Below are 70,270 nucleotides of genomic sequence, written 5' to 3'. Positions count from 1 at the left end.
AAAAGGCAGAACACAGGGGCTCCAGCTGGGGAGATCCCAGGCGCAGGTGAAGATGGCAGGGCCGGAACAAGCACAGGAGGCTTATTGAAGGGCAAGTCCAGGCCCTGCATCCGTCTTCAGCTCCCTGAAAGCTAGCCCCGGGCCTTTACCTGCTGTGTCTGGTGATGGAGAGCATCTCTTCTGGGAAATATGACCAACCCCAGTTAGAGGACCTAGAGATACTGACATCCAGAGGCACATCACTTTGGGGTAAAGCTCAAAGTAAAAAAAAAAAAAAAAAAAAAAAAAAAGCCACATGCAAAGTCACAGTTTGATTTTTATTCCCTTAATTAATTTCTCCCTGCCAGTTATCAATGTCCTCTTTCTCTCTTCAAAAAAATGCTTTATTATGGAATAACTTAAACATAAGCAGAGTAGAGACTAGTGTAATGAATTGCCCAGCTTCAACAATGATTAACTCCTGGCTAAGCTTGCTTCCTCTTTGCCCTCATCAACTCTCCCACCCTGACCCCTTATCACTGAACCAAAACCCAGCCCTCATATCATTTTATCTCTAATTATTTCATTATGAAACTTTGAAAGACACAGACGGCTCCTTTAAAATATAACCTGAAAGAAGTATTCCTTATCATCAAGTATCCAGTCAACGTTCATGTTTCCTTGATGTTTTTCCCTATAGTTTGTTAGTGTGAACTGGGATCAAAACCAGTTTACAACTTGATTCCATATGTCTCCTGATTGCTTTCTAATCTCTAGATTCTCCTTTTTTTTTTTTTACTGAAAAATTTATTAAAGAAATTGTGTTACCCTACAGGATTTTCTTTACATTGAATTTTGCTGATTGTGTTCTCGTGATTGTAATGTTTCCTTGTGTTGCCTGTAAAATGGTAGCTAGATCTAAAGGCCTGATTAGTTTCACTTTTTCTTTTTTCTTTGTTTTTTATTTTTGTTAAAATATTTATTTATTTATTTATTTATTTATTTATTTATTTATTTATCTATTTTAGAGAGAGAGTGAGAGCACACAAGTTCCATGCCAGGTATGGCACCTGCTCAGGACTCTCTCCCTCTCCTTCTGCCCCTCTCCTGCTCTCTCTCTCTTAAAAAAAACAGAAAACAAAACAAAGCAAAAAACCACCTCCCATTTTCCAGTTTCTATTTTTCTCAAGGCATTTTTCATTTGGTTTATTCATTTTTGTATTCCTTCTGGCTTAGCCTTTATTTCCAAAGTGTTTTTTATTTCCAATTCTGTTTTGATGAATTTTTCATTTTTCCTTTCAAGTTTTTCCTTTCAATTCCTTCTGCTTTGGCCTTTGTTTCCAAAGTGATTTTTCTTTTATTCCCAATTCTGTTTTGATTAATTTTTCATTTTTCCTTTCAAACCTTCCTTTTCCTGCACCATTCCATCCTTGAGTCTTTCTCATTCTGATTTATATTGTCTTTTATAGCTTCTATTTTCTTTTTTTAGTTTATTTTGAAATATTATATTTTCCAGTTACATTTATGACATTTCTGTTTTGTGGCATGTCTTTGGTATTCTTTCATTGTAGTGGTATTACTCTGTTTCTTATTCTTTCTTTCATATAATAAAATTGTTGGTATTTGACTGCAATCTTTTCCTATGACTCCTTTCTCAATAAAACAAGTTTTCCTCTACTTTCAGGAGGAAACAATGACAACAGAGAGCTTTTCTAGTTCCACAGTCCTGAGCTTCCCTTCTATTGATTTCATGAAGTAATTTTAAAAAAGACGGCGTCGTATATTCTGAGTTACTCTTCCCTGCCTCACTCCCCACCTTGGATTGGACGTCGACTTTTCTTTGCCCTTCCTGTTTCCATCTTGTTCAGTTTGGATTCTACCTCTAGCATTTTCTCCTGAGAGTAAGGCTTGGTCCTGGAAGAGTGCTTTGGTTTTGCAAGTGGTTTTATTGTTGTTGTTTTTAAGATTTATTTATTTGACAGACAGAGCACGTGGTGGGTGGGGAGGGGCAGAGGAAGAGAGAGAATCGTAAGTGGACTCACGGAGTGTGGAGCCCAAAGCAGAGCTCGACCCCATGACCCTGAGATCGCGACCTGAGCCAGAACCCAGAGTTGGACCCTTAACTGACGGCGCCACCCAGCTGCCCCTGGGTTTAAGAATTCAAAGGGCCCAGACTCCCGGACTCCCCTGCATGGTCAGATCTCCTGTAGTCTCCTCGCACTCACCTGAGCGTCAGAATACTTTCCCTGCACCCCAGCCTTGCCACTGTTCTCCAAATGGCCCACGAAAATTTCCAGTATGTTCCTCTGGTGATTTGGGGATCCTTCACTTCGCAGGAGCATCAGAAGCCCCTTGGCCTTCCTTCCTCTTCCTTTTGCACAGTTTCTGATACTGTGTGAGTCATACAAATATTGGTAGCACGACACTGCTCACTCAACCTTTGGAGTTCAGGGCAGCGCTGGTGGCTCAGCGGTTTAGCGCCGCCTTCAGCCCAGGGCCTGATCCCAGGATCAAGTCCCACATCGGGCTCCCCACATGGAGCCTGATCCTGCCTGTGTCTCTGCCTCTCTCTCTTTCTATCTGTGTGTGTATCTCTCATGAATAAATAAATAAAATATTAAAAAAAAACCTTCGGGAGTTCAAGGAAACACTGGTTGCCAGGTTTTGTTGTAGGTGTTGTTCATGGGTTTTTGGTTTTGATAATCTCGTAGCTGTGAATGAGTTAATAGTGGGATTCAAGAAGATTCAGAAATTGCTCCACCACCTAGTTGCATGACTTGGTGAATTTACTAAAGATCCTTGAATTGTATACCGAAAATGGTTAAACTTTATGATACATAAATTATATATAAATCATTATATTGATTTATATATAAATCAATAAGGTTTAAAAAACCCACAACCTTACACACAACTCTGCACCATTACCATTGACATCTTGCCAGAAGTCCCTTTGTCCCTAATCACGTGGACATCTAGGGATCACCAGATATGAAAGACAAGCCTTGGTGAAGGAGGTCACCAGGGCGCCATGCCCTGTCCCCTGTCCTGCATGAAAATGCTCCCCCAGCCCTTGGGACTAGCTCTAGCCACTGGGACTTGGTCAGGAGTGATGCGTGCTGCTTCGGCGCTGGTGTGCTGTCTCAATAGTCTTCCTCCAGACGGCAACCCTGTAGGCGTGAGTGTGCAGCCCAGGCCGGCCTGTCCAGCTCAACGTCTACCATGTACCATGATCCAGGCAAGCACAGAGATGGGCAGCTTGGAGGAAACATAAGCGATTCCAAGAGAAGAAAAACAGAACTGTCAAAATCTCTTCCACACACGCCCACCTTGAAGCTCAGGATACTTGTAGCTGACATTTGCTTTATAGAAAGTATAAGGACGGGCCCCTGGGTGGCTCAGTGGTGGAGCATCTGCCTTCGGCTCAGGGTGTGACCGCGGGGTCCTGGGATCGCGTCCCACATCGGGCTCCCTCTGCCTGTGTCTCTGCCTCTCTCTCTGTCTCTCTCATGAATAAATAAAATCTTTTTTAAAAAGTACATTGCTATAAACCCAAATAGGAAACTTTTTTTTCCATTTTTAAGACCATTATGCCCTCAGCTGGGTGTGAAAGTCACCTGCACAAACAGCTCCACCAAGTGGCCACCTTCACAGAGCCATCATGACTCTGGTCACCACTGGTTAGGTGGTGGGGACTGATTGTTCCCAGCAGAGCAAGTAGATCCCGAGACCCCACTTCTGAGTTTCTTCATGACCAAGACTTTTCCTTTTCTAATACTGGGTGGATGATTTAAAAACTACACACATTCTTTTTTGGTAAAACAGAGAGTCTGGATGTGAAGAATAGCAAGTGGAAAATAGGACAAAGTGAGCAAGAGGACCAGGGAATAAATGACAGCGATGTTGACTGTGGTCATGTCAGCAGGGAGGTGACGTCCTGCACTGATGGTGGCGGGACAGCACAGCCTACTGGTTACGCATAGGGAACTGGGGTGAGACGGGTTTGATGGGAATCCTGTCTCTATCTGTTATTCGTTGTGTGGCATTAGGCGAGCGCCTCACCCTCTCTGAGCCTCATTTTCCTTGCGTTATTGTTTAGTTCTGAGGATTAATTTTAATAATACATAGAATTTAGTGTAGGGATAGGCACTCGCAAGCACCCCGTGCTGGGCCGGGTCCCTGCGGTGGTGGGTTCACCCCGAGAACTCCCTGTGGAGACAGAAAACCGTCCGTCCTTGCGATCCGACCTCCCTTGGCTGAGGTAAGGGACTTGGGCAGGACACTTGCTCTAGGCACTTCGTAGCTTTACAGGACTTGGAAAAGGCCAACGGAGTTGGTGCAGAGTAGAATTATGGGCAACGTGCAGGGAGCAGACCCGCCGTGGAGAAGACTCGGCATTAGCGGGAACCCGACCAGCCACGCTAGCAGCTTCACTGCCGTGACTTTTGGTGGAAGAACACGTGCACTCCGGGACCCACTGCTCCCAGGGAGCTTGCTGGCGGCCGGGACCTCGTGCGGCACACGTGCACCTGTCATCTCCCACCAGGTCCAGCAGCTGGGCGAGGCCGGGCTGAGCCTGGGGCTGGGTGCAGAGGGCACGTGGGCCAGGGCCTGGGTGCCGTAGGTCGTTTTCATCTTCCAGGCACAGAGCGTCCACGGGCTCTTTGCAAAACCCTTTTGTGGGATCCTAGGGATGATGCAGCGCCATCCCGCAGAGGCAGTGGACCCAAAGACCCCAGCCGGACACCTGGATGGGCCCGGGCCCCGCCGCTCCTGCATGTCCCTAACCACACCTGCCCACGGCCCGAGCCGGTGCCCCCCACCCTCCCCTTCAGTGACTACTAGTTACTTCGTCTCCATCCGGCCATCTGGGCGGCCTCCAGCCCCCGCCTCCTCCCTCTGTCACCAGGACACTCCTCGAATCCATGGCCACCCGCGAGCAGCCTGGAGCCTGCCTCGCCCGCCACCCACAGGGTGCTCATCGCGACCTTGACAACAGCCTCTCCCAGCTGACACCCGCCCCTTGCCGTGGGCACCGCGCTTCTCCGCAGCTCTCCAGAGCCTTCTGTCCAAAACCAGGTATGTACCCTGCTAATGCTTTGTGCCATTACAGTGGGAAAGAAGGGTGGCGCTGGCGGTCCTTGGCCTAGGTGGTGAGGCCTAGGTGGTGAGGCCAGGAGGTGAGGCCCGGAGGTGAGGTCCAGGGGGTGAGGCCCAGGGGGTGAGGCCAGGTGGTGAGGCCCAGGCGGTGAGGCCCAGGAGGTGAGGCCCAGGAGGTGAGGCCCAGGAGGTGAGGCCAGAAGGTGAGGCCCAGGAGGTGAGGCCAGGAGGTGAGGCCAGGAGGTGAGGCCCGGAGGTGAGGCCAGGTGAGGCCAGGCGGTGAGGCCCAGGAGGTGAGGCCCAGGCGGTGAGGCCCGGAGGTGAGGCCCAGGGGGTGAGGCCCAGGCGGTGAGGCCCGGCGGTGAGGCCCGGAGGTGAGGCCAGGTGAGGCCCAGGCAGCGCTCACGGTGCGCACGGCCCCCCTTGGCCCCAGGCGTCCCGCAGCTGCGCGCAGAGCCCCCTGGATGCCCGTCGCCCTCCGGGAAGCCCGCCCGAGCACGACTCCCCCCAGGCGGGGCGGCGGGTCCTGCTCACTGGCTGGCGCAGCTGCCGTGCGGGAGACGCCGCCATTAACCCGCAGTTAAGGAGAGGGCGGCTCGGAGAGGTCGGGCGAGCGGCCGGAGGCCTCCGGGGCCCCGAGACAGGGCGGACGGTCCTGGGGCTGAGGGGCCGGCGGGCTGCGGAGGGGCCGGGCCGCTCGGGGAGGCCGCTCTGGAGCCCGCGGTCGGCGGCTGTTCCCGCAGCTCGTCCCCGCCCCCCGCCGGGCTGCGCGGCTCACCCCGGGGCGCCGCGCGGGTGGGGGGCGGCCCGGCGAGGGGCGGGAGGGGCCGGAGGGCGGGAGGGCGAGCAGGCGGTGACCCCGCGTGACCCGGGCCCGGGTGACCTGACGGGCTCTGCGGGGGGCGGGGCGCCCAGGCCGACGCTCCTCAAGCCGAGGCCGCGGCCGCCCGCAGGCTGCAAGCGCTGCTCGCCCGAAGCGCGCCGTCTCCTGGCCCCGGGGGCCCCGCGCCCTGCCCTCCTCGGCCCCGCTGCCCGCGCCCCGGCTGTGCCACCCCGACCCGCCCAGCCCTGGGTCTCGGGCCGACGTCGGTGCCCCCCGAGGCCGCCGAGGGCGGCTGAGGCGGCTGCAGCTCCCTTGGCCTCCGGGGGACCCCGCGGCTGCCGAGGGCCCGGCGCTGCGGCTTGAAGGGAAAGCGGGGTGACGGCAGGTGAGCTTCGGCGGCGGCCGGGGGCGGAGGTGTGAGGGGCGCAAAGCCGGTGTGTGAAGGGGAGTTTCTGGGCAGCACATGCCTCGTGTCAGGACACAAAACAAGGCGAGAGCCCAGGTGCGAGGAGAGCTGCGGGCCCACGGGCAGAAGACGGACACCTTTGTTGGCCTGGAGCGAGCTCTCTCCTCACGGAGCCCAAAATCATGGAGTTCAACTGAAAACCCCCGAATTGGCGGCGGGCCGAGTGTGGCGGGGCGGGGCGCGGGAGGGCCGGCGGGGCCTGACGGGGCCAAAGGCGGGAAAACGTCAAGCAAGGTTCACTCCCCACAGGGCGCGCGTTGTGTGGTACGTGTGCGTGGTGTGATGCGTGCCCGGTGTGTGCGTGGGCATGTGTGTGCTCTGTGTGCTATGGGGGTGATGTGTGTGGTGCATGTGGGCGTGCGTGTGGGGGGTGTAGTGTGTGGTGCATGTGGGGGGTGGGGGGCGGGCGTGTGGGGGGTGTAGTGTGTGGTGCATGTGGGGTGTGGGGGGCGGGCGTGTGGGGGGTTGGGGGGCGTGCGTGTGGGGGTGTAGTGTGTGGTGCGTGTGTCAGGTGTGTGGGGTGTGCATGTGGGGTGTGGGGGGGCAGGCGTGTGGGGGGTGGGGGGCGTGCGTGTGGGGTGTGTAGTGTGTGGTGCGTGTGTCAGGTGTGTGGGGTGTGCATGTGGGGTGTGGGGGGCGGGCGTGTGGGGGGTGGGGGGCGTGCGTGTGGGGGGTGTAGTGTGTGGTGCATGTGGGGGTGTGGGGGGCGGGCGTGTGGGGGGTGTAGTGTGTGGTGCATATGGGGTGTGGGGGGCGGGCGTGTGGGGTGTGGGGGGCGTGCGTGTGGGGGGTGTAGTGTGTGGTGCATGTGTCAGGTGTGGGGGGATACGTGTGGAGGGTGTGATGTGTGGGGTGTGATGTGTGTGTGGGGAGAGTAAGGGGGCAGGGACCCTGATGTTGCTTATCAATGAGGAGGCAAGCATTTGAAGTGATTCTTACGGGTGTTTTCTGTTAGGCCATTCCTGTAAAGGTGCTGGTGGGAATAATTATTAGTCTCTTGGGGACCTTATTTTATTCATATAAACTGAAGTAATCATATGTGTCTGAAGTAGGTCAACAAAAAGGAGTCGTCTGGTTTTGCTGTCTGAGCAACTCTGCGTGTCCGGTCATCAGCATGACTTTCTAATTAGAGCCCCTTCCAAGTTGACAAGTCATAACTTCACCCCCTGCCTGAAACCACGGAATTATTAACTTTAGCAGATGTCTCAAGAATGGCATGTCACAAACACAGGTACACAGAGAAATGACGCATGTTCATGGGACCTAAAGCTTTGATTCAAGTGTTTCTGCAAAGCTGAATGGACCGGAGCCATCAATATCATCTGGGAAATCATATTTCTCAGGGCTGCAAGGGCTCACACAGCTTACTTGAAGCCGAAATTAAAACAGAATGATGCTAAGGGCGAGGCAGCCAGATAGACAAATGTTCCAGTTCTACCTACACTGCATACTAACTGTGTGTCGTGGGCAAGTTTTCTGAGCCTCAGTTTTTTTGTCTGCAAAATGGAGCAAATGATACAGCCCCTCAATGTCTTACCTACCATTCCCGAACCTAAGAGCAATAACAACTGGCGTCCTTTTCTTAAGTCATTTGACAGTGAAATCTAATTGATCTTAATTAATTTGGTGGTAAAACCCTTCCCTGGACTCTTATGCACCGCTTTATGGTCTGAATTTATTTTATTTGATGTGAACATGCACGTTTTGCTACAGAATCATGAATGTGTTAGTTATAGGGTATAGCCTCAGACCACTGGGTACATAATATTAGATGTTTGGTGCACTTGTTGTGATGAGCTCTGAGTGGTCTATGGAATTGTTGAATCGCTATACTGTCCACCTGAAACTAATATTATACTGTATGTTAACCAACTGGAATTAAAATAAAAAAACTTAAAAAGCCAAAAATGTAACATTTAATGCAGTCTATTTGATGATAAAAATATACTGTTTCGATAAATATCATTAGAGTCCAATAAATAATTTTCTAAGTTGATAAATAGCATTATCAATTGGCCTGAGTAAATATATTTTGACAAAATAGATAATAAATAAATGCTTGCAACCTATTATTTCTCTAAAATCTAGAAATGTCTGAATTCCAAAACACACGGGCCCCAGGGAGTTTTGATAATGGGCTGCAGACCCGTATTTTCCTCATAGGACTGTGAGGACTGTATGAAATAATGTATGTAGAGGATCCGGAACACACTATGCTGTGCCATCTCCTTTCCCCTTTCTCCCAGTAGGGCTTTTCCCAGGTGCAGTGTCCTCCAGCAGGTAGCAGCTCAGAGGCCAGGCAGGTTCATCACACTTCTGGCTATTTGCCTACTTGTTTGTTAGTCGGTAGGCTCCTTGCGGGTAGGGGTTGAGTGTTAGTGATTCACTGCACAAAGTCCATGCTCAACAAACATTAAAAAAAAGGGGGGTGCTTAGGAGCGCATAAGTGGCTCAATCAGTTAAGCATTTGACTCTTGAGTTTAGCTCAGGTCATGATCTCGGGGTCATGAGATGGAGCCCCCCGTCGGGTGTACTCAGGTAGAGGTGGCTTGAGATTCTCTCTCTCCCTCCGCCACCCCCGCCTCCCACTTGCATGCGCCCATGTGCTCTCTTTTCTCTCTCAAATAAGTAAATAAAATCTTAAAAAAATAAGTAAGTTCAGCACTCATAGTAGACATCTGCTGCCTTCATGGCCTCCTGATTACCTGTCTTTCTAGCAAAGGTGCACAGGGAGGGAGCTGGCCTCAGGTGTCAGAGAAGAGGTGTGCACCAACGGGAAGGGCCTGCCCTGGGGAGGCAGTGGCAGGGACCCTACATCTAGGGCTACCCAGCACAGTTCTAGTTTGCTTGTTATCATAGGGTAATTGTTAACTCTCACTTTTACTCTTTTATTCTCAAATGTGTCTTCATTTGGATAATATAGATCATGTGGTCGCCTTATGCAATGAGCATCAGCAGAAGTCTCAGGGTGAGGCTTTTTTTCCTTTTTCCTCTTTCTTTCTTTCTTTCTTTCTTTTTTTCTTTTTTCTTTTTTTTTTTGCTTGGTTCTGCCTAAAATGGTAGGGAATAAGGGGTAGAAAAGACACAGAGGTGACAGTCTCTAGCAGCAAACTTGACCTCCCCCAGCAATAATTCAGGCTCTAATTTATCGACTGTGGAACATAAGGCATTGAGTGGAATGGTGCCTTTTCTTCTCTGCCTAAAAATGATATCCACTTTCTAATCCCAGGAATTTGTGAGTGTGACCTTATTTGGAAAAAGGATCTTTATAGACGTAATTAGGTTAAGATCGTGGGATGAGATTACCCTAGATTATCCTGGCAGGCCCTAAATCCAATGACAAATATTATTGTAAGAGAAGCACATGGGGTGCCTGGGTGCTCAATCGGTTAAGTGTCTGCCTTCGGCTCAGGTCATGATCGTGGAGTCCGAGGAGGATCAAGCCCCACATCCAGCCCCACACTGGGCTTCCCTGTTCAGCAGAAAGTCTGCTTCTCCCTCTGACCCTCCCCCTTCTTGTGCTTCTCTCACTCTCCCTCTCTCAAATAAATGAATAAAGTCTTTTAAAAAAGAGAGAAGCAGAGGAGAGCCCCAGAGGGAGGAGGAGGCCATATGAAGGCGGAGGCAGAGACTAGAGGGATGGAACCCAGGAATGCCTGGAGCCACCAGGAGCTGGAAGAGGCAAGGAAGAGTTCTTCCCAAGAGCTTTTGGAAGCAACATGGCCCAGCCAACACCTTGATTTCGGATTTGTGTCCTTCATAACTGTGAGAGAATTAATTCCTACTGTCTTCAGCCGTCAGATCGTTTGGTACAGTGACCCTAGGGAACTAGTACACATAAGGGGGGTTGCCTAATCTCAGTTGCCTCATCTTAAAATGGGGTTAAGACTTGGGCCTACTTTATAGGGCTGCTTGGAGGAGGAAAAGGAATTATTCATGTGAATTGCATGGCACTGAGCAAGCCTTTAATAGATGGAAACTGTTAAATAGATGGAAACTGTTAAAATGGCTCATAAATGGCAGTGATGAAATGCTGCTTTCACCCAGCAGATGGCAGGAGATGGATTTGCAAACGAGAGGATTCCATAAAGCTTACAACCCAGCAATGCAGTCAGCGCCTGATCTAAAGTAGCCTAACTGGCTCACAAGCTGAAAGGGAATTAACCCTCCCTGCCTCAAAAGGAGCTTTCAGCTGTGCTGAAATTAAATAGATTGTTTGCTTTTGACATTGTACACAGCCAGACTGGCATGGGGGCAACAAAAAATATTTGGGTTGTAGCCCCCGCTCTGTGACCTCACCAGGACTCAGTTTCCCCATCTGTAAAATAATGATAAAATGAAATACAAAGGGTAACATAAATTGGAGGGTGTTGTGAGAACAAAATGACCTAATGTGTGAAAGTGCTGGGAAAGCAACATGCCATACAGCCCAGCAGGGGCCCAGCAGGGATTAATTCTGCAGGAATCGCGGGGTCATGGTCGATTTGTTCATTCGGTTATTCACTCGGCAAACATTTATTTGTGCCAGGCATTGTGTTAGGGCCTGGGAACACTGCTTCGAGAAGCTCACACTCTAGCTGGGGAGGCCAAACGCACGACAAAGGTGTGCACAGGGCATGATTTTTCTCTCAGATGCTAGGATAACATTTCCACTCTGCTTTAGCTTAAGAAACACATTTGAATGAACATTGATATTCTAGAACATTTCTATTTTCTTCTTAATTTCTTTAAAAATTTCTGCCCTTTAAAAAAACACTACCATTTATGCTTAAATGAAAGCAGAGAATTGTAGGACAGTCTGCGCAGAAAGCTGCATACATCTGTCTTAATAGCAGCTCTGAGAAGGGGAGCAGGAGGTATGTGGGAAAAGAGGGTTTCCCCTTTTATTTTCTATTCCTCTGTATCGTTTACATTTTTAAAAATCGAGCACACATTGTTTTGCCCATTTAAAAAAAAAGAACAGTAATAATATTTTTAGTAACTGTCCCCAGAAAACTCTTCTTTACTCACTTCACTAGTTCAAGCACTGTCATGTGCACTAATGATGGAGTGAATTGTCTTCCTCTTTAACAGAAAATTAAAAGGAAGAGAAAAAGCTCATGTTTGCTCTTTGCACACTGTGGGGCATCTAACCGGAAGTGACCCAGCTGTTTTAAAGCCCTTCTCCTCATCTAAGCGGTTTGCTAACATTAGCTCAGTGACCCACAGGGCCTCCTAGTGAGACGGGCTTGTAAGATGCCGGTGAGTCACACTCGGAAGTGCCAGGCGGTGGATGCCCTGTGTCAGCCAATCAAAACACCCCTAATGTGAGTCTACAGTTTTATAGTGTTCAAAAGGCTTTCTCCTGCATTATCTAGTATGACCCTTTCATGACCCTTGGGAGGTCGGGTCAGCACGGCTATTCCTGTGTTGTAGAAGGGGGATGACCGTTTTAGAAGTGCAATGACGAGCCCAAGGTGGGGAAGCTAGTCCACCGCCGACTTTAACACCACTTACACGTCAGTGACCGCTCAGGACAGAAAAGATGATCCAATCCCAACATCCGATTCTCATGTTATGTGCCTTGTGCATTGAGGGAGAGCAGGAGGGGGCATGGGAAGAGAAGATAGCTTCCTGTTTCATCTTACCCGCCCTCGCTCCCTCCCTCCCTGTGCTCTAGGAGGAACATAGGGTGGCAGGAAGAGGACCAGAGGACCCCACCAGAGGAGTAAGCAGATCACCGCAGTTCAGAGGCCAAGCTGCGCCCAGTTCTCAAGCTACAGAGTTGAAGCAGCGTGGTGGGTAGGAATGGAGGAATCGAGCTTCACTTGTGTGCAAATACTGAAGTGGGAAGCTTTTGGAATTATAAATTTGTCGAGTTACCTAAGTTCAATGCAGGCAAACTTGGTGATGTGCAGATAACGTTCACACCTTGGCCACACAGGGTACGCCAGCACTAGTAGAAGGACGTGTGTGCCATTCTGCCGGGGTTGCCGCTGGGTCATGGGAGTTCTCAATTTCACAAGGATTTCAGGGACTCCTCCTCCTCCTCCCCTCCACCCGCCAAGTACAACCACTGGATTCAGCGGATAAAGGCTAAAGGAGGTAGACGTAGCTTGGGAGGGGTCACCTAGCTCAGCGCGGAAGGTAGAGAGAATGAGGGAGCTCTCAGAGGAGGTGATAAATACATTGTGTCTTGCATCCCACAGTGATGGCGATGATGTCCATTGAGGCGTGTCTCTCTCCGCAAGGCCTGCTGTCCCTTGCATACATTTGTGCAAGCCAGACATGTGGTCTCGGAGGAAAGCAGGAGCTGTGGAGTCACCTGCCCTCTGCCCAGGCGAGGCGAGGTGCCCCAGTGGGCCTCCACCTTAGACGGTTAACTCACATCACCCTGCTTGTGCCATCTCTTCCACTCACTCACCAATTCCTCAGGGGCAGCGCCTGAACGTATTCTTCATTAAAACTCTAGCTCCTTGACCAGTGTCTAGCGTACAGAAACTTATTGGTGAGATTGTTTTTCTTTTAAAAATATTTCTAACATGAAAAATTTCAAATATATACATGTACCCATTATCCTGCTTCAACAACTGTCAATTCATGGCCAATAATCTGTCCTTTATACTCTCAATTTCCCTACTTTCTCAGACTGTTATTTAAAAGTAAATCTTAGATATAAATACATAGATGTGGGTATTTTGGTACGTATAAGACATTGTAAGGAAAGAAAAAGAAAAATTTAACTGCTAGGTCTCTCTCACTGTCTTAGAAATGCCTAGTGGGTGGGGGTGGGCAGAGTGGGGAGGAGGAGCTTTTTGTGGAAATCTAAGGCTTTTGTGCAACAATTTCCAATAATGAAAAACAACTGGAAAGGGAAAGAGGAAGGAATAGTGCATACTATGTGCCAAGCATTGTGCATTATTATTAGATTTCATCATTCTTAGAGATACAGGTGTTATTTTCCCATTTTAAGAATAAGATTCAGAGAGAGAGAGAGAGAGAGAGAGAGAGAGCGCTGAATCTAAGGCAAAGCTGGGATTGGAACCCAGCTCTGTGTGGCTCCAGGGGCTGACGCAGTGCAGACCCAACAAACCTAACCCTGTTCTGAGGCTACTAATGAGAATTTCTTGTCTTCTTCTCCCCGTTCTGAGGTTACTAATGAGAATTTCTTGTCTTCTTCTCCCCCTCATAGGAAGTCCAGCTTACTTCACAGGGTCCTGGGGACAAACCCTATTGGCAATTTCAACCATACGAGGAAGAAGGGCTTACGTGCCCAGGATGAAAAAGGGGGGCAGGGATTATGTTCCTTATCAAAACCAAGGCCATTTCCTCCTTGGAAGGTGCTAGTCTCAGGAAGTGACGGCCAGGAGTCCTGAAGTACTTGTAAATAAATTTGTACAGGGTTAAACACTGGACTACACATACAGAGTTGAGATAAGCCATTTGTGGGGAAAAAAAATCCAGGAGATTGTATTTAAATGTGTTCTTGAATAGATGAGGCTGGGTTTGGATTTGGTTGTGATTGTGAGGGAGTCAACAGAGTCCCAGTTACTTAGGGCCACACGGTAGGAGATGGGGACTGGCTAGACTGGAAGCTTAATGGCAAGTCTCAAGGGCAAATGCTGGCAACATCCATTCATTCAACATCCAAGCAAGAAGCAAAGCTGGCAAGCAGACCCAAGCAATGACGTTGACCGGGCACAATGAACCCTATAAATGGGTGAGAGAGCCACAGGCAGTTGGTCTAAGAGATAAGTTTAATGCCCAACCATCACCCTGGCTCCCATTCCCTGCTCATGATCTTCTGGATAACTTGGCATCTGCCAATTCCAGCTTTGCCTTAGATTCATTTTTCAACAGGAAAAGAACAAGCTGTTCCGGCCAGTGTGAACTTCCAGTACTCTTGAAAGTTGATTTTCTCATTATAAGTAAATACATTGGGTTTCTCATTAAAACTTCGCTTTTGCAGTAATTTGCCTTCAGCGAGGGAATGGTGAGATTTCCTTACTAGTGTGTGCTGTCTGCCTGGCAACTTTATCTCTCTTTGTAAATTAATGAATGGGCATCTATTCATAGGTTATATATCAGCCTCTGGTGTGTATGTGGTTAATACCTGGATGCCTGGGTGAGAAGGACCTGGGTGGGGAGTGCCAACAATGTCAGGTCTCCAGGCGGCAAGACAGCGGGGGGCGGGGGGAGAACTCATCAAGGCAGTGACTGCTATGTCCTGGGGTCTCTTGGGAGAGGGCTGGTTGCCCTTTCCTGACCAAAGTGACACCTCGGCCTTAACACAGGGAACTCCTTCCTGCCCCCAATGAACCAAGTTTGGATCCTCCAACTCCTCAACAGGCCTGGAAATTCCAGTTCAGTTGAGGAACATCCCTGACTTTACTGTCATGGGCATGAGACAAAGCACTTCAGGGAAGCAAAACTTTGCAGTGTCACTCCTTCACTCAAAACCCTCCCCATTGTATACACAGACCACATCTTCTTTATCCATTCATCTTTCGATGGACACCGAGGCTCCTTCCACAGTTTGGCTATTGTGGACATTGCTGCTAGAAACATCGGGGTGCAGGTGTCCCGGCGTTTCACTGCATCTTTCAGCCATTAGAAGTGACAAATACCCACCATTTGCTTCGACGTGGATGGGTATTATGCTGAGTGAAATAAGTCAATCAGAGAAGGACAAACATTATATGGTCTCATTTATTTGGGGAAAATAAAAAATAGTGAAAGGGAATAAAGGGGAAAGGAGAAAAAAATGAGTGGGAAACATCAGAAAGGGAGACAGAACATGAAAGACCCCTAACTCTGGGAAATGAACTAGGGTCGGTGGAAGGGGAGGTGGGTGGAGGGTGGGTGACGGGCACTGAGGGGGGCACTTGATGGGACGCGCACTGGGTGTTATGCTATATGTTGGCAAATTGAACACCAATAAAAAATAAATTTAAAAAAATACCATTTCTGGAAAAAAAAAAAAGAAAACCTCCCACCACTGACAGCACGAAGTACAAACTCCTTGGCAAATTAGCCATTGAGGAAGAAGGAATTCACAAGGGATTGCCACCCTATTCTACCCAATCAAATCCCCTGATAATTGTAAGGTACGTTATTACCTAAAGTACTAAATAAACTGAGACATCTCATTGAAGATAAGACATATCTGATTGCAGGTAGGTTAAAATATGGAAGACATTTGAGTCTTAAAATCACTGACATATGGTATTTAAAACCAAATCTGGGAGTTGCAATTTTTTCCCTCTAAAGGGAGAGACACAGGGTGCTTGGGTGGCTCAGTCGGTTAAGCGCTGGCCTTGGTTCAGGTCATGATGCCAGTCCTGGGATGGAGGCCTGCACTGGGGCTCCCCGCCCCCTGGGGAGCCTGCTTTCCCCCGTCCCACTGCCCCTCCCCCGAGCTGTGCGCTCGTGCCCGCTCTCTCTGTCTCTTCACTCTCTCTCTCAAATAAATAAAATCTTTAAAAAAAAAGTAAATAAAAAAATAAAGAGAGAGATACAATTGATTTTAGAGGAAAAGGATTCTGTGGTTTAGGAGCCCACGAGGATGACTATTCATTTGTTTTCAGAAGAGCTGCCCTAATGCGCCTTGGCCTGGTAAAGTGAGGGCCAGACAGAGAGAGGGACAGACAGACAGAAAGGAATTGTTCCATATACTGAGGTAATAGGAACCGGAGCATTCCTTGGCTGCCGGGACAACGGGGCGAGGGGAGATTCGAGCAAGGTCTGGTTGCAGACCAGTGTTCTCCACACTGGCCGGCCTCTGGACGCACCCGGGAGCTTTGTGTCCACCTGCCCAGCCTCACTCCCATAGATTCTGACTTAAATGGTTTGAGGTGGTCCTGGGTATTGGCCTTTTTAAAAGCTTCTAAAAGATTCTGTTGAGACAGAGAAGGGGTGGTCACAGGAGCCTAAGGGGGCAAAGGTGGCTGGTGGGAACTTTCTGTCTGTGGAGGCGGCCAGGGCTAGTTGGGGCCACCGTGGCTAGTGTTTCAGAGGAGGCTGTTTCTTGTTCTGTGCTGCGTCCTCTCGCCCTCGCCAGCCTGTAGCGTAAGTGTGCTGTGCCACAGCTGTGGAAGATGAGGTGGCGCCCAGAGAGGACCGAGGGGCTGCAGAAGACGCACCACGGCCGCAGGGGTGGGCGCCACAGCGCGTCTCCGTGCCAGGGTGGGCGGCAAGCTCAGCGCCAAGCGGCCCAGGGACGTCTCCTCTCCACCAGAACCGTGTGAATCCTCAGAGATACCCGGCTTCCCACTGCTCACAGCAGGGCCGCTTGAGCCTTTCCATTTGAATACTGAACAAAAGGATGATTCTAGAAGGCTGGGAGACTTGGGGGTCACTCAAACCGACCCTTTAGTTATACCAAGTCTTTTATGGTCTGGTTTCTGCCCACCTTTTCCCACCGTCCCCGCATCGCATAACCCGCCCTACCCCACACGCACCCCACAGTCCTCAGAGAACGTCCATTCCCCTGTCAGGATTCAATCCAAGATGTACTTGGGTTCTGAGAAGCCCTTTCCGGACCCTTTCCTCAGGCCTACCTCCACTGGAGCGGCTCATTCCTTCCTGCTGCCCCGCTGAGTTCTGTGCAGACTCTGTGCCTCTGTTCGGAGCTGAACTGGGTCCCCCGGAAAAGCTACGTGGACACCCTAACCCTCAGCACCTCAGAATGTGACCTTATTTGGAAACAGGGTCCTTACAGAGGTAAGTGAGTTCACATGAGGCCATTATGGTGGGCCCTAGTCCAGCATGACTGGTATTCTTATAAAAAAGGGAAATTTGGCGACAGAGACATGCACACGGGGAGAGCACCGTGTGAAGCCCGGGGTGCTGCGGCCGCCAGCGAAGACATACCAGCCGCCAGAGGAAAGGTCTGGAACGCATCCTCCCCAAGTGCCTCTGTGGGGAGCACGGCCCTCCGACGCCTCCATCTCGGGCCTCTAGCCTCCGGCCCTGTGACACAGTAAGTCTCTAAGCCACTCGGTTTGCAGCGCTCTGTTAGGCCACCCCTACAAAACCCAGAGCCTCCAGCGTGTCGCTGCCTTTACGTCTGTAGGGCCACCATCCCACTAAGCTGCAAGCCCCTCCAAGACAGACACTGCTCTAGCCACCTGTGCCTCACCTAGAGATACCCAAACGCTTGTTGAATGAATCAGTGACCGTGGCGCATCCACCGGTTTTCTGAAACTGCTCTCAAACAGCACCGGGGGGCACCACATGCCCTGGGGCTTCCTCAGCTTGGTGGCTGGAGTCCGCTCCGCTGCTAGCTGCCACGGTCACCACCAACCACAGCAGCAACAACAGCCCTGTCTTCAGCCAGTTTCAGTGGCCACCAGATAGCAAGCGTGCCTTCAGTCAGTCACTGGGCAACCAGTGATGGAGTGGCTCCCAGGGCTTGATTCTGTGGTGGGAACGGGGACACGGAGGTAAACGAGACCAGCTGGGTCCCGGGTTTCATGGGGAGAGACAGGAGAGACAGAGTAAGTAATTATGTCATTACAATGATGATAAAGCGCTCGAAGGAGAAGCACAAGATACCGAGAGAATAATTAACAGAGGACTCTGCCTAATTCCAGAAAGCTCCTCAAAGAGAGTGCCGTGTGAGCTGAGGAAAGAGGGATTCAGAAGAATACACGCGGCCAAACTTCAGAGGGGCGTGAGCCCGCGGAGCAAGTGACACATGTGAAAGCCATCCACTCAATAATTACTTTTTTTTAAATAAAAAAATTTATTTATTTATTCATGAAAGACACAGAGAGGGAGAGAGAGGCAGAGACACAGGCAGAGGGAGAAGCAGGCTCCATGCAGGGAGTCCGATGTGGGACTCGATCCCAGGTCTCCAGGATCAGGCCCTGGGCTGCAGGCGGCACTAAACCACTGAGCCACCTGGGCTGCCCCCAATAATTACTTTTTGAGACCTGGCTCTGGGCCAGGCAGGTGTTCTGGGTTCCGGGTGAACAGCAGAGAACCACTGAGAACCTCACTACTGAAATGCTCACGTGGAAGAAGCCAAGGAGCCAAGCAGAAAGAACCAAGGAAGGAAACAGCAGAGCAGGCGTCAGGGCGTGAGGTTTGACCACCGCATCTGTCTCGGTCACTGCGGGGCCTCCCACCCATAGAACCGGGCCTGGCACACGCAAAGGGTTTAATGGGTTATTTGCTGTGGATGGATTGGAATCGGGAGGCGGGGCCGGCTGAGTGAGCACAGCACTAAGGGCTGAGGGTCTGCAAGGGTGCTGTTGAGCCCCTAGTGTCCACAGCCCAATTTTCCACTGCTGTTCAGGGTCCCGGTGATCCTGAGAACTCTGGTAATGAGGTCAGCCTGTGAGTGGCACAGTGACCTGTCCACGTTTAAGCCAAGATTCGTAACTGTTGACATTCTTCACGTAAAGCAGACAGTATGGCTCTCCAGAGCTTAGAAACCTCAGAAGGAAAAGTCTGTGTCATTCCCATTCTGGTGACTTCCTCCCTTGTTTAGGTCCCTATGACCTTTACTATGGGCTAGTAAGTGAGGGGAGAGCTACAATCCAGCTCCAGAGTAGATGATTCTATTGTTTGGGACTTTTTGGTTGATAGAGGAAGATTCCACTCCCCTAACCCCCTTTTAAACACATGATATTGTTCACTATAGGAAATACTACAAAAAACACAAAATCTAACGGAAAATAAAAGTCCTCCATAATCCCACCACCCACCAATGTTAAATTTTGGTATATTTCTTGCAGGCTTTTTCTCCGCAGATATACCCGGTATGTGTATGTGTAGTGTTCTTACCAAAAAATAAAAAATAAAAAAGAAGAGAGAGAGAGAGAGAGAGAGAGAGAGAGAGAGACGTTATATAATATCAATTTGCAGCTGAGTCAAGCTTAGAAATTCATATTCAACATATTTCTATGTCGGTAGATATTCATCAACATCACTATTGCAAATTTTGGCCTGGCCTAGTGTTACAACCTCCTGAATTCTCCATTTCTAATTTCTCCCCATCCTGTGAGCAATTGTTCCTCCTGAAGCTTAATAGTCCTAGTCATGTCACTCTCCTGTTGAAAACCTTTCAAATGCTTCCCACTCCTCATTTCCCATAGATGAAATTAAATGATGTCATCCCAAATTGGAGACCCTCCATGACCTGCCCCTGCCCCCAAGCTGCTTGTCCATTTTTATCTTCCATTTCTTTCTGAAATGCACCTTAATGGGCAAGGGCAAGCTTGGAGTTTCCCAAGGTCCTCCTCAGTCCTTTCCCGACCCTGCTCAAACTGTTCCCTTCCGCTCAGAACACCATCCGCACCAACCCCCCAACTACTGGCACCCCGGGCCAACCTCTGGGTCTGGCTCGGGTGCTGCTGTCTTCAGGAAGCCTGTTCTTCTCCAGTAATTGTCCTTGGCACTGAGCCATGTGCTTTTCTCATCGCAGGGAAAAGAGATGGTTTACTATATCTGTGTCGCCGCTTAAAGCATACTCTGCTGCTTTGGATGTGCACGTGTGTGAGCGTGCAAACGTACATGGTGCTAAACTGTGCAAACGACGGTTAGTTCCAGGGCAGATTTGGAGTCTAAGGCTTCACTCCCACAAATGCCCTTCTCATTTCTGTAAAGTATTTGTATACATCTAAATATCCACGTGGGTGTGTGCATAGAGACAGGTGTGCAAGTGTGCACACGCAGGTATGTATGTGTGTGTATATGTGTGTATCAAGATTCTTGCTGGAATCTTTTCTGGAAGCTGCCACTTCTAAGGTACAAGCTAATCTTCCTACGACATTTATAGGTTTCAGTCAACCATGGCATTTTATTAGGGAGCTTGCGGGGGAAAAGGCACCTGAGTCATCCCCGGCATAAACCTGTCCGCCTCAGTCGAGAACCTGGCTCCTCCTTGGCTTCATGCTATTAAATTGACAAATAGCCCTTAATAAATCCACTGAGCTTACATAACTCCGTTCTGGCACCGTGAGACCTGACAACAGGATGGTATGCCGACTATGGGTAGGTTCATATTTAACCAACTAGATTTCCTGGGTTAGCTCTTTGTGCAAGCAGTGGCATTCAGGGGCCAGACTCCCTTTAATATCTGAGAAATTGGATTTCCTCAGATTTTAGAATTAACCCTGTAGGAGTTCACCATTTCAACACTGCAAAAATAGTAAGGAGCACAGGAAGGAGGTCGATAGGGAGACTTTTACCCAAGAGAAGTTTAGAGTTTCAGTAGAACCCCTCTTTGGAACTGACTTCTTTCAGGGTTATTAGGATGTGAACGTGTACTTCCTTTCCTCCCCCCTCGCCCCCAAGGCTGCCCTGCCAAATCGCTTGGCTGACCTTCATCCATTGCTGATCCCATAAGCTCCATGCCCTACATGGAGGAATCAGGGCACACGTGGTCATCTTCTGGCTCAAGCCTTGGCTGCCGATGATGCAAGTGCTGTGGAGACTTTGCCCGACACTGACTCCTGTCCGTTTTAACTTTCTCTTTTCACTCTAGGCCCTCCCTGAATGATCTCATCCACTCCTGTGGCCTTTAACGCCACCTATATGATGACCACTCCCACATTTATATTTCCCTTTCAGATCTGCCTTCTGAGCTCTGTCCCATGTTCCAACTTCTTGTCCCTACTTGTCATCACCATACGCATATCTGCCCAGCACCACAGACTCCACAGGTTTAAAATGAATTTATCAGCTGTTCCCTAAACTCATTCCTTCTCTTTGGTTTCCTATCCAGAGGATGACCTCACCTGCCATCTAGATACTCAAGGATAAAATCTGGGATGTGTCCTCATTGACACTCCCTTTCACTTCCCCTGCACCCTAACTGGACAATCGTCAAGCCCTGACAGTCTGGTAATCTCTTGAGGAGTTCTCAATTCTGTCCATGGCTCTGCATTTCTCCTGCTGGCTCCCTGCTCCCAGACACTAGAGGATCTTGCCTTGACTGCTACAAAAGCCTTCTAACCAGTTCCCCACATCTTTTTTTTTTTTTTTTTTGAGAGAGAGAGAGAGAGCACACAAGAGCAAGAGTGCCAGAGTGCCAGAGTGAGTGAGCACTAGTGGAGGAGCAGAGGAGAATCCCAAGCAGGTTCCACACCCAGTGCAGAGCCCAGCGTGGGGCTGGAGATCATGACCTGAGCCAAAATCAAGAGTCAGACACTTGGCCAACTGAACCACCCAAGCAAACCCCACCCCCATTTCTTGCATTCTCTAATCTAGTTCCCACATAGCAGCCAAGGAGTTTAAAAAAAAAACCCAAACTATCTAAATATGTTATTCCCCTGCTTAAACACTGTCCACGGTTTCTCAGCTCTTTCATTGAAAAATTCAAAGCTTTTGCCATGGCTCACACTGCCCTGAATGGCCTAGTCACACCCTCCCCATCAATGTCACTCAGTGTCCCCATGTCCCTTTTCCTGTCTTCTTGTTGCTCTTGCCACACAGGCCTACCCAAGTCCTTAGATGCCATGGCTGGACAGAGCTACTTCTATTCCTTCCTCTTTGTCTGGCTAGTTCCCATTCATCTTTCTAGGTTTTAACTGAAATATCCCCTGAAGCCTCTAAGATCAGATTAGCACCTGATTATGCTCGTTTGCACAGCACCATGCTTCTCTGTACTGCTGATCACAATGGCTATTATTTGAACAATGATTTGTTTGATATTAATTCCTTTTCCTAGTCTGTAAGCTTCATAAAATTAGGACCTGTATCTTCTTTTTCAGTGATGTCTTTTAAGCACCTAGCACAAGGCCTGACACTTAACAAGTGTCTGAAAAGTATTTGCTAAATGAATAGAAGATGCTCTAAGTCGAGATCTTTCTGACATAGTGGAACATATTAGCAATTTCTGCCAGTGTCCTTCTAGTTCTGAATGACTAGCTTTACTCGTTTGTGTATGGGTTGGTTTTAACTTTTCATTGAATGGACCAAAGGCATTTGCTCTAGCCAGATAACGCACTGGGCACCCAGAATCAAAGTTGAATTAGACTTTGATGCTGCACAGAAGGAGTTTACCAATTAGCAGGGAATACATCAAGTTTATATTTTCTGTGGGAGGATACAAGAGAGATTTGGGGATTTTCATAGAAGTAAGAACACCTACACCTGTTACACTCGATGAGATCATTCATCTAAGAGTAGGCAGGGCGCCAGAGAAAGGGTTATGGGCTCTCTTGGCTGAGCCACTGTGGCTGTGGCCAGGTTAATTACACTCAGTACAGCCCAAGGTCAGAGGGCTGAGTTGACTCATTCTGCAAAGAGAGCCATCAACAGGCCACGCAAGGTCAGCAGGTTGGGGCTCACCCACAAGGCACAGCCACGGAGAAGGAAGGGTGCTCAGACTTGGCTTGTCAAATGCCAGACTGGCCGTGGTTGCATCTCCTGGCCACCACAGACCCCCCGCAGCTGCAATGTGCAGACTTAGGACTTCCCAGCAAGTGCTGAGTCAAGGTCTGCAGGCAAAAGGTTGAGCAATGAGCCCACTTTCGGGCAGAGCTGGGTTTGTATCTGGCACTGTTTGGAGGCCCACGATTCTAAGCAACTGTCCTCAGCTTTCTGAGACTGTTTCCTCTGTAATATATGAGATAGTTGCATATCCGTCACTCACCGGGACGTTGGTGTTCATTATCTGTCACTGAGTTATAGCTGACATACAATACCAGTGTCGGGTATGCGACGTACTAATTCAGTATTTATATACATTACAAACCGATCGCCCGCTGAGTGTGGTTAGCGTCCGTCACCATACGTAGCACTACAGTATTGTGGTGAACCCCTGTGTTCTACTTTCCATCTCTGTGACTTACTTATTTTCTAACGGAAAGTTAGTACCTCTTAATCCCCTTCACTCATTTTGCCCCCTCCCTACTCCCCTCCTCTCTCACAGCCACCAGCTTGTTTGCTGTATTTATGAGTCTGTTTCTGGTTTGTTTTGTTCATTTGTTTTGTTTTTCGAGATGCCACAAATAAGTGAAATCACATGGTTTTTCTTTTTTCTTTATGACTTATTTCACTTAGCATAATACCTTCTAGGTCTTTCCTTATTGTGAATGTCAAGATTTCATTATTTCTTAATGGCTAAGTACTGTGTGTGTGTGTGAGAGAGAGAGAGAGAGAGAGCGAGTGCTTCATTCATTCACTGACAGACACTTAGGTTGCTTCCATATCTTGGCCGTGGTAAATAATACTGCAGTGAACTTAAGGGCACAATATGTATTTTTAAAATAGTATTTTTGTTTTCCTTGGATAAATATCCAGAAGTGGAATTGATAAATTGTATGGTATTTTTATTTTTAATTTTTTGAAGAAAATTTGTACTGTTTTCTTCAGTGACTGCACCAATTTACATTCCTGCCAACAATGCACAAGTGTTCCCTTTTCTCCATCCTTTCTAACTTGGTATTTTTTTGTCCTTTTGATTCTAGCCATGCTGACAGATGTCAGGTGATCTCTCATAGTGGTTTTGAAATATGTTTCCCTGATGATTAGTGACACTGAGCATCTTTTCATGTGCCTATTTACCATCTGTATGTCTACTTTGGGAAAATATCTATCCAGGTCACCTGCCCATTTTTTAATTGGATTGTTTTGTTTATTTGGTGTTGAGTTCTATAGGTTTTTAAAATAGGGGATCCCTGGGTGTCCCAGTGGTTTAGCACTTGCCTTCGGCCCAGGTTGTGACCCCGGGGTCCTGGGATCGAGTCTTACGTCGGCCTCCCTGCAGGGCGCCTGCTTCTCCCTCTGCCTGTGTCTCTGCCTCTCTCTCTCTCTCTGTGTGTGTGTGTCTCTCATGAATAAATAAATAAAATCTTTTAAAAAAAGTTTTTAAGTCAACAAAACTAAAAGACAACCTACAGAATGGGAGAAGATATTTGCAAATGACGTATCAGATAAAGGGCTAGTTTCCAAGATCTATAAAGAACTTATTAAACTCAACAGCAAAGAAACAAACAATCCAATCATGAAACGGGCAAAAGACATGAACAGAGATCTCACAGACGAAGACATAGACATGGCCAACACGCACATGAGAACATGCTCCGCATCACTTGCCATCAGGGAAATACAAATCCAAACCACAATGAGATCCCACCTCACACCCGTGAGAATGGGGAAAATTAACAAGGCAGGAAACCGCAAATGTTGGAGAGGATGGGGAGAAAAGGGAACCCTCTTACACTGTTGGTGGGAATGTGAACTGGTGCAGCCACTCTGGAAAACTGTGTGGAGGTTCCTCAAAGAGTTAAAAATAGATCTGCCCTATGACCCAGCAATTGCACTGCTGGGGATTTACCCCAAAGATACAGATGCAGTGAAACGCCGGGACACCTGAACCCTGATGTTTCTAGCAGCAATGGCCACAATAGCCAAACTGTGGAAGGAGCCTCGGTGTCCATCGAAAGATGAATGGATAAAGAAGATGTGGTCTATGTATACAATGGAATATTCCTCAGCCATTTGAAACGACAAATACCCACCATGTGCTTCGATGTGGATAGACCTGGAGGGTATTATGCTGAGTGAAGTAAGTCAATCGGAGAAGGACAAACATTATATGTTCTCATTCTTTTGGGGAATATAAATAATAGTGAAAGGGAATAAAGGGGAAAGGAGAAAAAATAAGTGGGAAATATCAGAAAGGAAGACAGACCATGAGAGACTCCTAACTCTGGGACACGAACTAGGGGTGGTGGAAGGGGAGGAGAGTGGGGGTGGGGGTGACTGGGTGACGGGCACTGAGGGGGGCACTTGACGGGATGAGCACTGGGTGTTTTGCTGTATGTTGGCAAATTGAACACCAATAAAAAATAAATGTATTATTAAAAAATAAATAAATAAAGTTTTTAATATATATATTTTGAATGTTAATCTTTTATCAAATTTCTCATTTGAAAATATCTTCTCCCTTTCAGAAAGTTGCTTTTTCATTTTTTATGGTTTCCTTTGCTGTGTAAAAACTTTTTACTTAGATGTAGTCCCAATTATTTATTTTTGCTTTTGTTGCTCTTGACTGAAGAGACAGATCCACAAAGATGTTGCTAAGACCGATGTCCAAGAGTTTATTGCCTTCGTTTTCTTTTAGGAGTTTTATAGTTTTAGCTTTACGTTTTACATTTAGGTCTTCAATCATTTTGATTTTATTTTTGTATGGTCCAGTTCATTCTTTTGCATGTCACTGTCCAGTTTCCCCAACACTATTTCCTGAAGACTGTCATTTCCCCATTGTATATGCTTGCCTCCTTTGTCATGGATTAGCCAACCACATAAGCATGGGTTAATTTTTGGGCTTCTCTTCTGTTCCACTGATCTACGCGTCTATTTTTGTGCCAGTACCACACTGTTTTGATTACGACAGCTTTGTGGTAGAGTTTAAAATCTGAGGATGCAGTACTTCCAGCTTTGTTCTTCTTTCTCAAGATTCCTTTTGCTATTCGAGATCTTTGTGGTTCCATACAAATTTTAGGATTATTTGTTCTAGTTCCATGAAAAATGTTTGTTATTGGTATTTGATAGGGATTGCATTGAATTTGTAGATTGCTTTGGATACTATGGACATTTTAAGAATATTAGTTCTAATAATCCATGGCCATGGCATATTTGCCTACTTATCTCTGTCACTTTCAATTTCTCTCATTAAGTCTTACAGTTTTCAGAGTATAGGATTTTTACCTCCTTGGTTAAATTCTTAAGTATTTTACTCCTTTTGATGCAATTGTAAATGGGATTGTTTTCTTAATTTCTCTTTCCAATAGTTCATTAATATATAGAAATGCAACAGATTTCTATATGTAAATGTTGTATCCTACAACTTTTACTGAATTGATTTATTCTAATAGATTGTTTTTTGTGGAGTCTTTTGGTTTTCTGTATATAGTATCATGTCATCTACAAATAGTGGCAGTTTCACTTTTTCCTTACCAACTTGGATGCCTTTTATTTTTTTCCTTGTCTAATTGTTATGGCTAGAACATTCAGTACTGCTGAATAAAAATGAAGAGAGGGAACGTCCTTGTCTTGTTCTTGATCTTAGAGGAAATGTTTTCAGCTCTTACCATTGAGTATAATGTAAGCTGTGTGGGTATCATATATGCCTTTTATTAGGTTGAGGCATGTTTCCTCTATACTCAACTTGTTGAGAATTTTTATCATAAATGGATGTTGAGTTTTGTCAAGTGCTTTTTCTGCATTTGTTGAGACAGTTATATGATTTTTATCCTTTATCTTGTAAATGTGGTATATCATGTTGATTGATTTGCAGATGTTAAACTATTCTTGCATCTCTGGAATGAATCCCATTTGGTCAGAGTGTGTGATGCTTTCAATGTATTGTTGAATTTGGTTTGCCAATCTTTTTATCGAGGATTTTTGCATCTATGTTCATCAGGGCTATTGGCCTAAAGTTTTCTAGCATGTCTTTGGTTTTGGCATCAGGATGCTATTAACTTTGTAAAATGAAGTTGCAATTGCTATTTCCTCTTCCATGTTTTGGAATAATTTGGGAAGGGTAGGTATTAACTCTTCTTTAAATGTTTCATAGAATTCATCTGTAAAGCCATCTGAACCTAGACTTTTGTTTGGTGAGAGCTTTTGATTACTGATTCACTTTCATTATTAGTAATGGGTCTTTTCACATTTTTAATTTCTTCATGATTTAGTCTTGAAAGATTGCACATTTCCAGGAATCTTTGCATTTCTTTTAGGCCATCTAATTTGTTGGTGTATAATTCTTCATAGTATTCGCTTATGATTCTTTGTATCTCTGTAGTGTCTATCACAATTTCTCCTCTTTCATTTCTGATTTTATTTGGGCTCTCCCTTTTGTTCTTGATGGGTCTAACTAAATGTTTGTAGATTTTTCTTATCTTTTCAAAGAACCAGATCTTAGTTTCATACATCTTATTTATTTACTCAGTCTCTATTTCATTTATTTCTGCTCTGATCTTTATTATTTTTTTCCATCTACTAATTTTGAGGGGTTTTTTGTTCTCCATTTTCTAGTTCTTTAAATGTAAAGTTACATTGCTTGAGATTTTCCTTGTTTCTTGAGGTAGACTCGTATTTCTATGAACTTCCTTTTTAGACTTGTTTTTTTTGCATCCCCAAAATATTGGAACATTGTGTTTCCATTTTCATTTTCTCAAGGTATTTTTTGTTTTTCTCTGTCACTTCTTTATTGACCCATTGGTTGCTTAATAGCATTTTGTTTAGTCTCTAAGTATTTTTGTTTTTTCCAAGTTTTCTTCTTGTAATTTATTTCTAGTTTTATACCGTCATGGTCAGAAATGATGCTTGATATGACTACAACCTTTTTTAAACGTATTGAGACTTGTTTTGTGGCCTAACATGCACTCTATCCTGGATAATGTCCCATGTGCACTTGAAAAGAATGTGTATTCTGGTTTTGGATGAAGTATTATGTATGTATCTGTTAAGTCCTTTTGGTCTAATGTGTTGCTTAAACCTAATGTTTTCTTATTGATTTTCTGTCTACATAATCTATTCATTGATGTAAATGGGATAATAAAGTCCCTTACCATTATTGTATTGCTGTCTATTTCTTCCTTTATTCCTGTTGGTATTTGCTTTATATATAGGTGCTCCTATGTTGGGTGCATAGATGTTTATAAATATTGTCTTCTTGTTAGATTGACTCCTTTACTGTTATACAATGCTTTTGTCTTTTGTTGTAGCCTTTGTCTTAAAGTCCATCTTGTTTGACATAAGCATCCTTCCCTCAGCTTTCTTTTTATTTCCATTTGCATGGCATATATTTTTTCCCATACTTTTACTTTCACTCTGTGAGTCCCATTAGGTTTGAAGTGAGTCTCCTATTGGTAGCATATAGACAGGTCTTATTTTTTTTAATCCATTCAGCCACCCTGTCTTTTGACTGGAGCATTTAGTCCATTTAAATTTAAAGTAATTATCAAAAAAAATAAAAGTAATTATCAACAGGTATGTACTTATTTCTATTTTGTTAATTATTTTCTGGCTGTGTTTATAGTTCCTCTCTCTTCCTTTTTTACTTCTTTCTCCCTTCCCTTGTAGTTTTTTTTCTTTAGTGTTATATTTAGATTCTGTTCCCCTTTGTATATTCATTATAAATGTTTTCTTTGTGATTACTGTGAGGTTCACAGATAACATCTTTTGTATATAACAGCCTGGTTTAAGTTAACAGTAACAGTTTGAACACATGCCAAAACTTTATATTTTTATCCCTGCACACACATTTTATATTTTTGATGACACATTTTACATATTTATATTTTATGTATCCCTTAACTAACTACTGTGTTTTAATTTATTTCTACTTTTCTCTTTTACCTTTCATACTTGCTCTACAAGTAGTTGATCCACTGCCTTTATTATTTATTTACCTTTGCCAGTAAGATTTTACTTTTACATGTTTTCTTATTATTAATTAATGCCTTTTCTTTTTAGCTTAGAGAAGTCCCTTTAACATTTCTTATAAGGCCAGTTTAATGGCAGTTAATTCCTTTGACTTTTGCTTAGTTGGAAAACTCTTAATCTCTCCTTCAATTCTGAATGATAACATTTTTGGGTAAAAAAAACTCTTGGTTGGCAGTTTTTCCCCTTCAGTGCTTTGAATATGCATGCCCTCCTTTCTGTCTTGCAAAGTTTCTACTGAAAAATTTGCTGATATCCTAATGGGGTTTCCTTTTCTATGTAATGTGCTGCTTTTCTTTTACTGTTTTTAAGATTCTCTCTTTATCCTTAAATTTTACCATTTGAATTATAATGCATCTCAGTGTGTTTCTCTTTGGGTTCATCTTATTTGAACCTGGACCTAGAGGTCTGTTTCTTTCTCCAGGTTAGGAAAATTTTTGGCCGTTATTTCTTCCAATAGCTGTTCTATTACTTTCTTTCTTTCTTCTCTTGTTGAGACCTCTGTAATTCAAATGTTATTCCATTTGATTCCTAGAGGTTCCTTAAGGTATCTTCACTTCTTTAATTGTATTCTTTGTTTCATTTTGCTGCTTTATCTTGGTTGTTCTCCATTGTTTTGTTTTCCAGCTTGCTGATATGTGTTTCTATTTTATCCATTCTGCTGTTGAACCCCTCTAGTATATTTTTCATTTCAGTTATAACTTCCATATAGTACTTTTTAAATATTTTCTCTTTGTTGAAGTTCTTGCTATGTCTACCATTCTTCTCTTGAGCTTGGTGAACATCTTTATGACTATTACTTTGAATTCTTTGTCAGGTAGGTTGCTCATCTCCATTAAGGTCTTTTTCCGGGGGATTTGCTTGTTTCTTGTTTCTTATGTTCGGAGGAACATATTCCTCCGTCTCTTCATTTTGTCTGTCTCTCTGTGTTTGTCTATTATGTATTAGGCAAAACGTCTACCTTTCTCAGTCTTGAAAGAGTGGTCTTGTGTAGGAGTTGTTCTGGGTGGCCCAGAAGTGCAATCTGCCCTGGCCAAGAGAGCTAGGCACTCTCTCGACATCCTGCAAGTGGGCTGTGTGTGTCTGCGGGTATGATTGGGCTATTGTTGCTGTGCAGGGAGGATGGGGCTCAGGGCACTCATCTGGCCTGGTTTCAGCTAGATTGCTGTGTGGGGTGGGCAGGGCTCTGAGCACTTGTCTGGTCTTTTGTGGCTCATCTGCTCCAGTAGGGTGTAGCTTGGGGCACTTGCCCATCCAGGATATAGCACAGGGTGGGCAGAGTATGCCTTCTGAAACTAGCAGGCAAGAGAAAAGTCAACAAAAAAGGCATCTGTCTGCTCCATTACTGGCAAGTAAGGATGAGATTGCAAAAATGGGGTCTCCCAGCACTTCCAACCCTGGATAAAGTTCCCACAGGTTCCTGCCTCTTTGGTAGCAGCTTTAAAATTAACAAGTGGGTTCCCTCACTGATATGCTAGGTGCCTTCCAATTTATTGCTTTTGTGCTGGGTCTCAGAGTGAGTGGGTTTGTATGCAAACCCCCCTTTTAAGAGCTAGCTCTGCGTTCCATATGGTTCTGATTCTTCCAGTCTTAATCCTCATTGATTTTTCAAAGCAAGATGTTTTGGGGGCTGTTCTTTGTGGTGCTAACTCCCAGAGTTGGGTGTCTCATATGGGGCAAAATCCCCCCACTCCTTGAGGGAGAGTTTTGTATTTTGGGATCTCTCCTGATCATGGGATCACTGACTCTGGGGTAAGGTCCTGGGCAAAGCCATGCCTGCCTCTCCTACTCTTCTAGATGAACTTCTTTAGTCCTTTGTCTTGGAGATCTATTCTCTTAGTTCTCAGGTCTTTTTCAGGAGAAAATTGTTCTGTATGTAGCTGTAAATTGGCTGTGTCCATAAGAGGAGGTGAATTTAGGGTCTTCCTACACAGCTATCCTGAACCCCCTCTGAAAATCATAATTTATTTTTAAAAGATTTTATTTATTTATTTTAGAGAGAGCGTATGTGTGAGTGAGGGGAAAGGGAAGGGAAAGGGAGAGGGAAAGAGAGAATCTCAAGTCAACTCCATACTGAGCATGGAACCTGACTCAAGGCTTGATCTTAGGACCCTAAAATCATGACCTGAGCTGAAATCAAGAGTCTGATGCTTAACTGACTGAGCCATCCAGCTGCCCCTGAAAGTCTTAATTTCTGGCTAAATTAAACATAGCAGACAACCTTTAACTGTCAACTCCTTCAGGGATGGCTTTGCTGCTTAGTCACTTTGCCCAAGGTCCGACCCCTTCCTGAAGTAACCCGTAGTCAATGAGTAGTCAATGCCTGTCATCTCTGCCCAGCGCCAGTAACTCTGAAGGTCATTCTAGCACTAGGGAACCTCTTGGCCTCATCTGAGGCTATCATCATCAGGCCTGCATTTGGCTTGAGTCCTCCTTCTGCATTTTCTGTTCCCTTCCCCTCTTTTTTTCAAGTGTTCATCCCTCAGATGCTCCTTAATAAATATCCTTCCCCCTAAACTCCATCAGAGTCCACTTTCCTGGGAATGAATCTGTGACGTAATGGCTCACCTAAGTGAAAGGTCTAGGGCTATCAAGCACAGCAGAAAGTTAAGCTAAATATGATATCTGCCCTCTCAAACTTTAATAGTCAAATGAAGGGGAGAGATCTTATATAATGGTGATACAGTAATCATGCTCAGATGGGAGGTACTAAGAAAAGAAGGTGGGGTGAGAGTTTATAATAGGTGACATGGCCTGAGGAGACCTCCCCAAGCAAGGGACCCATAAGGTGACTCTGTAGGATGAGTAGGGAGGTGCCAGGTTGGGGGACAGCCTATTGAGACCAAGGGGAGAACACATCATACGAAAGAGTTGTGTTTGGAGCAACAAAAAGGCCAGGGTAGCTGGAGCATAATGTAGCAAAACTTCAATGTGAGAAAAAGCTTCCTTTTATGGCTCCTTCCTTTCTTCACTTCAACCACTCACTTGGAATCCTCCATCTTCATGTTGCCTGCTGGGTGCCTGAGACTTCTCATTCTTAGTCTCTTTCTTTCTTTCTGCATAGATCTGCTTCTTTTCTGACCCTAACCCCCTTTCCTCTGCCCCCAAAGTTAATCTGTTCTACACCCTTTGGATCCCCTTGGACTTCTTCACTGAATCAAAAAAACAAAAAAGAATGACAATGTGTGCACCTTCTCAGATCATCTAGTTTCTTAGGATCTTTTGGAGCAATAATTTGGTTGCAGGTGTGTGGAAAGATTATGTAGAGAGAAAACGGTGGAGGTAGAGGCTGGAGCCAACTGGAGAAAGAAAAACCTTTGCTGAAATTCCATGCCAAAGGGGATTAGGTATAGGAGCCTGGTTCTGGCATGGGGGAGATGGACCAGAACCAGGAAACAGGTCAACCAGAGGCCTAATTATCAGAGTGCCGGAAAGTGGAGTGTGGGGGCAGAGTCAGCTGGAAGGTGGTTTATCTGTGGTTGAGTTGCTTTTTTATAGGAGCCAGCCCTACCCTGGCTCCACTTGGGAGCTGCAGCCTGAGGCCCTGCCTTGTCTGCAGGTGTGAGTAATGCTGAGAATGGCGGGTACATGGAAAAGGGGAACTCTCTGGAGCCAGGAACCACACCTGTCTACGTTTTTCAAAGCTTTATCACCTTTGCAATTTAAGCAGTTTCATTTCCACTGAGATTAAAAGTAAGCGTGAGCAATTAGATAAATTATGCCTGATTGAGTACTCCCTAAGGAAGTGTGAGAGAATAACCTTGAACTTCATCCCACCTATCAAATATCCTGGTCATAATTGCCTTCTTTGTATTTTTCTTAAGAGTTTTGAGGTGTTTTTTTGTTTATTTATGTATGCCAATGTTTTTGTATACTTAACATTTTTGTAAAGAATACATATGTTTTTGTAAAGATGCTTATATGTTTTTATCTGGCAACCATTCAATTCAATGACCTCTGCTCACCGTGATGTTTAGGTAGGAAATACTGGTTTTGCCTTTCCTTGTGCTGCAGGGCAAGACACCAGGGGTTTGTTTTCTCCCTGCACAGGTAGATCCTCCTGCCAGCAGCTCTCCATGCCTGTCCCGGCTTCCGTCACCTCCAACGTCTGTGACTCCTATTCATCCTTCAATGCCAGCTTCAGCGCAACTTTCTCTAGGGAGCCCTCTGACCTCCAGGGTCTCTGCTGGGTGCCCCCCCTTGGGCTTCTGTACCTTAGATGGAGTTTCTTCAGGGCAGTGTTTACCCTCTGTTGAAATCCTTGTCTGGCTCTTGTACCAGATCTGCACTTTTGAGACTGAGTTGCATCACTGATGGGCTGCGAAATAACATAGTGGGTCATGACCAGTATATTCAGGTTTTGTGGTCTTTATTGGGGGATTTTTTTTCTAGGTTGTATTGAAATAGTAATAAAACCATGTTTGCTACTTGGCTTTATTTTTTTAGTTCTTTTTTTGTATATTTTTTTATTGGAGTTCGATTTTTTACTTCTATGTAGCAAGTGAGTTTTGTTTCATAAAGCTTTTGTTTCATTCTGTGTATGCATGAATCTGCATGCACAATTGTGACTAAGACAGACATAGGCCTGGGCACTTTGGAGCACATGGTGTGAAGGAGTGTTTTTCTCCAGATTCTTAAAAGGTGACCTACAGTAAGAGAAACATTTTATATCATAACATTCTTACATGGTAAGAAACACATTTTATAATGTAAAATGTTTTATACTGCATACACACATGCATTCACAGTTTTCAAAGCATATGTATTGGACTTTGATATGTACACCTCGCATGAGGTAGCTATTTTTAACTCATTGTAGATGTGATGAAATGGGGATTGAGCAATTAAGTGAATTACAAAGGTCGTACCTCTGGTAGAAGTTGGAGCTCTGACCTTAAAGCCAGCATTCTGATCTAGTACTCTTTCTCACTCATGTAAATTTTTATGCACCTACACACAAAGTCAAGGTAGCATGAGCTCTAATAGCCTATCGATCTATATATATATATATATATATGACTGTAATTTGTTATACATAATACATATTTTAAAGATTTTATTTATTCATGAGAGATACAGAGAGAGGCAGAGACGCAGGCAGAGGGAGAAGCAGACACCCCGCAGGTAGCCTGATGGGGGACTCGATCCCGGGACCCCGGGGTCACGCCCTGAGCCGAAGGCAGACGTTCAACCACTGAGCCACCCAGGTGCCCCTGTTGTCTGCAATATTGTTCAAGACTCTAACCGCACAGCGGTGGAGTGAGGTGATAGGCGCCAGCCCTGGCACTTGGGAAAGCAGCTTAGCAGATAAGGGCGTTCAGCAAATAGGGCTTTGCCAGTAGAGAGCCAGCGTTGTTACAAGTCCATTTTTTGTCCACCAAGAGAAGCTCATTATTTTGATTTCAGACTCGACTAATAGAAGTAGAATATGTAGGAGAGAAGTGATTATCTTGTTCTTTTTTAAGAGCTTTGTATTTAATCCTGGGCAGCACACTTCGAAACTAATGACAAAAGATAGATTGTTTTTAGGAGAAAATGCCCTGAGAGGTGAGAGGGCTCAGGGTCGGACCACAGGAGGATGGAAGTTTGGGACCTGAGGAGAGCCGACTGGAGGTGGGGGTGGAGTGGAGCGCTTCAGATACGTGATGGATTATCTGGGGTGGAGGGCTTGACTGACATCAGGTGGCCCCGAGGATGCCAACCGTGTGGGGACCGAGTCCCACGTGGCAAAATTGTGGTAGGCCTTTGTGGGGTTTGCCTGCAGGGGGTCTGGCTTTCTTTCTTGTCACAGACCCCACATCTTGTTCAGGGAATAGCTCCCTCTTACTCTAGGCCAACGTGGTCGTTTTGGCGGGCCAGCTCTCTTCCTTCGTCCAGGTGATCCCACGGCTCTGGCCTAAGGTGATCGGCATACCCCTTCCTCTCTAGCCACACTGATGGGTCTAAGAATCAGCTTGTGACTCAGAGCAGTTTGATGGGAAGCACGTTTTGAATTTCTATGAATTTGCTGGTAAAAATCTTCTCTGCTCACTGGATTCACAAGTGCATGCATACACCTATGGGGGAAGTCAACACAAAGGAGCATGCAGACCAAAGGGGTAATGCTACGCCCTAACTTTTTCATTCTGAGCCCCTGGAAGCAGCCATGCCTGACGTCCTCTAGATCGTTCAGTTAGGTGAGCCAACATGCCACAATTTTGTTCCCTGGTAAGTGGACTCAGATGGAGCCTGGGGTGTGGTATATTTATTGGAGAGTGTCCTGGGGATGAACACTTGAGGAAGGGGAGGGAGCAGAAGCCGCAGAGGGAGGACTCAAGCCAAACACAGGCCTTACAACAGCTTCGGCCATGCCCTGAGTTAGCACCCAGACACCTATACTCCAGCAGTGATTACTCATGGGCTTCGGGTTACCCCAGGAGAGCGTGGAGCAATCCCCGAAGGGGTTGAGGCTTAAAGGTTGCTGGCTGGCGGCTCTCCATCAGCTGGTGCTAAATGTCCTTCAGTGGAGGGGCATCTGGTTGGCACATGGAGAGTCCACCACACAATGTATTCCTTAATTACTCATTTTTTTTTTATAATGACCATTTCAGCTGGACTTTTCTGTCCCTGGCAGCTGAAGGAATCCTGACAGGCAAACAAGGAAACATTCTCTACAATCCAGAGCTGTCCGTATATGTACGGGGCTGCCTTGGCAGGGAGCAAGCTCCTCATCCTCAGAGGTGTTCAAGCAAAGGCTGGCAGGCCACTTTGGAAAGGAAGCCTCATGTGCTGGAGGGAAATCTGAGCTGCGTCAGCTTTCATTCTACGGTTCCTTGACTCCTGGTCCCTGAGGACAGGCTTGAAGAGATTCTGGTTACTTCTGGGCAGGGAACGTGGACATCACGTGGACGCATCCCATGGACATCAGAGCATCCCAGATCAAGTCTCATTGTGTCCTCTCCCTCCCAGCTGATTTCACTTGACTGTGGGCTTGGGAATTTGACTTGAGTTTGGAGATGAAGGGAGTGTTTCCTGGTTTGCTAAGGAAAGACACTTTTTTTGTCATTAGAAGGAATCCTAACTGACTTTCCCACAGACTGCTTTCACCTGCCATGCCCAGAAAGGCAGATGCCGTCCTCCGTTCATGTGATCTTGGGGCCTCTTGGTCAGGTTTTCGTCCCTCTATTTCTGCCTCTGAGTTCCTCCTGTCTCCTGGTCTCCAGCCTCTGACCTCTCCTGTCACTTTGCCGCTCCCCAAGTCGGCTTCCGCTGGCTGCTGTGAGGTCACCCGCCCTTTCGTGCCAAGGATCTCACACCTCGGCCTCATGCACCTGCCACGGGCCCAGGGTTGGATCTCCCCACTTGTGTCTGAGCCCTGGGCGTCCGGCCCCGGGCCTTGGGTGTCTGGCTCTTGCCCGTCTGGGGGATCCCCCTCTGCCTGCTTGGACTGCCTGTGATGTGGCTGTTTCTCCAGCCCGGAACCCCTGCCTCGGCGGAGTGCCTGCAGCCTGGGCAGGGCGGGTACGGGCACCTTGGTGCGGTGTGAGGAGAGGGCCCTGGACTCGGGGCCTGGAGGTTCAGAGTTTGAGCCCCGAAAGCCTCTGCCATCACACGGATCAGTCACCCCGTCTCTGAGCTCTCATGTCTTCACCTGCTTCCTGCTCACGAAGTCGCGGTAGGAATCCTCATAGTCCTCGCTACCCTTGACGGGGTTTTAGCACGTGTCAGGGCCTAAGCCTGGCACTTAATATTCCTCTTGATCCTCCTAACACAACGCTGTAGGGATGGATGGTGTTTTTATCCTGATGAGCAGATGAGCAAATGGAGGCCAGGGAGACTAAGTAATTTGCCCACGGTCACGCAGCAGGGCTAAAACTCCAACCCTGACTCTTGCCATCTACACCTTCACTGTAAAGTGAGGAACACAGAAATGCTTTCTAACAATGAGAAGGCTCTTCTGCACATCGGCACTTACCATTATTTTAAAATCATCCACGAATCTCTCCGGGTCTCAAAGGTGCAAGGACCGTCGACAGGGCTGGTGCTGACTGGTGCTGGCAAATCGCAGACAGAACCGTCTTGGGTTATCAGTTCTTTGCATCTCTAATTTCTTCGGCCTCAAGAATGTAGAGGGAGAAGACTCGGGGAAGACTCCCTATTACTGGAGATTCACTGGACACTTGAATGTGGAGCCTGATCCCAGGTCAGCTTTGAGGAAACAAAGCTTGGCTGCAATCAAAACGGCCAGTGTGTTTGCATCATGCAAATGTGCCTGTGGTGGCCTTTGCCCTCATCCTGCCCTGCAGTGTGGGGAGACACGGAGGGGCTGGGGGGTGGGGGACCCTAACCACCTGCACGCTGGCGGCAGCACTTTCTCAGGAACAGAAACAGATGCGAGGAGAAGTTGGTCCTACTGTGCGCTCAGAGGGGGCTGGAAAGATTCAGGCGATGTTGCGGGAGGTTGGCAAGTCCGAGCTGCTGCACCTGCTAGGGCGCTGGCCTAGCCAAACAGGTTCTGGGGCTTGGTGGCCCCAAAGAGAAGCTGCCCGGAAGTTGGGTGCTGCTGCTGCTCCCTCGCAGCGAAGGAAACCTGATTCAAAAGCCATATAACCCCTCAGGGAAGACAGCTCAAGGTGCGAAGGCCTCCTAGCTTGTCCTGAGAACCTCGGCACCAAGAACCACAAACAGCAAAGTTAACAGGTCAATTTGTACGCAAAGGTCAATCCTGAGGCATCTGGAATCTTTAAATTACAGGACTACATTGTCTCGGTTCTGCTGTAGCCTAGACACTGTTAACCTTTTCCTACTGTGATTTTTAGGTTTCTCCTCTAGAAATTGGTTGTATTTAATACACACAAGTCTTCAATTTCCCAAAGAAAAATCCATTAAAAAGAAAACAACGTCCCAGTCTGGGCAGGTTCTGCAGCCGCGAAGTGCGGGGCGGATGCCAGGTGGTGGCGCCAGAGGGGCCGCGGCAGGAGGGCCTGGCTGCTGTCGACCTAACCTTAAACCTAACCCTAACCCTAACCCTAACCCCTAACCCCTAACCCTAACCCTAACCCTAACCCTAACCCTAACCCCTAACCCCTAACCCCTAACCCTAACCCTAACCCTAACCCTAACCCCTAACCCTAACCCTAACCCTAACCCTAACCCTAACCCTAATCCTAACCCCTAACCCTAACCCTAACCCAGAGACCCGGGACCTTCAGTGTCCGTGGGCCAGGCCCTCATGTGCAGCCAGGCTTTGTCCACAGTGACCCAGAGTCTGGGAGGGCGAGCAGGGCCCGCCTGCTGCGGAGGCCACGCAGCTTCTCTCCGGGAAGACCCCAGCGGGCGAGCGGCTGCCCCTGCCCTGCTCACCTGCCTTGCTCGGCCCGGCGGACCCAGGGCTCCCCCCACACCCCCCACTCACACACTGTCTCCTCCTCTGCCTCTAGGGATGGCCTGTGTCCCTGGCGCCCACGGGCCTTCCCGGGTGGCCCCTCCCGCCCTCTGGGTCCCCACGGCGAGCACCCTCATCTGCTCAGGGCAGCGCAGCCTGCAGGTGGAACAGAAGGCCAGACGCCGCGTGTGTCCCCGAGGCCGGGCCGCAGCAAGGCTGGGGAACTTCAGCCTCGTGAGCCCGTCACAGCCCGGGGTCGGGCCTTCGTCACCCTCACTGCGCGGGAACCAAGGGACGCCTTGCAGGCCCGTGCACCGAGGCCCCGCAGCGGCCAGGGCCCCCCGGAATTTGGGCCCGCACGGCCTGCCACCAGGACCTCCCCGCCCTTGACCCCAGAGCAGAAGCCCTCGCCCCCAGTTGTGTGTTAGAATCTGAAGAACTTTTAAAAAGACCAAAAAAAAAAAAAAACAAAAAACAAACCCAGAGATTGTCACAGCCAAGGGAAGCCTAAGGGGACAAGATAGCTAAAGGTGCTGTACTAGGTGGGATCTTGGCACAGGAAAGCGACGTTAGGAAAAAACTATGGAAATTTAAACAAAGCATGAACTTTAGTTAATATCGATGCATGAAAATTGGTCTATTAATTGTGACAAATGCACCATACTGATGTCAGATGTTCACAGTAGTGAAACTACGTGTGGTGTAGACAGCAACTCGCTCGACGACCCTCATAGTAATTCTGTAAGTCTAAATCTGTTTTAAAATAAAAAGTCTAGTGGCGCCCGGGTTGCTCAGCAGAGAGCGTCTGCCTCCGGCTCAGGGCGTGACCCTGGGGTCCCGGATCGAGTCCCGCGTCGGGCTCCCTGCAGGGAGCCTGCTCCTCCCTCTGCCATGTCTCTGCCTCCCTCTCTGTGTCTCTCATGAATAAATAAATAAATAATAACAAAATAAAATAAAAAGCCTATTTAAAAAACCCCCACAAAGCCTGGGCCCTATGTCAGAGCAATTAAATGAAAGCGGAGACCCCCTGGAGGTGAGGGCCAGGCATCGGCACCTCTTCAACAGCCCCCAGCGGTGCAAGGCTCCTGGGGGCCGAGCACTGTCCCCCCCTCCCCGGGGGCCTCAGGCCGCAGGAGCGCTGGCTCCTCGTCCTACTCGTTGCTGTTCTAGCGCGGAGCTCGGAGTGGGGCCCAGGTTACACGTTCCCTACGTGTTTGATGAGTGAACCAATGAATGTTAACCTCTCTCAGTTCAACCTGACGTGACCAGCTCTGCAGAGACAAGATGCTGTCGGGCAGCGCCTGTGTCCCGAGGGCTTCGGGGCGGTCTGGACGTTGCAGCCGCTGGAGGAGACGCCTGCCCTCGGGCAGGCATCGCCCTGACCCGCGGAGACCAAGGGAGGCGGGAAAAGGAAGCAGACTCGGAAGTGGCCACTTTGCGAGCTGCAGACCCAGAGGAGACCTCAGTAAAGAGGAGTGGATTGAAGAGTTTTTTCTTTTTTAAAAGATTTTATTTATTTATCCATGAGGGACACAGAGAGAGAGGCAGAGACACAGGCAGAGGGAGAGGCAGGCTCCATGCAGGGAGCCTGATGCGGGACTCGATCCCGGGACCCCGGGGTCACACCCTGGGCTGAAGGCAGATGCTTCACCGCTGAGCCCCCGGGCGCCCCTGAAGAGTTTTGCTTTTGCTGGTTTTCTACAAGATGTATTTCCTGTCATCCAAGGTCCACCTTGCCCTAGCTAAAGTCCCCTGCAGAAAGGGTGGGAACCTAGGCTGTGGGGACGTGAGCGGCTGGGGCCCGGGCGGGGTCCTGGCCTGGGGCTGGGGGACAGAGGCCGCGTCGGGTTTGGAGGGAGCGGGGCTCCTCCTGGATCTGCGGGGGCCGGTGCGGCCTTCACGGGAAGGGTTACAGCTCCCACTGGGCTGCCCTAATTCTGCGCCGGGAGCTTCTCTCAGGGCTTCACTTGCTGGAGGGTCTGTTCACGTTCACAGGCTCCTCCTGAATGATTCTCCATGTCTCCCTCCCGTCTTGTTGGGGATGAAATGAGGCCTAGAGGGAGGTAACCTACCCCAGGTCACATCAGGAGGAAGTGGTAGGACCAGAATCCAGCACCTGTAACCCGGCTCAGAGCGTGTCCCGCTCCCCGCCACCCCACGGCTGGCAAGGGGCACACCGCCTAGCTTTGCAGGAAAAGCACCGACTTCAGAACCGGGCCAAGCGAGGATCCAACCTGGCTCTGCGACCCTGGATGTGGCACTTAACCCTCCCAGGCCCCCTTTTCTCAACTGTAAAGCGAAGCTCCCAGCCGGGTTGCTCCGAGGGTTAAGTGAGATCGTGTATTTAGCCTTTCTCATCTCCTTTCTCCGTTCCCAAGCTTATCTCCTTCTCATCCCCTGTTCCCATTTAGCATTCACATTTCTTTATCTTTTCAAAGCAAGGGAAGAAAAGCAGAGGTTTTCCAAGTCTTGATCTATTCTTCTGATGGGGCAAAAACTCAACTCTCTCTAATGGAGCTGAATTATCGGAAATATACCCCTGTGCGTGTTTATGTTCGTGTTTATACAGGTGCCCGTCTGACCACGTGTGCGTGTGACCGAGTGTGCGTGAGGATGAACGGCTAGGTAGGCATAGATATAGATCCAGCTTTACCGGCTATAAAAGATCCTTGCTGGTGTGGCCTGGTGGAAAAAGGCAGTCACCCAGTGGTGTCATGAGCCTAAGGTAGAAGACAGTGGGGCGAGATCCATAATTTCAACAGGGCTCCAAAGGTGGGGAGTGTTCAGTTTGGCTGAAGGAGTTAGAGCGGGCTTCTCAGAGGAGGTGACACCGCGTTGGAGGGGCAGGAGTTGGTGAGGCAGAGGGCACCAGCCTACGACATGGAGAAGACTCTAGAAGGAAATAGAAAGGACACATTGAAAAAAAAAAAAAAAAGAAAGAAAGGACACATTGTGGAACTGTGGGTTACTGCGTCTGCGGGAGATGAGGTCCCCTGCAACATGGGGGTGAACCTGGGCCCTGACGCTAAGTGCATGTGTCATTTCCTTGGATCACCTGGATGACGTACGTTAGTACACCCATTTACAGAGGGAAGTAACGTTCAGGGACTTCAAGTCACCTGCCCTAAAGTCCATAGTTAAGAAACGAGAGGCCCCGGTACCCCCTGGTCTTCCACACCGACCGCAGGCGGGCGAGGGAGCAGGCTGATGTGGAAAGCAGGGCCAAGAAAACAGGAGGACTGAGCTTTAGTGCTAAGTGGCCTTGACGGTCCACAGAGGTGTTACGGGTTTAGGGGAGATGACGCATTTTCAAGTGCTTTAACTGGGAAGGCACCGCAGATGCTGATGCACCAGAACGCAGGGCAGGAAGTCACGTCCGCCTAAGTTTTGAGAGAGCATCTAGCACAGTGTGCAGACCAGGGGCTTCCCTGGGAGACTGGGGAGTGCTGAAGTGTATGGACGGCGGCATCAGGCAGGCCTGAGTCCAGCTCTTGTTCTCTTTACATTCGCTGGCTTCGTGGCTGTGGGCACACCCCTTCCCTGGGCCCCGGGTCCCTTACCACTGAAAAGGGGGGCTGCACCCAGGGGGCCCCAGGGCCACACGGTCCCATCCCGGGTCTGCCCTCCCCAGATGTCGCAGCTGGGCTCAGGGTCACCTTCGAGATGGCCTCCAGGGACCCCACAGAGAGCTCCCCAATCTTGGGAAAGGAAATATAACTTAAAAAAGGAAAACCTTGATTGAACTGTTCGGTTATAAATATGGTTTATGGAAAAATCCAGATGATACTGAAAAATATAAAGTCCATACATAAAATGTAGAGGATGCAGAAACAATATAAGAATGAATATAAAGTTTGTCTAGACCTAGATGCTACTAATTGTTTGGTATGTGTTACTAAACATTTTTTTTTAATTTTTTTAAATTTTTATTTATTTATGATAGTCACACAGAGAGAGAGAGAGAGGCAGAGACACAGGCAGAGGGAGAAGCAGGCTCCATGCACCGGGAGCCCGATGTGGGATTCGATCCCGGGTCTCCAGGATCGTGCCCTGGGCCAAAGGCAGGCGCCAAACCGCTGCGCCACCCAGGGATCCCTTACTAAACATTTTTAATAAGAATAAATATATGTAAATCAGTATTTAAAAATCTTCTTTTGTATAATCTTCTCTGTCATTAGTTAAATATAATATAAATGATACTCTTTGCATGTAGAAACTGCTTTTTAAAAATTCTAGTTGGATTCCTTTAACTGATCAAAAATGTTATTGAAAAATTAGTTGAGCATTTTTGATGTCAGTACCACCTGTTTCTGTGTTAATGATTTGCCAAATAGCAAGTAATAAGCCTGTTAGGTTGTGTCACGAATTATTCTTAATAAATCTTTGCAACTTTCTGAAAAATCAGATACAAACCTGGTCAGTTAACCTTGACTTTACATCTTTAGCATTGAGGTGTTGCTGACCTCAATACTTTATGAAAAGCTCGTTCTCGCGACGATGCTCTCTTTACTAAGAGAAGCCGGTCCGGGACAGCGCTTTGGGGAAGGCCGTGTCTGCTCCATCAGCCAGCAGAGCCAAGCTGTCCATGTCCGTCTAAAACCTCCTGTCGGCGGCTGGAATTCTGCAGCTGTCTTCCCTTCGTGCCGTGAGCGATCGGCTCCTGCAATCCAAGAATAGTGCAGTGGGTGAGGGGGCCACGTCCCTGGTGGGTGAGGCTCCGGAGCGCGGCCGCCCACGCCGCAGGTAAGGCCACGGGAAGCCGGACGAGGCCTTGGCTGCCCGAGCTCCTGCTCCCAGCGGTGCGAGTCTGGTCGGGGGAACCCAGGCTCTGCTGTGACGACAATCCCGCCCCCGTCTCACGAGCTTCGCGTATGAGCACGTGTCGCCCACTCGGTACCCTGGTTGCCAGGTGGGCCCTGCTCGTCTAGTCGCTCGGGGACCCGGAGGGACAGAAGCTTCATTTCACCTTCACCGTGTGCTTCGAGGACAGGAGGCAAGTTCTTCAAGCTCCCATCCCGCTGAGCTCCAGGCAACTTCTACCAACACTTTATGGTGTCAAATAGGTCACTAGGCTACATCTAATTCCAAAGGGGCAGAGAAGAGGGACCCTGCCACCCCCCGGACATTTACCCCTAAAGCCGACCGTGTGAGCTCCGGCAAGTCGGCTGCCCTCTGTCCGCCTCAGCTTCAGGGTCTGTAAGAAGGAGGGTTACCTGGCCCCGTATCCCGAGATCCATTCGTCAGGCCGCCTGTCGGTGAGGGCCGCGGTGTCCGCGTAGAGCCCCGCTCCAGGCCCGGCCGAGTGGGCCTCATCCCGGCTGAGTCCCGCCCTCCCTACGACGTGGGGCGAGGTATTCAGCGTCCTCTGGACCCCGGTTTCCTGATCTGTAAATGGAGATGATAATGGAGCTGGTGTGCAGACAGCGTCCGTGTTATACGGGTTACGCAGGGCCAGCAAGGTGCCAGAACAGTCCCGGGCGTATCCGAGGTGTCCTGTGCTTGTTGGTCTCATACTGATCCACCCTGAAGCCACTTCTTCAGTGAATATTCACTCCGAATCTTCCTAGTTAGCTGTGAAAGCTCTTACGAGGACTGAAGGGCAAGCAGGTGGCAATCTACGTTGCAGATGGCGGGGTCCCCACGGGAAGTATAAGGGGAGGAGGTAGTGTTTCTGGAGGGTTGAGTTTCTGCTTCCAACGACTGAGCACCGACTGTGTGCCCGGCTCTATACTGAATGCTTCCACGGCGACCCAAAGAGGTGGTCCTCCACATGAGGAAACTGGGGCTTCAGGAGGTTAGGGACATGCCCCAGGTCCCACAGGGGGTGAGGGGTGGGGCCTTGGAAGCACAGGGTGCAGGCCAGGGTGCAGTTAGACTTGCATGGAAGCCTTTGTTCGTCCCCCTGAGCATGTTGTCAAGGATCGTCCGCTCGTCCTTTCACCCGCTCACCTCCCTCCTAGACTGGAAGTCCCTCAAAGGCAGAAGGGGTTGCCCTTAATTCTCGGGGCCTCTACGTTCCTCCACCAACCAGTGACACCACAGGGTGACCGTTAGGGGGAAGAGAAGGAAGAGAGAAGGAAGCAAAGGTTGGAGTCTTGGATTTAGATCCCCGCGGCGGCCTGATGATCTCCAGAACGTCACCTCGTCTCCTGAGACTTTCGCTTCTGGACCTGACTCTGCTGTACACGACTTTCCGTCCAAAACGGCTTCACAGCCCCGTCTCCCAACACTCACGATGTTCTGGACACTTGTTGACTCGGAGCTACCAGCACACTCAAGGGTGCTTATTATCAGTTTAGGCCACTTGGCTTGTCTTCGCCTCACTTCAAAGTCAGGGAAGGAAAGATACCATCCAAGACATTTACGCGTCTTTCTTCACCAGGGCGAGAAGATTCCATTTGCCTCAGGTTCTGCCAAAGAAGGAGCACAGGGTGAGAAGAGGGACGGGACTCCGCGGAGCCCCTGGGGCGCAGGAGCCGCACCGTGTGCCCAGGAGAAACCCCTTGGACCAGGGTGCTCCGGGGAGGCAGGGCCCGCCCAACCTCTGGCAACCAAGCCCCGGCGACAGGCTCGCGGGGTCCTGCCCGTGGGCTGCCCACGCGGTGGGCACAGGCTGCGCCCGACCTCCCGCAGCGCCGGCCTGCGGAAAACACGCGGGGAGCAGAGGCTGCCGCGGCCCACAAGTGGGCACGGGGTGGGGTGTGCAGAGCTGAGGGGGGCAGCTGGGGAGCAGCGGGGGAAGAACCTGGAGCCCTGGCCTGCCGGGCCCTGCACCCCCGCCCCTGCCGCCCGCACTCACTATGGTGCCGACTGCTCGGGGCACCCCTGGGCTCCCTTACCGCCAGGAGCCCGGAAGGACTGGCACCCCCCCGCCCTGCCACGTCAGGGCCTCTGGCCGCCGCCCGCTGCCGAGCCTCCACCACAGGCCCCGCTGAGCTGCAAGCCCCTCCCAAGGCTCCCAGGCCCTGTGTCGGGGCGGGGGGCAGGGGGTACCACGCGGCCTCCCCATGCCTTCGTTGGGATCTGTGCTCACCTCGGGCCCTGCACCCATCCCAGGGCCCCACACCCACCTCAGGCCCTGCACCCACCTCGGGCCCCGCTCCCAGCTCGGGCCCTGCACCCATCTCAGGCTCTGCACCCGTCTCGGGCCCCACACCCACCTCGGGCCCTGTGCCCATCTCAGGGCCTGTGCCCATCTCAGGCCCCGCACCCATCTCAGGCCCTGCGCCCACCTCGGGGCCGAGCCTCCACAGCCGCCTGCCCGCCTCACACACGCGGCTGCTGACCCCGCGATCTTCCCATAGACCTTCCACGGCCCCGGCTCCAGGGCTGAGCCCCGGGCCCCAGTCGATGGCCACAGCACACGGTCACGGGAAGTGTCCGAACCCCCGGGGTGCTTGGGAACACCCAGCTGCCTTCCTTAGCTTTGGCGCACCTCTCGACCCCCGAGGCTGTGAGGTCCCGCCCGGGAGCCGCCCCTGAAAGCACCGAGGGGCCTGGGACCCGAAGGCGGGGCCTGCGTCCGGTGCTGTATCCTGCGGAAAGCTTGCGCCGGCCCAGAGCATCCGTCCAACTTCCATCTGGTACCAAGTCCCTTAAAGGAGCAGGGACCTGGGTTGGGCACCCGTGAGAGAAGAGCCCACAGTTAACACTATGGAGGCAGACCAGGCCTCAAAATTTGGCCCCGCTGCTTTGGGGCTGTGTGACCATGGGCCGGAGCCTCAGCCTCTCTGGGCCTTGCTTTCCTGTGTGTCCTCAGTCAAACCGCTAGGGTTGGTTGTGAGGATTAAATGAGATACTATATATGCCCGGCAGAGTGCCTACACCGCACAGGCGCTCAGCAGGGAGAGCTAGCCTCAAGTGGACAGTTGCGTCCAGGACATTCTGGGAGCTCGGGGCGTCAGGACCCCGGCTTGGCTGCGGGGGATGTAGGGAGCGAGAAACTGCCCCTTTGAGGAGCTCAGACAGAGCACCAGTCAATGGGCAAAATGCGGTGAGGGAGACGTCACGGCCGGAACATATAAAGGGTGTTAGGAGAGTGGGAACCAGAAGGCTCAGCGAGGTGCCCGAGGGGAGCAGGACGGTGCCGGGGGAAGGGAGCAGGGCCCGGAGAGCAGCGAAGGGACACGGGGGCAACCAGAAGGGCACCCTCGGTGGGGGCTCCCGGCGCCCAAGAGGAGCGTGAAAGGCCTCAGGGAGGCAAAGCACCTGGGACGGGACTCGGGCCGGATGTAGGACAGCTGGGTTCAAGGTTGATGTCCCTCCCCTTCCAGCCATTGACAGTCGGCGAGGCCTTGCCCTCAGAGATGTCACTCCCCATCAGTAGGACACGGAGGGAACCCTCGCTCCTGAACGCTGCCGCGCTTGTGCAGACTCGGGTGTCTGTGCAGCCGTGCCCCTTGGGCTCTGCAGGGCCCCCCGTGACCCAGGTCCTCCAAGGGCATCGTGGGAGCCTCCTCAGCAGGGCGCTCACTGTGTGAGTCATGTGTGTCCTTGCCATCCCTCCTCCGGCAGGTCGGGAGCACGCTCCCCTCTCTGCGGCCCTGGGCCGAGGGGCTGGTTCACACTGGCACGGGCATGACCCCCTCTGAGTCTCACTCAGCGGAGAAGCTAAGCGCGGTCGTGGTCTTGTACATGTGTCCCGGATGAGGGGCTTCCCAACGCCCAGGAGACCCTGGCAAACCTGCACGGCTTGGCCACCCAGCAGACGGCCGAGCTGGGCTGCAGGCCTGTGGCTGAGCTGGAATCTCATCCGGGCCTGTCCGCCTTAGCACCCCAGCTCTTAGCCTCTGCACGGGAACTCAAACCAGCAAATGCTGTCAGATGGTTTCAAAACAGAGTAATCGCCGACTTCTGATTCATCCCCGAACCGACTGATGAGCCTTCCCGGTCTCTAGGCTTACCCGCTCCCCTTCCGCACAAGGAGCGTGGCATTCGGTCTTGGGCTGCGATGCCCATACTTCGAATACTTCAAATATTGTCCTGTGAATAGACTGTAAACAGAGAGGCGAGGGGGAGGAGGAGAGGAAGGGGGGATGAGGCTCGGCCACCAGCACCTGTCCTCCCGGGATCGCAGCCGAGTGCCGTGTCGGGCTCTCTGCTCCCCCCCACGCCGTCCCCTCGCCTCCCTCCGGAGCCGGGGGCACCAGATCCGAACCCTCGGCCGGCCGGCCCACCCGTGAGCCCTGCAGCTGGACAGCAGCTGTGAAATGGGAGTTGGGGAGGGCTGCTCGGCTGAGCAGAAGCTGTCAAGACCCTTGCTGTGTGTTCCAAAGCGCATTTTAAACCAGCGGCACGGTGTGAGGCTGGCGGCCCACGGTGAAGGATGAGCAGGATGCCTGCTGGGCGACAGGCAGGCGTGATGACACAGGGGCCAAGTGCTATTTACTCCCTGGGAACAGGTGCTACCCGGGACTCGATCCGTCCTGCCTGCCTTCTCTGCCCACATGTCCCAGGCCCGTCAAGGCAGCTCCTTCCAGGCCCCCCGCGGCCCCAGCCCCCCGCCCCGCCTCGCACTTGGCCCGGGGTGCGCTCGGCTCACCGGCGCCTGGAAGATGCCAGCGGCGGGCGGCTCCCGCCTGGGCCTCGTGCTTGCTGGAAGCGGCTCGTTTTACATAAGCCGTTGGCGCAGATGTCAGGTGACAACCGCCTTTCGGCCCTGGTTAACCTACAACCATCCTATCTGCGCCTACGCGGATGCAACAGAGGGCGGCCCGGGGAAAGTCCTGGAAGGGGGAGGGAGAAAACTCTGCAAGCAATCGTGTTTGTGCACCAGCACACTCACCTCTGGAAAACACCCGAGGCTGCGAAGCACAACTGACTTCTCTGCGACAGGAGAAACTGAGAGCCGTGCAGACGAGCTCCAGCTACCCCCAGCTGGCCTTTCCTCCCCTCATTATATGTTATTTCCTTAAAGCTCTGGTTGGTAAACATGCAACAGTCCTTTGTTGATTCACAAAACAATACAGAAGTCGGTTAAGACATTTCTCTGCACAGTTGGATTAAGGACAAATAGAGAAGGGGAAGTGAGCAGGAGGCCCGGAGGCCTTGTGGGGCTCATGAACCAGACCACATGCTGCATTCGCCCCGGGCCCTTCCACTCGGACCCTGTGACCCCCCAGAGCACGCCCTGCCAACTGTGACCAGCCCCTCAGCCCAGGGCTGCAGAGAGGGAAACATGCTCCAACCGGCCGGTGGAGGGATGACAAGTACACAGATGACCGCAGCACGTGGCCCGGGGTCACAGGGCCTTGAGCGAGGAAAATGCACGCTGCGGGTCCGGAAGAGGACAGGACCGCGTGAGGCTGGGGAGCTGGGCAGGAGATGGCCCCTCGCGCTCCCAGTTGGGACCCTCAGACACTGTCCTCACTGGCATCCTGCCTCCAGGCTCACGCCACCCCCAGGGCACCCCATTCTGCTGCCGGAACGGTCCTTCCAACTCCAGAATTGACAGAGTCCCCCAGGGTTTCATTTGAAACCCTCCCCGGCTCCCACCACTCCGGGATAAAGGACGCGACCCCCGGTCACCTAGCCGCCCTCCCTCCCGGCCTCACCACTGCGTCTTCTCTCCTGCGGTGGGAGGCCCTGCATCCCTGTCCCCCCTCCGGCTGCCCCCCGGATCCCCCTCCTGGTCGTCCCTGCACGTGACTTCCTCGCAGTGTCAGTCATGCCATCCTCTGTGCTCTCTTCCCCTTGCTAGAGTTCTTTGGATTAGAGTACTCCACGTGCGTGCCAGTGTTCACATGAGCCTGGAGCCTCTTAGGCAAGAGTCACACGTAGTTCAAGGCTGTACCCCAGCATCTAGCACAGTAACTGGCGCTTAGTCATGCTGCATACACGTCGGTTCCCTCCCTTTCCACCAGAGGAAAGCTGACATCCTGCTTGGGCCGGCCATGCCCCGAGTCCTGAGTGCCTGCCTCTCCCTTTCTGGGCCTTTCCTCTGTAGTCCTCACCACACCCTTTTCCAAAGCCTTGTGCTGCTTCCATCCTCAACAGCCTCCTCCCACTGCAAAAAAAAAAAAAAAAAAAAAGAAAAAGAAAAAGAAAAAGAAAAAGAAAAGAAAAAAGTCCTGGTCTCGGGTCTTAGGGGAAGATAATGTCTTCCAATGATTTAATTTTTTTTTTTTTAAAGATTTTATTTATTTATTCATGATAGTCACAGAGAGAGAGAGAGAGAGAGAGAGGCAAAGACACAGGCAGAGGGAGAAGCAGGCTCCATGCACCGGGAGCCCGACGTGGGATTCGATCCCGGGCCTCCAGGATCGCGCCCTGGGCCAAAGGCAGGCGCCAAACCGCTGCGCCACCCAGGGATCCCCAATGATTTAATTTTATTTTTTCTCTTTCTGCAGCTCACGGAGCTCACAGCTTGACCCTCATTATAGAGGTATTGAGGCCTCAATCTGGTAGGTCAGCAAAGAGAACCCACAGAGGGGATGGGGTGGGGGATTGATTGTTTTTGATCGCCTGGTATCTCTCATACACCAGCTCCTTTTGTCCCACAATAACCCAGTGAACAGGGTATTTTTACCTTCATGTCGTAGATCAAGACACTGAAACTCAGAGGCAGCAACTGACTATCCCAAGGTCACTCAGCCGATAACCAAGGGAGCCAGGATTTCAACCCAGAATTCTCTAATTCCAAAAGGCTTGACCCTTCACTGTAATGTGGAGGGAGAGTCTGTGGAGAGGGAGTGTCTGACGTTTCTTTGTCAAACTTCACACACACACAAAAATGGAAAGCCACCGTGCTGATTGTTTCTTCACCCTACAAGTCCCAGGTTGAAATCCTGGTGCTGCCAAGAGGCCCGTTTCCTCCAGCCTGCCTGGTTAGGAATGCATTTTATTGCATTGCACGGTCTGGAGTTGTTTCCTATGTATACATCTTTTCATCTGAATCCAAAGGCTGTAAACATGTTCCCCAGACAGGGTCTAGGATGGTGCCCGGCACATGGCAAGGAGCCAACCAGTAAGTCCCTTTATTCCAGACAGTTCTTGATTTGCAGAGTCAGAGACCCAAGTTCCACTTTCAACTCCTTTTATGACCTTGGACAAATCACCACCGTTTCTCTGGCCTTCAGTTTCCTTATCTCTAAAGGAGGCTGGCTCGCAAGATCTATACTATCCGACACTTCTCTCCTCCGTGCTGGGCATGGCTCTCAGCGCTTCCCATCCACTCACTCGTTTAATCCCCACAACAGCCTAGGAAGCGGATCTCATTTTATAGAAGCAGGAAAGCAAAGCACAGAGAGATGAAATGGCTTTCTCAAGGCTACACAGCCAGTAAGTGGCAAAGCCCGGGTTACAGGCCAGCCGTCTGCTCCCAGAGACTATGCTCTTATCATTACACTAACCTCCTCCCCTAGAGTCCTTTCTACACGACGTAAACGTCCCCTCATTCACTCTACAGTCATTTCCTGACCCTCTACTCAGTACCAGCCACACGTCTGCATTGCGATGGGCACCAGCGGCAAGAACCCAACGGGCTCCCAATTCTGCCCTTGGGATCCCCATGGCGGAGTGGGGAGAGGTAGCTGAGTGACCACAGGCCATCGAGGTATCCTGAACGTCTGTACCAGCCACAGCACAGGCACATCCAGCATATGTGCCCCCCAAATAGCCCTACACTGGATTTCTCAGTAATTACTGTGTTTTATTTTCTTGTGGATTCACATTATAACTCAGAGGTCCTCTGTCGGGAACGGGGATTAAGCGCTGCTGACCTGTGGGTGCTTCTGACCTGCCATCTCTAGTTAGTCGGACCCACCCGCTCAGGCCCTATCACAGGCTCCTCCCAGTCTACGTTCAGTTTCCCCTGTACCCTCATCACCCAGCACCACCCTGCACACGACTTTCCCGTCCAGGCCGAAGCCCCTCTGTTCCCACAGGCATGTCAACTGTCTCACCTTCCCTCGCCTGCTGCAGCCCCACGCATCCTTCTTGGCTCATCCTAGAGTCCACCTCCATGAGGCCTCTCTTGATTCCCTAACCCGATGCAATCACTCCCTCCTCACCCTCTGTGCAGGGTTCAAGTTCCTCACAGGCAAGAACATGTTTTATGGGCGATTCTCCTGGGCATGCATCACAGCAATTCCTGGTGCAGAGCAGAAACTCTGAGGCACAGTACAAGGTACAATTAACTTGCCTGCAAAGTCCTCATTTCTAGCCTCTACTTAATGCTTCTGTGATGTACTCAATTTTTTTTTTTTTTTAGTTTTTGTTTCTTCTGATTGTTAAAGAATACAGAAAGATGTAAAGAAGGCCTAAATTATCCATAATTTCTACCCATCGGTGATAACCACTATTGCTCTTTTGGTAGATTTCCTTTTTTTCTCTACACATGGAGCACACATGGAAATAAATATACTATAATTATTTATTGTAATCTTTCACTTAATATTTTGTGAATATTATCTTTGATAAAATGGTTTCTACAGGATTTTTTTTAATTGTTGAGGTATAGTTCATGTACAATAAATGCCCCCATTTTAAGTGTGTAGTTTGGTGAGTTTTGACAACTGCGTACACTTGTGTAACCATTACCATAGTCGAGATTTGAAACATTTCCATCACTCTCAATAGTTCCTGAACACCCTTTTGAAGTCAACCCTGATGTTACCCTCAGGCCTAGACAACTCCTCATTTGCTTCTACAGCCTGATTTTTAATGACCACGTAAGGTTCCATCATATGGGATGCCCTAATTTGTTTGGCTGTTGCCTGACTGTTGGACCTTAAGGACGGTGTTTAATTTTTCCCTGTAATAAACGACAACCCAATGAATGATCTCTGGTCACGCCTCTGATTATTTCTTTGGGATAAGTGCTCGGACCTGGAATTGTTGGATCAAAGAGGATGTGCAGTTTCAAAGCTTACGATAAATATTTGAGCAAGTCACTTTTAATGCTTCTGAGTCTCGGTTTCCTCATTTGTAAAATTGGAATTAAAAATTCCAACCCGAAGGACTTGTGAGGATTACCTGGGACAAGCTATAGATACTTTGAGTAACTAGTAAACTGATCCACAGATGCTTGGGAGCTGAGTAGGAGGAAGAGTCTCTCTGATCTGATCTTGACACTCGCCTCTGTCCTAAGTGTTGACCTTGAATACGTTAGTTAACCTTAGCCAGCCTCAGTGTTCTCATTTGTCAAATGGGAATAACATGTTCCATTCTCCTAGGGTTGTAGGAAGTTTAAGCGAGATACCCCACGTAAAGGCTTAGGATAATTCCCGGCTCATAGCTGCTCAGTAATTTGCCGTGATTAGTTCTGGTCGGAGTTCTTGGTTACAAATAAAGGGGCACCAACTCTGGTTGACTTAAAGAAAATAGGAAGTTACTGAAAGGCTATTGGGTGGCTTACAGAATCGACAGGAAGGTTAAAGAAGCAGGTGTGGAAAATGGGCAGGAACGGATGTAGACTGGGCAGCTGAGAACACAGCCTGGCCTCGCCCCAGGAACCGTCGGATTGTGACCGGGGGCTGGCACTGCTGCTGCCACTCAGACTGCGGCTGGGATCATCTCGGCCATCCCCCTGTCTTTGTGTCACTTGCTCTAGATTTAGAGTTCCAGACCGAGGCATCTGAACGACTGCGCCCACCATGCAGGTCGGAGCCCTGGCTGCCGGCGGACGGGATGGGAACTGCTTGACTTCTTCCAGCTTCTCCAGGAGGGAGGGAGTTTCCGGCTTCTTCACCAACCTCACAGAATGACAAAACTCTCTGAAATAGAAAGCAGGCTCAGATGCTGGGTAGTTGAAAATGATAAGTCCACTATGCTATTATTTTTATTAACATAACTGAATCAATATAAATAAATAAAAATGTATCCTATAAATACATGCTAAGTCTATAGGGCACATCATTTCAATGAAACTTCTTGATGAGTGCTCTGATGAAAGATAGAGCAAACTTGCACATTTGGATAGTGTCCTAGTGGGTTTTCTTCCCACGGGAACAGGTCTGTACAGACTTGTTTTGGTTTTAAGGACACAGGGAGAAGGACAGAGGACACAGGAAGAAGATAGACTGATTTACTGAAAATGAGCACTCTTGAGGAAACACTTAAATCCCATTGTTCATTTCCTTTTGGTTTGATGTGATATAATTTTTCACTAAAACTGGTGAAGTACAGTCACTTAAGATGATGTAGAAAATCCATAGGTGAGGGTTAACCTGGGGCTGGTTTGATTTTAGGGGGGATCAGTTGGACATAGTCAATAGCGATTTCAATCATTACTCTTTTTTAGAGCTGTGGTTTATTCAGCCCTTTTTTTAAAAAAAAATTTTTTTATTTATTTATTCATGAGAGACACACAGAGAGAGGCAGAGACACAGGCAGAGGGAGAAGCAGGCTCCCTGTGGGAAGTCCGACGTGGGACTCAATCCCGGGTCTCCAGGATGACGCCCTGGGCCGAAGGCGGCGCTAAACCACTGAGCCACCCGGGGATCCCGTTATTCAGCCCTTAATGGGAATTGCCTTATTTAATTCTCACAATCACCCTGTGGGAGAATTCAGAGGCTCAGAGGATAAGGCCAGTGTTCTCAAGGTCACTGTGTGACCTTTTCCACTAGTGAGTGAAAAGTTTGGGATTTGAGGCCAGGTTCTACCTGCACCGAATCCAAAGCTCTAGCTACAAGTGTAGCAGAGGACACAGCATGCACATGAATGTGGGGAGCTGGGCAAGGCCACCGTGTAAACGGGCGTGTTGGCCAGGTGGACGGAGCCTGAGGACAGAGGGTGAGAGGTGAGCTCCCCAGGAGTGAGCTCACACATACGAGTACATCCCCAGGGCCCCAGGGCCTCGGGCCTAGCTAGGGTGGTGGACTAGCCGTTGGTACAAGAGATGTTCTAAAAATGTGTTTGTTCTGCCTTAAAGACTTTCCTATTGTAAAAGATTAAATGAATATGTGCAAATATATAAAATATCCCCCTCTTTCCTCCCCCATCTTGCCAGGCTACCAGTGGTACCAGTTGTTATGCATCCCGCCAGAGCTCTCCCTGTGCACTCACAAATATAAGGTACTCGGCATAGATCTTTGTATTTATTACATAAATGGTATCATACTATATGTGTTGTTCTAACACTTCCTGTGTTCGCTTAACAATACGTCTCAGAGATCTTTCTGTGGTGGTATATATAGTTCCACCTCATTTTTTAACAGTTGCATAATTTTCTATAGTGTGACTACTGTATGAATATATCATAATTAACACTGTCTGTTAAAGATTTGAGAGCTTCCAATTTTTTTTTTTTTTTGCGATTAAAAAAACAAAAACTGCAATGATCCACAAGTGATTTGCAGCTTCCGAAAGCATATTCAGATTGATAGCACGTATCAGCCTGTTCCACCGGCTTACAGGTCTGTAGGTCTTCGAGATTTGAGACCTTACGGAGAAGCCTGCAGGTTTAACTCTGCTCCGGACCCTCCCCTGGCAATCATCTCTGACCAGATCCCTTCCCTTGAGTTCGTCGCCTTTTTCTCCTGTTACTTTTCACTCTGTACGCATCTTACTCACTCCCTATTGCTCTGAGATATAATTATTTCTATCTTTGTGCTTTTTCCTACTGGATTGTGAGCTCCTTGAAAGCAGGGACTACATTTTCTTTGTTTCTAGGCCCGGGCCTGGCACACGGTAGGATCAATAGGTATTGGTTAAATGAAGCTGAACCCCTGTGCTGAACACACCAGCAGTCCCCTCAAGACCTCTAAAGGCAGGGTCACGCTGTCTCATGCCACATCATACATACTATACAATGTATGTGCTGTCACAGAGAAACGAAACCGTTCTAGGAAATACTTGGATTTACCAATGATTAGAAGACATGGATGAAGCCCTTCTTTCTTGATCTAAAGAGAGTTGTTATGAATTCTCTGTATTAGTTTCCTAGAAGTGCTGTAACAAGGTTCCGCAGACTGGACGACTTAACAGAAATGCGTTGCCTCCGTTCCAGAAGCTAGAACTTCAGAACAAAGGTGTTGTGGCATTGCTTCCTTCCAAGGGGTTAAGGGAAGGTGTGTTCCAGGCCTCTCTCCTTGGCTTGTGGTTGGCTGTCTTCTCTCCATGTTTCTTCACATTATCGTCCCTCTATGTCTGTCTGTGTCCAAATTTCCTTTTCTCAGAAGGACACTAGTCCTGTTGGGTTAGGGACCACCCTCATTTTAGCTTGATTACATCTGTAAAGATCCTCTCTCTAAATAAGGTCGTGTTCTGAAGTGCTGTGGAGGTAGGTTGAGTTAGGACTTGAGCATATGAATTTGGGGGCAGGGAGACAATTCCATTCCTTACACTCTTCTTTTGAAAACCTTTTTTTAAAATCATATCAAGGAACTCTGATCCGGCATCTTCTGGGACTATGAAAATTAAAATATAAAAGGTCTTTGAGTATGCAATTTGCAGAGGACCAAGCCTTGTGAAGTGTCTGCCCCATTCTGGGCCCACAGCATCTGGAGCCCAAGCTCTCTCCTCCCTTGAGGCTGAAGGTGCTCCACTCACTGCTAATTACACTGCCAGCCATTCCCCATGGTCTTGAAAATATTTCTCCGAGGATATCAAATCTGGGATCCTGTTGCTGATAAAAGCTTTCAGTTTCACAAGAGTTTGGTTCTTCAGGCATTGTTTTCAGCTCAGGACCAATCTGGCAGATGAGCTGTGTGTCATCTACATGTACTTGATTTAAGATGAGGCCGTGCGATGGAGCCTAGCTTGGGGTCCAAGGGGGACTCCTGCCCTAAGTGTGGCTTATGGGCCCCTCCTCCGAGGCTCCACTCTGGGGCCTCTCTCTGATCCAGCTCTAATGCAGATGTAATCATCTCTCTTCACCTGTCTCATTCACTGTATTCCCTTAACAGCTGACACTGGGCAGCTGATTTTTCTGAATTAGTCAACAAATCCCAAACTGCTTGCGTAAGAACCCTGCCTCCAAGATAGTTCATGGTTTTAGCAACTAGGCCAACTGAGGGGAAAGGAGCAAGAGAGTAAGTCTGGCATCGAGCAAGAGCCAGGGAAGGTGTGCATGTGGGATTGAGGATGGGAAGGCTGGTGGAAATGGACGTGGAAGTCTCCCAAAAGGCTCATGTACCCACCCACCCGCCCACCGTCCACCACCCACCCATTCACCTACTTCCCCATCCATCTACCCACCCACTTATCATCCACCCACCCACCCACCCATTCACCCATCTGTCCGTGCATCCACTTATCCATCCACCCAGTCACCCAACAACTATTTCTAAGCACTTGCTATTGGCAATTGGCAGACACTCTGCGGGACATTAGGAACGAAATGGTGAGTAAGACAGAGTGCCTGTCTTCTCAGGGCTGACATTTAGTGTGGACACAAACAAAACTCAGATAAAATAATGCATAAATACTGTGTTTGGCGCTCCATACGCTACACACATGAGATGAAACCCAAAGCAGGAAAAGGGGTGTGTTCACTTCAGTAGGGTCTAAAGGGAAGGCTTTGAAGAAATGATACTTCACCAAAGGCCTACTTGAAGTGAGGGAGAAAATCATGTGACTATCTGGGAGAGAGCAGGTCAGGTGAGGAGAAGGGAGATGCAAAAGCCCCGGGCAGGCAGGTACCTCGAGCAGAGGGAGGAGGCCCATGAGGTGGGAGCAAAGGAAGGCAGCAGCAGATGATGACAGCATAAAGACCTGCTCTCTTCTAGGGCTTTAAAAAACCTCTTAAGCAGACAATTATTCAGAGCTTACTACATATTAGACTTTGTTTTAAGGACTTGTGAGCTATTCATTTATTTCTCACAAAAGAATATTCGGTATTATTAGCATCCCTATTTTATAAATGAAGACACGGAGGCACCAAGATTAAACAGCTTTGCCCAAACACGGCTGGTAAGTGACGGAGCCCAGATGCATGGCCCAGGCACACTATGTGACCGGGGAACACGGCGCCGTCCTTGGGTAGAGACTCAGCTCTGGTTAGCACCGCGGGAGCCACCTGCTCCCTCACGTGCTCCTGCCCCATGTGCTCCCCCGCTAGTGCTTCGAGGAGCAGCTAGTGTTCATTCACTCACTCAACAAAGGGACGTGCTCGTTAACCTCGCCGGGCACACACGAGGGCACTGGGCACACAGGACAAACAGGAAGACGATCGAGGTGAGAAGGCCGGAGAGCAAGGAGGCGATGGCTGGGCGCTCAGAGCCATGAAGGAGAGAAGCGCAGGACGTTACGAGGACTCGGGGGGCGGGGGGCATGTGTCCGTGCTTGAGCGGCTCAGGACTTGCAGAAGCCTTGCTAGAGAAAGGTGACCCGGGCCCGGTCGCCCCGCCTCCTGTCTGGTGGAGGGAACCTTGTCCGCAGCGAGCGCCACTGCTGACACGCCTGTCCCCACACAGCACGTGCCAGCAAACCCACTCGAAACTGTTCATGAATCACTGGTCATTACTCCCCTTCCCCAAACGTGCCCCGCTCCCCTCCCCTCCTGCCCGTCCCTCCCCCTCCTGGGGGCTCAAGTGTTGGAGCCCCTAAAAGGTGGCCGCTCTCCCCAAGGGAAGAGGCCCGGAGAGCTACCAAAGCTTTCATGGATGGGAGAGGACTTCAGATCCGCCAGCCTCTTTCGCAAGCCCCCTGAGGTCACGGCACGAGGGCAGCTCTGGTGAGGGTGACTGGGGGTGGGGAAGGCCCTGCCTATGCGTCAAGCTGGTCCTGGAAGGGAGACAAGCAGGCAGGAAGGAACCAGGAGGCCTTGGACGCACAAGAAAGGAGAAACCGCCGCAGGGTCCAGGAGAACCCCTCGGCCCGGCCAGCCCGGAGGCTCTCTATGCCAACAGCAAATCCTGGGGTGCTGCAGCCCACAAGCCCTGGCCCTCACTTTCTTCCTCAGAGAGGAAAAAAAAAAAGGTAAGGAAGTGGGTAGCTCTCAGAAGACTGTTATAATTTCAAAGCAAAAAGGAGTTGTTTTTGATGTCCGCCCAGAGATACAGCAGGTCCCAGGGGGCTACGCTTGTGGTTCCAGTAAAAGGAGCGATGTTGACATGGAATTCTTGGATTGGCCTCATTTCACGAAAAACAAGCTGCCAAACCAAATGGGAAATGGAGTTCAGCAGAGAAGTATGTGCTGACTCCCCCGCGCCCCCTCCGCCCCGAGTCGGCTGCCAGCGACCATCCGCACACGACTTAGTTCTCCGACCAGAGTTCCAGCATCCGCGACTCTTGCTGGCAGGTCCCCCGGTGCGCAGGACGCACAGTTCGCTCCTGACGGGCTATTTCTCAGCAGGGGCAGCTCGTGCCCACGGCCGTCACTTCTCCAACTTCCTGTTCTTTAATGGAAAAGAGAAAATGCTGGGCAGAGAGATGATTGGAACCAGATGAGCTGCCCTAAGGTGCCCGGGAGCCGGACGTATGTGAAGAAGTGCAGACTCGTGGCTCCCACTTGCCGGGTCCCCGGCGGGATACCTGCCGCTCCCCGGGTCTGCTTCCGTGCTAGGTCCGGCCAGCTCCCGGCGCGCCAGCCGTGGAGGGGGAAGCCCGGGCCAGGCCTACCTCGCCCATCCGCCAGCTCCGGGAGCTCGGACAACTGGCTTAAGCTCTTTACGCTTGGGCTCCCTCAGCTGTCGAATGCACATGAAAGACCTATATTGTAGGGTTCCTCTGAGGATTAGATAAAAGCATTCACATAAAATGCTAAGGCATCGTGCTCGTACACAACCACTCAATAAACTGCAGTGGCTCTTTTTTTATCACCATATCGGTCAGTCAACGTAGCTAGTTAAGATTCTTTATTTATTTTTTTAAGATTTTATTTATTTATTCACGAGAGACACAGAGGGAGAAGCAGGCTCCTCGCGGGGAGTCAGATGCGGGACTCGATCCCGGGACCCGGGACCACGACCTGAGCCAAAGGCGGACGCCCCTAGTTGAGATTCTTTTTTTGTTGTTGTTGTTAAGATTCTTTTGAATATAAAAAGTAAGATGAGGACTAAAAGCTGGCTTGAAAGAAAGATAGTGGTGCTACAGGAGAGTAGGAGGTGCCAATTCTAGGGATACAAATTACCTTGTGAAACATGGGGCAGGAGGCAGAGTTGAGGCTCGTGGGTTGGAATCAGAGATTGCAAACGGGGAACTAAGACTTCGCACTCTATCCCAGTGGGCCTCTCAGACCGGTGTCGGCCGATAGAATTAGCTGTGACCACGGGAGTGGTCTAGATCTCTGCAGGGCCGCTGAGGGAGTAAATTGTAAATTACTGATGCTATTTATATAAATTAACCTAAACAAATCCAATGAATCTATCAAAATTATCATGTGAGTAGAATAGAAAAGCCCTATATGGCTGCCAAGTTGGACAGCATCGTTCTAGACACAGCTTCCCTCTCTTGCACACACGTGTGCACCCCCCACCCGCTTCCTCTCCACCCTCGATGCCTGGTCCAGGCGTCGACTACCTCCCAGCCCAGGGCCCACTTTCGACTGTCATGACTCTGCTTGGCGGTTCCAAATCCTAGGGGAGTCATCTGATTGACTTCACTTACCTCTTCATGCCATGCTGCAATTAAAGGCCCCTCTGGAAAGTCCTTTGGGGCCAGGGTTCCCCGCTGACCACGGGGTCGAGGGACCTTACACCCTCTCCACGAGGGCCGGGGTGGGGGGGGTATTCCCCGGGAGGGCGGTGTGGGGCAGGTGGCTCTGGAGCCTGTGCCTTTTGTCTGAGGGTGGCCGTGATCCAGCGGTTGGCGTCCATGCCTCCGCCCGGCCCAGGAACTGGATGGCGAGGACAGGAAGAATGACGGTACCTTTCCCGGGCTTCGGAGGTGATTCAGGGCCTGTTTGTGAGGAAGGCCCAAAGGTCTCGCATTAGCTAGTGGATCTGGGAGGAAGCAGATAAAGAAGGAGCAGCTCTGCCCGGTGCCCGCTGAGCCACACCCGAGCCTGGGGTGCTCTTCTAAGCTGGGTGGTGACAAATGACTGAAGACTTGAAAACACCAGGTTTGAAAAAAATGTTTTGTTTTTCCTCCAGATTCCTGGAGGCACCGGGAGGCAGATTGGCATTGGCCAGAGAACAATGGGCAACTTGGGGACTCTGTGTCATTGTCAGCCCCTGGCTTCACCCGGTTGATTGAGCTTGACAAGCCTTCGCCGTCAAGCCTCTGGCCAGGCCTGTCCCGCAGCTGCCGAGTCTGGCCTTTGTGCTCCCAGGCCAGTTAATTGCTTTGCCGGAGTCTGAACGCAGGGCGTCAGTGGGCTGTTGAACTTCCTAAATCAAACATCAGACCTTATTAAAGGGACAGTGACAAGCCACAAACTGTGTGTGATAATAGGATCCTCAGCAAAAACTGGGGGCGACAGCGCCCACCGCCTCCGGGCTGCCCCGAGGAAGACACTGCGACAAGGTGCCGGCAGCACAGACGTGAGCGGACACGAGGGGGCCGTGGGGGCTCTCCCTGCCCCTCCTGCCTGGCCCCTGGCCCAGTCCGCTGTCCACGCAGCACCCAGAGGAGCACCAAGGCTACTCTGCTGCCAACTCCTTCTGAGGACCCTCGGTTGCACTAAGAAAACCCCCCAGCTCTGACCCCTGAGACCCGGCTCGGGGCCCCCCACCTCTGTGGCCCTCTCCCTGCTCACTCAACCTGGCCTCACAGGCCTCTCGCTGCACTTCCACCTGAAACCCAGTCTCACCTTAGGACGTCTACACTGACAGGTCCCTGCTCTTCCGGAATGTTCTTCTCCTAGATCGGTTTTGCACGGCTGGCTCTTATTCCCAACGCACCCTCAGGTCTTTCCTGATCATCCAATTTAAAGTATTTGCTCGGTCACACGACTCACCTGGTGTTTTTGTTTGTTTGTTTGTTTGTTTGTTTGTTTTTATCGTAGCATTTACCCTTCGCTGCCAGACATTCTTCCAGCTGTGCGTTGACTTTCGTTCTTCCTCAGTTAAATTAGCCTCTTCAGTGTAGAAGGTCATTCAGGTGAGACTTTGCCTTATTTGCCTTAAAGGTTGCGATTTCCAGGACTGCACAAAGCACAGCTCAGTTCTCGGTTATTGTCTGGTGATCAATGATTAACTTAGGATAGACTGGTACAGGTTGGCAGGTTTGCAAAGATCCAGGGTTTTATGTTGTGTTTAATTGTATGATCTCGGTGTTAATTTAATTTTTTAGCAAAACTAAAGGACTAACCCTCTAACGTCCCTGACTGTGGGTTTTGGATCTTTCTGGGCTCCCTTTCCTCTGCTATAGACAATGACTCCCCTTTCACTAAACTAATGTGGCTCTTCCGAAGTGTACCTAGGTTCACTTTTTAAAAATGCTTTGTAAATAAATAAATAAATAAATAAATAAGCTTTGAAAAGACTCATTCTGGATTGAGTACAAATCCAGACATAGCCCCAGATATTCTCTTGAACTTTAGCATCTAGATGTCTTGCAGGTTCCTCCAACTGAGCGTATCTGAACTGAGATCGGCAACTTGCATGCTCTTCCTGCAAGTCGCTCTGCCTCTTGTTCTCTGCCTCCCAGAGCAGCTCAGTCCTCCTTCCAGGGCCTTCCAGGCCTGATCCTCAGCGCCCACCTCTCCCTCTCCCTTCCTGCTGAATGAGTGGATTCCAGCCCCAGCTTTCTGAACCTGTCCAAATCCATCTCCTTGTCTCCATCGCCAACCCTTACCACAGTCTAGGCCCTTTGATGCCTCGATTCGGTTACTGTAACAGCCTCCTTCTTGGCCTCCTTGACTCCGTTCTTTCTGCCGCCGCCAGTCCACTCTCCATTCCACACACATTATCAGTTAAAAAGCAAGTCCTAGCATCTTCCCCTCAGTGGTTTTCCACTGTTCCAGAATGAAAGTCAAAACCCCTTTGTGCGATCTCCAAGGCCTTGATATTGCTTATCTCACCAGGCCCACTTCTTCCAACTTCCCTCCCTTCTCCATCCCCAACCTCTTCCTGTTCCCCAAACTCTACGTGTCTCTCCTCTTCGGTGCTGGTGTCCACGTCGTCCTCTCTGCCCAGAACATTCTTACCCCTTTCCTTGCCTGAATACCTGTCGGTTCCTTCGATCTTGTATATGCATCAGAACTGCAGGTGCTCAGGTCTTAGGTGCTCCTGCTTCGCACACCGGAAATGGTCGCTACTACTCTGCTGCTAACAGCAATGAAATTAGGAAGAGGATTAGAATATGAGACAAGGCCTGGGGCTCAAACAGGATCAAAGTATATGGCTTTCTCAGGTCCAGTATCCTTCTACCTTGTTGTTTCTCCATCCTGAGGGACTGCCCTCGCTGGCGCGGTTCCAGATGGCTCACGGCTGCGTCTGACATCCCAGCCATGCAGTCAGTAGGGCGGTTGCTGTGGACTGAATATGTGTGTCCCCCTCCCCAAATTCATATGCTGAAATCCTAATCTGCACTATGATGGTATTTAAAGATGGGGTTTGGGGAGGTAATTAGCCCTGAGAGCAGAGCCCTCATGATGGGATTAGTGCCCTCTCAAGAAGAAACACAGGAAAAAAAAAAAAGAAGAAGAAACACAGGAGTGCCGTCCCTCCCTCCCCCCTCCCCTTCCCCCTCCCTCTCCCTCTCCCTCCCTCCCCACACTATGTAAGGACACAGTGAGGAGAGAGCCAGGAGTCTGTAATCAGAAGATGGCCTTCACCGAGAGCCCAGCCACGCTGGCACCTTGGTCTCGTACTTGTAGCCTCCAGAACCGTGAGACATAAGGATTTGTTGCCTACGCCACCGGCCCATAGTATTCTCTTGCAGCAGCCAGAGCTAAGTCGGGGCCAGAAGAAGTTGAGGGAGCAGGAGGGCGTCACCTGGGGGTAATGACATAATTACAGCCCAGAAGAGAACCGACTGCACCACCTGCCAGTATTTACGGAGCACCGAGCTAAGCCAATGCCTTCCCTCATTTGACTCTCCCCACCACCTTGCGGGGGCAAATGCTTATTTATTATCCTCCCTCTCATTTTTAAGCAAAGGATGTTTTATCAACAAGCCAACTTTGCAAATCTGTGAAATATAATGAAGAGCCAGTGAGCCCGGCACACCATGTGATGGCAGCTCCTTCTCAGAAAAGTTTTCATGTGACGTGCACATGACTTTTCTATTTGTTAACAAACACGGCAAGGAATTCCGGCACTTTCTGTTCTTATGTAGCTATTATTTTAAACTTAGTTTTATGATTGTCCAAGTCATATGTGCATGTAGTTAAACAGTCAAAAGATGCTTTGATACAAGAGGGGGGGCCTGCCTCGGTGCTCCCCACTCTTTCCCCAAACTATGCCGTGCAGCTTCCCGTGGTCCAGAGACAACCGCTTTCGGCGCTTGCCCCCCTTGACCCCGCGTCTCTCACTAACCGGCGGGTACTGCCATCGGTGCTTTGTCGATCTGACGCCTTCTCCCTTGACTTTCTACCCTGAGAAGATGAGGATTTAGCTGTGACATCTGGCCACCGCCCCGTGTGCAACCTACGCACATATTTTCTCTCCCTATCCTCCTAGCCCTCCAGTATAGATCTCACCCACTTCCTTTTAGCCAGGTCAGTATTTTCAAAGCTGTGTCATCAAGAACACTCCGCGTTTTACTTTTCCTGCACGATTTTTTATTTCCCCTGAAGTCATTTTCTCTTATTTTAGGATTGCTGAATTTTCGGCGTATTTCTGACCTAGCCTCAAACCTGTCCTCGATGGCAGAAACCTCTTACAAATGTTTTCAAACACAGCTGGCGTCCTATCAAGTTCATCTTTTTGAAGCAATCTCCCTGGGGGACTTCTGATCGGCTCTGATCTGGACAGGGGCCCCCAGGCCTGGGGGACAGCTGTCATCCCAAGATCCCCCCCACCCGCCTGGGCCTTCCTTGCACCCCTCTTAGGCTGAAACTCCTTGTCTGTGGGCCTCATGCTCTCCTCTTTCCTGTATTATTCTTTTAGCTGGGAGTGTGGGCAAGAGGCCATGGGAGATTTGTGTTTGTTTTGACCATATGTGCCACATGTTTCACGTGCCATCCTTAATAGGAATTCTTAGCCTCATGTCAGAGATGAAGCAATTGAAGTTTAGGAATATTAAGCAACAAGGGGCTTGTTCTGTGGCTGTAGGAGGGTCTTTCCCCAGTCGCAGCACGTGCCACGCTCGCTTTCTGACCTGTTTTCCCTCGTGAGCTGCAAGCCGCCTGGGGGCCGGGGACTCTCCCCTGCTCCGTCCTGCCCCTCCAGTGGCAGGGGCATCCTAGGTGCTCAACGATTGTTTCTTAAGTGAATTTGTTGGGTCTGATTTGGGGAAAATTATTTATTACATCCCTGCAATATGCATTTTGTTTCTAAAATCCCAAACCTCAACTCTCTGCACCCGCGGTTGTTATTCCCCACCCCTGCCCTGGTGTGCCGATGGCCATCCAGGAGAGAGCTAAGTGTCTTGCCTGCACCTAAAAGAGCTCAAAATAAATTCTCGGCACAGGTCTCGCTCGTGCTTTGCCCCTGAATCACAGAACACCCTTCCACACTTCATTTGTGTGAGGTGCAATAGCAGAATCACAAAATATTTTTTCCCTGAAAGAACAACTCACTCGACTGAAGGCAAATGCTATATTTATGGTATTTCTTTCCTGTTTTTAGGATAGCTCATGGAAACTGGATCGAACAAAGGAATTATTTTTATGAGGATAAATCTGTGTGTACCGGGTGGCGTTTGCTTGCTGCCCATTAAGTCTGAACGTTGCAGCTTGGAAGAAAACAACGCTCTCTGATTAACAAAAACAACCTGAAACAGTTCCCTTCAGCCTGCCGCCTCTGTATTATGTTAAACCCTAATGTAGCAAACACGCCCCGGTGCCCGGTGCCCTCCCAGAACCCAAACCTCCCACTGCTAAAAATAGCCCCCGGGCTTTCCCTGCGGCTCGAAAACAGGAACAGCATAACTTGTTTGCCTCATTATGTGTTCTGCACAGGGATCCAGTCCCTTCTAACATCCTGGCCCTCACACAACAGGGGCAAATCCTAATCTGCTGATTACGAGTCCAACAGGTCCAACAATAGGAAGTGAATTCCACACCACCTCGGCTGGCCTCGGCCCTTAAACAATGCCCGGCTCAGCCCGATTCCCAGGTGGGGGTAAGGACCACAACCGCCACCTGCAGAGGGCCCCCCTCAGTGTGTGCAAGGCCCTGTGGGTGCAGAAATAGGCGCTGTGTGTGTACTAACCCCTTCAACCCTTAGCCTCCTTGAGGGGAAGTCCCATGGTTAACCCCATTTCATAGATGAAGGAACTTGCCTGCTCACCCCCGACGGCATGGGTGGCGTCCGCGCCCAGCTGGGCTTGACTAATGAGCATCACGCAGCGTGACCTCACCTGTGCTTCCACCGGCCGAGGCGGCTCGGGCGTGGAGGGGGCTGAGGGAGGTCTTGTCTATGCAGCCAAAGTCTGACGGCGGTTGGCCCAGGAAGCTGAGGGCGGGACTACCCCCTCTCAGTCTGGAGGGCCTGTCAGGGTCGTCTGTCCTTGAGGATCTTTCCTTCTGCAGCGTATCTGACTAGGTCCCGCCCAACTCCGTGGGAAATCCAGGCTTTGGAGTTGGCCAGGCCTGTCCCCCAAGGGGGGAATGAAGGCCGAGGCCCATCCCAGAGGCCGGGCTAGGGGAACGTCCGCTGCCTGGGCCAGTGGCTGAGAAGGTGCATCTCGCCGTGGCCCCTGGCGCCGTGCAGCTGCCGTGTGCCACCTGGCACCTTGTCGCAGCAGGTGGGGGGACCCGAGGCTGCAGGCAGGCCGTCCGTCAGTCCGGCCAGCATCAGGGCCCTGCCACGTGGAGGGAGCAGGGCTGGAGGGCGTCCCCAAGCCAGCAGCAGCGTCTGGGTGAGGTCTGCAGCTCCCAGCAGGCCGGCCCGTGTGCGACAGTCGTGCGCTCTTGTCCCGGGCCGGCAGCCTCCCGCGGCCAGAGGCCCTTGGGGCAGGCCCCGAGCATCCCACGGGCCCACCTCTCCGAGCCTCCGGGCCCCGCAGACAGGCCGAGTGGGCAATCCTGCCCCGACAGGGAGGCCGGGTCCACAGCTGCTCGGGCACCGCGCCGCCCGCCTCCGAGCGCAGGCCGGTGGGGCCGCTGGGCCGCAGCTACACTGCCCGGGCGCTGCTCGGTCTCTGGGCGAGGAGCTGTGACATCCCTCATGCCGGTTAACGAGCGCCTGGCATAGATCCCCTCATTTCAGGGCCTAAGCTGTCTCTGGGCTGTGGACACTAAATTAGAGTCGGATAAATCTACTCCCCTGACGGCGGAGAGTAAACTTGACGTACAAACATGCATCTGGTCCTCATGGGAACATTTTTTTTTTTAGATTTTATTTATTTATTCATGAGACGCACACAGAGAGAGAGAGAGAGAGGCAGAGACACAGGCAGAGGGAGGAGAAGGCTGCATGCAGGGGGCCCCATGCGGGACTCGATCCCAGGACCCCGAGGTCATGCCCTGAGCCCAAGGCAGGTGCTAAACCACTGAGCCCCCCGGGCTGCCCCACAGGAACATAGTTCTAAGCCAATTGTGGGACATGCAGAATGATGCTGAGAGGCTCCTGGTCGACCATCATTCCTCGTCCACTCGTGATCGTCCTGGAGGGCCTGGTGCATGCCAGGCGCCTTTGCAGGCAGCGCGGGGGGTAGGAAAGGGAGCTCCCGACCCCGTGGAGCTTATGGTGCAGTAGGAGAGGCTCAGGGCCGACAGGTACCGTGTAAATACGTCCCTTAATGTCCAGTGGCGACAGCTCCTACGGAGGGAGGTACAGCCACGTGGGGACGGGGCAGCGCTGCCCCGTGGACGCGTCAGGAGAGTCGTCCAGCTTCCCAGGAGCCACATTTAGAAGAGGAAAGAAAACGGGTGAAACTAATTTTAATGAAACGTTTTATCTAAACGCATACACATCCAGAATGTTACTGCAGTAAATATAAAATCCATCAATGAGATATTTTAGATTCTGGTTTTCTAAGTCTTTGAATCCCGCGTGTATCTTACGCTGCCTCCGTAGCGGACCAACCGCATCTCCGTGCCGCTCGGGAACAGGGCGCAGGGGCCGCTATCGTGGGCAGCACGGGACTCGGGAAGGACAGGAGCCGCATCCTAGACGGGGCGGCCAGAGACCACGTCTCTCCTAAGGAGGCGAGACCCTGGTGCAGGTCCGCATGGAGCGAAGGAGCGAGAATATGGTTACCGGGAGAAGAGAAAATACCAAGAGCCAAGGGAAGGGCGTCTGGGAGGCGGATCCGCGCTGCCCGTGGTTGCTCGCCCCGTCGACCACCGTCGGGTTCCGAGGCCGTGTGGCAGCGGGTCAGGCCCAGCTTCTCCGGCTCACCGGTCTGGGCAGGTGCCCCGCCCCCGAGCGCCAGTCCCGCGCCCACCTCAGTCTCCCACGCTCACCCCGCGAGGCCCTGGGGGTCAGCACGCCGACCTCCCGGGCTCCGCTCAGAGACGCTGGTGCCCCTGCAGGCGGGTGGCAGGCCTGGCTCTTCTGGCTGGGCGAGCCCTGGAAGATGCCGGCAGCTGGTCGCAAATTGGCACCAGGGTCTGCAGAGACCGAACACCAGGGCGCACCCGTCAGGCTGGCTCCGGCCCCACCCTGCCCGGGGGCTAGTTCCGGGCACTCCCTGGGCCTGCGTCGCCGCTGCTGAGCCGTGTCTGCTTTGAAGTCGGAAATTGCACCCCAAGTCCTCCCTGCTTTAAAAAAATCCCAACAACTACCACCACCAACACACCTCTCTGTGTGGCCTGCCACGCGGGATTCAGGTGGTGCAGTGCTCGTCACGTCCCTAGGGCTGAAGGTGCGGAACCTTCCGGATGCTGCAAAGTCAGGGAGGTCCTAAGGCAGCTGGGCCGTTAACCCCTCAACTCCCTACAGTTCAGGTGCCAGACTTCACCTCATTTGACCCTCACGTCCTCGCAGGGGGATTCGTTTTGCTTTATTGTTAAGTCTAAAAACTGTGGCCACAGACATAGCACAACGCACTTGGCCGCCTTCAGGCCCGCGGTTCGGTCGTCTTAGGTCCGTGTGGTCGTGCGTGTCCAGACGCTCTTCCTGCGGCCAAACTGAAAGTGTACCCGCTGAGGGAGAGCTCGGCCCTCGGCCCCCCGCCCACAGGCCTGGCGGCCCTCCTGCTGCCCAGCCTCACCCCTGCAGGCCCTGGCCGCTGGCAGCCGCCCGGTGTCATCCCGTGGGGGAGCGCGCGTCCTTCCACTGTGGGGCTGGGTGACGTTCCGTCGCTTGTGTGCACCAGACGCCGCTGAGCTGCCCCCTCGGCCGGCCGCCCGGGCTGCTTCCACGCTCTGGGCGCACACCCGGGGGGCTCGCTGGGCGCTGTGGCACTTCTTCCACTTTCCGTTTTTTGGCGGAACCGCCGAAGCCTCCCGCACAGTTGGCGGCACCGTCCTCCGTTCCCACGGGCGGCGCACAAGGGTTCCAGCTTCTCCACGGCCTTGCCAACATTTGTTATTTTCTTTTTTAGAGACAGTAGCCACGCTCACTAATGGGTGCGACGTGGGACCTCACTGTGGTTTTCATCCCCTGGTTTGCTTCCTTGCGATCGCCATCCTGCAGCGGAGAGGGCTGAGGCTTAGGGCGTGAGGGTGGCACCTTGCCCGGGCCCCGCAGCCCTCCCGCGGTGAGGCCCGCCCGCACCACGTCCTGTTCCCGTGCGGCTGCAGCCCACGACCTGGAATGCGGCCCTGGGCGCCAGGCAGTCACCCGTCCAGCCAGCCCGCCGCCCCGGCCCCCCGGAGGTGTCCCCCTGCTGTGCCTCGCCTTCCCCACGTGCACCAGAAGTGCTCGCTGAGAATGCCACTTCCTGGACGGCTGCGGGGTGAGCGGGGGGCGGCCACCAGCCCGTGCGGGGAAGGCAGTGCCGGGCCTGCAGACCCAGCCAGGCGGGCATGGGGCACTGCCCAGTGTGGGGAGGGGGGCGCACCACTAACTAACTATTCACACGAACCTGTGCCCGAGGGCAGCGTAGTAAGTGCGCCCAGGAGGAGGCCAGCGGGAACCGGTGCTCCAGTCTCTTCCCCCGTGTCCACTCGCAGCGGCCTGCACTTACATAACAGGTGGAACAGCCCCACACGGCTGAAGGAGGGAGGTCAAAGGACCTGGTCTAGCATTTAAAATTCTCGGCGAGGGCAGCTGGGGTGGCCCAGCGGTTTAGCGCTGCCTTCGGCCCAGGGCTCCGACGCGCCCAGGAAGAGAACCGTCTCCAGCGGGTTTGGCCTAGAAGATGCCCCGCGGCGGGGCTGCCTGTTGCCAGGGGTCGGGGGGCAGCAGAGACCTGGGGTTCTCACCGTCCTGCTTCACAGCGGAGAAACGAGAACACGGCACCGTCCAGGCGGCGAACGGCCACCGAGTGTCTGGGCTGCGGGGACGAAGCGCCACGGACGGTGCTTCTGAAACCACAGACATTCGCTCTCTCCCCGGCCCGCGGGCTCCAAGCCCAAGACCAAGGTGTTGGTGAGGCGTGGTTCCCCCGGAGCCCGTCTCCCTGGCTCGCACTCGGGACCTGCTTGCGTGTCCTCACGTGCTCTGCCCCCGGGTGCACATCCCCGATGTGTCTCTTGTGCCCCAGGCGCCCCCTTGTAAGCACACCCATCGTAGTGGGTTAGGGCCTAACCCCAATGGCCACATGCGAGCTTAATCGCCTCCTGAAACACCTTCTCCCCAAATACAGTCATGTCCAAGGTACCGGAGGTTGGGGCTTCATGTGTGAATATTGGGGTGACACCATTTGGCTTAACTGTGCTTTAAAAAATTCCCTGTCTACCCACTTGCCCTCTGTAAGTAGCATCACTTCCTGTCCAGCTCTGGGAGCCGCAGACCCGGGTTCAATCCCTGCTTCAGCGTCTCCTAGCGGTGGGGCTTGAAGCAGGCTGTTAACACCTGGGCCTCAGTGTCCCCATCTGTAAAATGGAAATAGCCAGGGCATCAACCTCGGAAAGCGTTTCAGGGATTCAATGAGATCGTACAATACGCACCACAGTGATCCGCACCTAGGGGCGCTCGTCCATCACAGTGATCCGCACCTAGGGGCGCTCCACAGGAAAAGCGACCCCGTCCACCCTTCCCCGGTGTCGCCGTCCTCACTGGCATCTCCACACTGAAGCCACTTCCTTCAGGAAGCCCCCCCGACATTCCACGCTTGGGCTTAACGACCTCTCTCATACCTGCCCCATCGTACACCCCACGCCCAGGGC

General features: G+C 50.4%; 5 long non-coding RNA genes across 11 annotated transcripts; 2 read left to right on the top strand and 3 right to left on the bottom strand.

The window, feature by feature from the left end:
* The first annotated feature begins 16,080 nt into the window (after positions 1-16,080).
* On the top strand, positions 16,081-18,062 carry LOC111096465. Of its 2 annotated transcripts, XR_005360486.1 has the most exons (4): positions 16,081-16,502; positions 16,901-17,069; positions 17,155-17,328; positions 17,942-18,062. It is a non-coding gene; the product is annotated as an uncharacterized LOC111096465 (long non-coding RNA). The 2 variants fall into 2 exon arrangements; XR_005360485.1 differs by lacking the exon at positions 16,081-16,502 and having other exon boundaries at positions 16,519-17,069.
* A 21,635-nt stretch (positions 18,063-39,697) lies between these two features.
* LOC106558979 lies at positions 39,698-45,616 on the bottom strand. Of its 4 annotated transcripts, none has more exons than XR_005361476.1 (4): positions 45,351-45,616; positions 43,249-44,528; positions 42,532-42,778; positions 39,698-41,010 (listed from the first exon to the last, which is right to left on the bottom strand). It is a non-coding gene; the product is annotated as an uncharacterized LOC106558979 (long non-coding RNA). The 4 variants fall into 4 exon arrangements; XR_005361475.1 differs by having other exon boundaries at positions 43,332-44,528; XR_005361474.1 differs by having other exon boundaries at positions 42,532-44,528; positions 45,279-45,616.
* Positions 45,617-51,472: 5,856 nt separating this feature from the next.
* On the bottom strand, positions 51,473-56,136 carry LOC119872298. The gene is made up of 2 exons (XR_005361472.1): positions 54,923-56,136; positions 51,473-52,832 (listed from the first exon to the last, which is right to left on the bottom strand). It is a non-coding gene; the product is annotated as an uncharacterized LOC119872298 (long non-coding RNA).
* Positions 56,137-57,752: 1,616 nt separating this feature from the next.
* On the top strand, positions 57,753-64,978 carry LOC119872297. 2 transcript variants are annotated; one of them, XR_005361471.1, is made up of 3 exons: positions 57,753-57,978; positions 60,947-61,041; positions 64,677-64,978. It is a non-coding gene; the product is annotated as an uncharacterized LOC119872297 (long non-coding RNA). The 2 variants fall into 2 exon arrangements; XR_005361470.1 differs by having other exon boundaries at positions 60,093-61,041.
* LOC102156543 lies at positions 57,992-62,030 on the bottom strand. 2 transcript variants are annotated; one of them, XR_005361469.1, is made up of 5 exons: positions 60,899-62,030; positions 59,608-59,898; positions 59,132-59,298; positions 58,268-58,397; positions 57,992-58,151 (listed from the first exon to the last, which is right to left on the bottom strand). It is a non-coding gene; the product is annotated as an uncharacterized LOC102156543 (long non-coding RNA). The 2 variants fall into 2 exon arrangements; XR_005361468.1 differs by having other exon boundaries at positions 57,992-58,397; positions 60,899-62,025.
* Positions 64,979-70,270: the final 5,292 nt, after the last annotated feature.

Source organism: Canis lupus, chromosome 6 (assembly GCF_011100685.1).
Source record: "Canis lupus familiaris isolate Mischka breed German Shepherd chromosome 6, alternate assembly UU_Cfam_GSD_1.0, whole genome shotgun sequence".
Lineage (NCBI taxonomy): Eukaryota > Metazoa > Chordata > Mammalia > Carnivora > Canidae > Canis > Canis lupus.
This window is presented reverse-complemented; position numbering and strand designations above follow the sequence as displayed.